At 35.6% G+C, this 72,089-nt stretch overlaps 2 protein-coding genes and 1 long non-coding RNA gene across 3 annotated transcripts; 1 reads left to right on the forward strand and 2 right to left on the reverse strand.

The window, feature by feature from the left end:
- Positions 1-28,712: 28,712 nt before the first annotated feature.
- LOC140173503 (uncharacterized) lies at positions 28,713-32,293 on the reverse strand. The gene is made up of 3 exons (XR_011862554.1): positions 30,113-32,293; positions 29,923-30,010; positions 28,713-29,340 (listed from the first exon to the last, which is right to left on the reverse strand). It is a non-coding gene; the product is annotated as an uncharacterized lncRNA (long non-coding RNA).
- A 596-nt stretch (positions 32,294-32,889) lies between these two features.
- Positions 32,890-33,648, reverse strand: LOC112805836 (uncharacterized). Its single transcript, XM_025848164.1, has one exon. It carries the CDS (start codon positions 33,646-33,648, stop codon positions 32,890-32,892), a length of 759 nt encoding a protein of 252 aa, XP_025703949.1.
- Positions 33,647-43,746, forward strand: LOC112805837 (plastoglobule-localized metallopeptidase 48, chloroplastic-like). The gene is made up of 5 exons (XM_072198292.1): positions 33,647-33,668; positions 35,239-35,277; positions 42,447-42,514; positions 43,150-43,329; positions 43,624-43,746. The coding sequence occupies exons 1-5, from the start codon at positions 33,647-33,649 to the stop codon at positions 43,744-43,746; spliced, it is 432 nt and encodes a 143-aa protein (XP_072054393.1).
- Positions 43,747-72,089: the final 28,343 nt, after the last annotated feature.

Below are 72,089 nucleotides of genomic sequence, written 5' to 3' on the forward strand. Positions count from 1 at the left end.
TTCTCCTTGATTCCATAAGATGCCTTGATGTGTTTGCTAGTAATTCCAGGATTAAAATAGGCTAGGCAGGGATCAAGGGAAGCAAGGAAAGGAAGCATACAAGTGGAGAGAAGCATAAAAAGTCAAAGAAGCAAAGTTAGCCAAGCACGCGCACGTGCACAAGGCGCTCGCGCGCACATTGCAGAATCGATCAGGGACGCGCACGCGTACCGTGCGCGCACGCGCCGATGGTGGCACATGACTTCATTAAAGCAACATGTGCCTGGCGATTTGAGAGGGTTTCTGAACCCATTTTTGGCGCCAATTGCTAGTAGAAAGGAATAAAAGGATCAAGGATTGAGGGGAAGGCATCATCATTATGGAATTTATCATATAGCATAATTAGGATTAGTTTAGAATTAGTTTTAGAGAGAGAAGCTCTCACTTCTCTCTAGAATTAGGATTAGGTTTAGGTTAATCTCTCTTCTTAGATCTAGGTTTAATTCATGCTTTGATTCACTTTTCATTTACCAATTCCTAATCTTCTCCTCTTCCTCTTTCTAGTTATGTGCTTTAATAATTGTAATTCTTCATTTTGTTTTGGATAGATTGTTGTTCCTTTGTTTCTTTCAATAATGCAATTTGAGGTAATTCATGATAATTGTGATTTCCTTGATTGTTGTTGTTAATTCTTTTCAATAATTGTTGTTAGATTCTATTCTTGTTGTTGATTTACTATGTTTTCCTTTTATGCCCTCCAAGTGTTTGATGAAATGCTTGTTTGGATTTTAGTGTAGGTTTTGTTCCTCTTGGCCTAGGTAGAGTAATTAGTGACTCTTGAGTTATCTAATTCCTTTGTCGATTGATAATTAGAAGTTGCTAATTGATTTGAATACCTCTAAAGCTAGTCTTTCCTTTAGGAGTTGATTAGGACTTGAGGAATCAAATTGATTCATCCACTTGACTTTCCTCCATGGTAAGAGGTTAACTAAGTGGGAGCAATGAACAATTCTCATCACAATTGAGGAGGATAACTAGGATAGGACTTCTAGTTCTCACACCTTGCCAAGAGCCTTTTATAGTTGTTAGTTTATTTTCATTGCCATTTACTTTTCATGCTTCTTATCCAAAACCCCAAAATAATTCATAACCAATAACAAGACACTTTATTACAATTCCTAGGGAGAACGACCCGAGATTTGAATACTTCGGTTTATAAATTTTAGGGGTTTGTACTAGTGACAAACAACTTTTTGTATGAAAGGATTATTGTTTGGTTTAGAAACTATACTTTACAATGAGATTTCATTAGTGAAATTCTAAACCGTCAAAAATCCAATCATCAAAATGGCGCCGTTGCCGGGGACTTGCAATGGTGTTATGTTATTGGTTATTGTACATATGTGAATAGTGTAAATATCTTGCTTTTTGCTTCATTTGCTAGTGTAGAACTTTATTTTCTCTTTCCCCCATGAATTCTCACTTTGGCTATGAGTTTGGTTCTAATTATGTTGTAGGTGATGAAAGCTTCAATGAGGATGTGTATCAAGGATGGGACAATCAAAGGAGGGAGGAGCCATATGCATATGATCAATCTTCATGGCAACAACCTCCACCAATGCACTATGAAGAAGAGCCATTCTATGATGCATATCAATCAAATGGCTATGGTGAATCTCCTTGTGACTTTCAAGAACCACCACCATATGCCTATGAACCATACCCTCAACATAACTCTCAACCATACTCACAAGCCTTTCCACATCAAGCACCTTCCTATAATCCATATCCACCATATGACCAATCATCCATACCATATTTTCATGACCATTTTGAGCAAGAACCCTTAGAACCACCACAACCCTATCAAGATTACTACCAAGAGCCACCTCAATACACACAATCTCCACAACCTTACCAAGAAGAACCACCTTCCCATTATGAACTCTCTCTCCAAAATAATGAACCTTCTTACTCACCCCGAACCCCAATAGATGATTCTCTCACTTTGTTACTTCAAGGACAAGAAGCCATGAAGCGGGATACGCTTGAGTTTGTGACCAATTTGACCAAGGTGGTGCATACTTTAGCCCACCAATGTTTGAATACTCAAGGTACTTCCATGACCACATGTGAAAAGTCAAAAGGAGAGCAAAGCATGAAGGAGAAATTGGAAAATCCGGTGAAGAAGGAGGAGTCAAATTTTGTGTTGGAACAATTGGAGGAGCCTATGATCATTGAAGAAAAGGAAGAAGTGGTTGAAGATTTAGGAGATGTTGAAAGTCCACGGGAATGTAGCATCATGGAGCACTCTTCCAAGAAGCTTGATTTCGATGTTGAGGAGGGTGCGCAACCTCCAAGGCATGTCATCGTTGAAGACTTGGAAGAAGTTTATCAAGAGATGGATTCAATCATGGATGAATTTCTCTCTACAATGGAATCCTCTCCCATTGGACATGAAGCCGAAACTATAAAAGAGTGTGCACAACCTCCCAAGGAAAACGAAAATGGCAGGGTGTATATTAAAATTGAAGAATATGAAGAGGTTGATCAAGAGATGAATTCGTTCATCAATGAATTCTTATCCAAAATTGAATCACCTCCCATTAGACAAGATGAAGTTCTTGAAGACAACACCAAGCCACGTAACAAAGGGGATGAGGTTGAAATTGAAGAAACTTGTGAAGAGGTGGAAACAACTAAAGAAGAGCACAAGGAAGTAGACCTTGCATTGTCTAAGTGTGGGGAAGTCTCCCTTCCCAAGTCACCATCCAACACAACATTCAAGTGGGTAAAATTTCTATCCCTAAGCTTTACTTTCTCACTTGTATATGGTTTAATTGAAAATGATGGTCAACTTAGAGCTCTTTGTGGAATTAAAAGTAACAATGAGTTGTGTAGTGGTTGCAAGTTAGGAATTAGGCTCATCAAGGTAAAAGCTTCAAGGTCTAGGGACGATGATTGGAAGAATGCCACTTTACAAGGGTATCGACGGAAGGCTGGGTATGCTAAAGAGAATTCTATATGTCAACCACCCGGAAAAAAAAGGTATGAAGATCAAATTGAAGTTGGGTGCGAAGATAAGATATGGGATCCCGGTTTGCTATGTGAAGACCAACTATGGGGACTCATATCTTGGGTAGAACTTGGCCCAAGCTTGATGAAGATGGTTGGAAATTCTGTCAACCAATTGAAGAGCATGGATCCTTGGAGATTCAAGGATGAATACAAACATAAGCCACCATGACAATAAGCCCCTCAAAATGTCCAACTTCAGGACTTAAACTAAAAGTGCTAGCTGGGAGACACCCCACCATGGTAAACTCTTTCCACTCTCTTTTATTTTTGCTTAATAAGTGATTTGAATTACCATTGTAGGTAGATGTTTCACATAAATTTGTTTGTACAACTTAATTGTTAGCTTAGTCACATGTATGTTGTGTTTAGTAGTAGATGAATAATATCAAATTGCATTTTTTTGTGAATTGTGTGATGGTTGATTGAATAAAGAGTTGTGAACCGTATGGGGAGCACCCAGCATAATTTTTCTGAAAAAAAAAGGGGTGGACGCGCGCGCACAATGTACGCGCACGCGTCCCTGTGCGGATGCATCACCACCCACGTACCCGAGAGTTGGGCCTCTCTTGGGCAAACATTATGCCCTGAGCCCAACATAACCCACGCTGACGCACACTGCGTGCGTGCGCGCCAATCATGAGAACAAGAACATGTACGCGAACGCGCACCTGACGCGTCCGCGTCGATCTGCTGCTATAAGTTTTTGAGCCAAGCCCCAGAGAGTTGAGCCGGCTCTGGGCCAGCTTTAAGTCCCTGGCCCAACTTCATCTGCACGGACGCGCACTTGCTGCGTGTGCGCCCATGAGCCCAGGAAGGAACACACGCGAGCGCACGCATCGCGCTAGCGCGCTTTAGCACCAATTACCAACTTACGCGGACGCGCACTTGCCGCGTGCGCGTCCCTTACATGCTGCCGCCACTCTAGGCTTCTAACCCGAGAGTTGGGCGTGCGTCAAGCCCACTCTAAGCCTCAGGCCCAACCACATGTACGCGTGCGCGCGCTGTACGTGCACGCGCCGTTGCATAATCTGCCAATCCACGCCTGAGCGCACTGTACGCTCACGCGTGGGCCCCAAATTTTTATCAATGTACGCGGACGCGCATGGTGCGCGCTCGTGTCGACCCAAAAATAGGCTAACCCTAATGCGCGAAGCGCACTGCGCAGTCGCGCACCTTCTCCTCTTCTCCCTCACCATTTTCATCTTCTTCCCCTCCTCTTCCATAACCACCGCGCAGCAACGGCAGCCACCACCAGACGGTCATCTTCTCTTCCTCTCTCATCACCACCCAACCTCTCTCTCCTCTCTCCCTCTCACTCATCGAGTTCTCCACCTCGGCCGCCGCAGCAACCGCCGTCGACGCCATCACCGCGGCCGCCATCGCCCACCATCAACTCTCTCTCTCTCATCCACTCATTCTCTCCTCCCTTCGGTTAAACTCCCAACCGCCGCACCCAAAGTCGCCGGCCCTCCTTCACGCAGCCTCTCGTTCTTCCGTTGCCCCCTCCGCCGCTGCTCTTCTGCCATACCCGCCACCGATCATGGCGGCGCAACTTCTGATTCTGCTGCCCTACTCCCGATTTCCTTTCCATTCTTAGTTCCTCTGCTCCCAGGTTCTTGCACCAACTCTGCTTGTTTTAGTTTTCTGTTTCTGTTACTTACTATTAGTTGTTTGTAGTTAGTTCGAATTGGAACTTTGTATGTTAGGTTAGATAGAAATATCTGCTGTTAGGTAGCTAGGGCTGGATAGAGGATTCTAGGCCTAATAAGTGCTCTGTTTGTGTTTATTTTCTGCTTGTTCATTTGTTTGATAAGTGCCACAATTGAGTTGCTTTGTGTGCATTCTGTGTTGCCTGTATGCTATCTTTTTGCGGCTGTGATTAATTGATATTGTAATCATGATTGTTGTACCATTTTGCAACCCGGGAACGTTAAATTTTAAGCCAAAATGCTGCCCAATTTTCGAGAAATTCAATTTCATTTTGCTCTCTATCACGAATTTGGGCTACCTTTCTTTATTTTTGACTTCCAGGATTCGCATTATACATTGTGACCATGATTTGTAAGTGTGCAATGTTCATCTCTCATCATACTACTAATTTTCAACTCCATTTTTTGTAACACATTGACTTCTTTACTTCCCAACTTGCATTTTAACTCGTTTAACCATTCTTTGAGTATTGATGATGCACATGCTTATTCTTTATGAATTGTGGTCATTAGTGAACATTGAATTCTTGGGATATGACTGTGTTCTCTGTTCTTATTTGTTGGCCATATCTCAAGTTCCATTCATATCATGTTTGCTTGTCATCCATTCTACATCTTGAACATGCTTTCTTTGCTTTGTGCTACATGCTAAGTGTTTTATTGCTTATATTCCATTATATCTCTCTTTCAGGATGTCGGATAAAGAAAAAGCTATAGCCACTGCCTCCAAGAAAAGGAAACACTCTACACCCTCTATTCCCTCCATTTATAAGAACTATGCTAAGAATCCTCTAAATGACGAAGAAAAGGAAAACCAGCAGTTACCTTCTACCGACCCGACTAAGTTCCCCAATCTTTACTGTGAGCTTCGACTTTCCAAATATCAAACAACGAAGCTGAATACTGAGAAGAAATTGCTCCTACCCAATGATGTAAGACGGTCGATTACTAGTCACATCCTAGAGTTGGGTTTGGACTTTGTTGATAGAGATTTGGGAGATATTAACATCTCTTGGGTGAAGAAATTTTACTGCAACTTCTTCCGTCCCACTTTGGATTCAGTTCAGGTGAGGGGTAGAGAGATCATGATTACTGAGACTACCATTGGGGAGGCGTTGCAGTGCCGACATATTCCTGATGGCACTTGCGCCCATCAGCAGGCCGAGTTAGCCATACACAGCATGACTTTTGATTATGAGGCACTTAGGAGCGTCATTGGTTTACCAGATGCCACATGGGTTATGGATGCAAACAATACCAAGCCTAAGAGGATGCTATTTGCTCACTTGACTAGAGAGGCCAAGACTTGGCAGATGATCTTTGCCCACTATGTCTTACCTACCACTCACTTCTCTGAGATCCCTATGGAGATGCTTCTGCTGATTGGGTGTGTTATGGAGGGGAAGGATGTCTCTTTTCCTCGACTTATCCGACAGTGCATGTGGCGGGCGCATATTCGTGGCCTACTTCCATTTCCTACTTTGGTCACGAGTATGGCGTCCCTAGCTGAGGTACCCTGGCTGGACGATGATGTGACACCACCACCCCCTGATGCAGATGACAGGGAGGTTACTATTCCTTGGGGTGGTTGGGTGCACGAGAAGCCCCCAGCCAGACGCCGTTCTAGGGCTAGAGCAGTCGTGGGGACACCTTCACCATCAGCCCCTACAGCAGCCCCATCCTCTTCTACAGCTGCAGCTCCATCTTCATCCACGGTTCCTCCGGCAGCACCTGAGCCCACTTACCTACTGGTCCAGCGTCTATTCCGGTTTTTAGAGCGAGAGAGACTCCATGTCAGACGCCGATTAGATCGGATGGACCAGGCGCTTATTTCTCTTGGTGCCGAGTTACCTCCGCTTCCCGACTCTCCGGCCTCCGATGAGCAGGATCATCAGGAGGAGGATGCGGAGGCACCGACTCAGCAGGATGCACCTCCAGTTGCTTCTAACACCACAGAGCCACCACAGTCCCATGCGGAGCCGATCCCACCGCCTCAGACAGATTCAGCACCTACCGTTGTCCCTTCCACTGATCCTCCAGTTTAGCATCGAGGACGATGCTTGATCTTAAGTGTGGGGAGGGAATCGGTGAACATTTTGGCCACTTTCTTAGTTACCTTATTTTGCATATCTTTTGTATATATTATTGATGCTTTTAGTTTACTTTGGATACTTTTACTGCTTATTTTGGATTTTAGACATTTTGATGCTTATGGATTTCTTTAGATGCTTTAGATGATAGTTTTTATACTTTTAGTTGGATCTTTCTTTATACATTTTTGCATATCTTTCTTGCATATCTTTCTTTTTAGTTCGTGGTTGTGATTAGAAATCATACTTTGAATTGCAAACACTCAGTCACCCTTTTTGCATAAGAAATTGGTTTTAAGCAGAAAAGGAAAGGGTGAACTAAGAAAATTTTTGGATTTTTCAATCACAACAATGCTTAGTCAAATATTGAAATTTTTCAAGAAATTTAAATATAGGGCATTAACCCAATTGATTGAAAGAAAATTTTTTGTGAAACTTGCTTGAACTCATACTTTGTGAAGCATGTATTGAATTAAGAACACAAGCTTGTGAGACTTGAGCCTATTGATGTGGTTACATCTTATAACCACTTATTTTCCATTCTTGTGTGAAATTGTTCTCTTTCTATGATTGTGATCCTTGATTTGCTTGATTCTATATGTCCATTTATTTCTTGTATTTGTGCATTTGTATGATTGAGGCCATTATTTCATTAGCCTACTTACCCAAATAGCCTACCTTTTACTCCCCATTGTTAGCCAATTTTGAGCCTATGCTTAACCAACTTATTTTCATTTTAGCACATTACAAGCCCAAAGCGGAAAACCAATGAAAGTCCTTGTTTGGATTTTTGATTAGCCTAGGCTAGTGAGAGTGTCTATTATTCAAAGTTGGTAAGGCTTGGGAACATTGGATGGGATGAAAAAGGGTAGTACACTTTCATATTTTGGAATTGGGAACATATTCATGTATTGATTGAATGTATAAAACCTTATGCATTGACATTCTTGTGTATAGTTGAAAAGGAAAAAAAAAGAAATAAGAGTGAAAATGAGAAAAACAAAAGAATAGAAAAGAAAAAAAAAAGAAGAAAAGAAAGAAAGAAAGAAAAGAAGAAAAATAATAAAAAGGGGACAAAATGCCCCAAAGTGAAGTCAATAAAAAGGAATCAATACATAAGTGTTATGAATCAAGGAATAGAATGCATGAGTATGTAAGAAAAAGTGAAGAATGGGTAGTTAGAATAGTTTGAATTTGTATAGGTCGTTATATAGTTAGGTGGGAAAGTCTATGCTAATCAAAGATTCAAATCCTAGTCCACTTAACCATAAATGATCCTACCTTGACCTTAACCCCATTACAACCTAAATGAAAGACCTCATGATGGATGTATGCATGCAGTGAATAAGTGTTGATTGTTAGAAGAAAATCAAATTTTGGAAAGCTTGAATAGAAGAGAATTGAGTGAATTAACCCTTAAACACTTGAGTGAAAAGAGCGGATACACATCCGGTGAGGGTTCAAATGTTCAATTACATGTATTCACGCATATTATCTACATTCTTGCAAGTTTGAACTCTTTTTGATAATTCAATACAATTGTGGTTTGGACTTGACTCCTATTGCCCTAACTATTGTGCTTACACATGTCTCTTGGGAATTGATTTGTTTGAACTAAGCATTTGCATTTACTTTAGGTAGTTGCATTTAGATAGGACTCATGTAGTTTAGTTTCATTCAATAAATGTCACACCCCTTAGTTCCTTCCTATTCTAGCATGAGGACATGCTAAGGTCTAAGTGTGGGGAGGTTGATAAACCCCATTTTTAGGGTTTATCTTGTATTGAATTTAGAGTATTTTGATAACCTTTTGTCACATTTAGCCTAGGAATTAGCATGGTTTTGTTATCTCTCCCATATTTGTGCTTAAGTGTAAAAACATGCTTTTTAAGCCTTATTTTGATGAATTCTAATTTCTCCTTGATTCCATAAGATGCCTTGATGTGTTTGCTAGTAATTCCAGGATTGAAATAGGCTAGGCAGGGATTAAGGGAAGCAAGGAAAGGAAGCATACAAGTAGAGAGAAGCATAAAAAGTCAAAGAAGCAAAGTTAGCCAAGCACGCGCACGTGCACAAGGCGCTCGCGCGCACATTGCAGAATCGATCAGGGACGCGCACGCGTACCGTGCGCGCACGCGCCGATGGTGGCACATGACTTCATTAAAGCAACATGTGCCTGGCATCATCGTGTTCTGTGATGATGCCAGATGCATCCTCTTTAGTGAATGTTATTGCCGGAATGTTGAGTGCTTTCTCCTCTCCTTCGACATGATATACTTCTTTGAGATATCTTTTGCGAGAGGATTTGGAGATCCCTCCTGCTGTGAATCCGCTGTGTATCATGTGAACATGTCTTTCTGGTGTCCGAGGTGATTGTTCTGTTTGTTCGGTATCTTCATCCCTTCGTCTCTTTCTTTGATCATCTCGGGTGGCCAGGAACCGATCTAATTTTCCTTCTCTCACCAATTTTTCTATGATATTTTTTAAGTCGAAGCATTCGTTTGTGGAGTGTCCTCGGACTTGATGGTATTCACAATATTCCTTTCGGTTTCCTCCTCCCCTTTTGCCTTTGAGCGGCCGTGCTGGGGGGATTTTTTCCGTATGGCAGACTTCTTTGTATATCTCGACTAGGGATGCTCTGAGAGGGGTGTAGTTATGGTATTTCTTGATTTTCTCCCCTTGTCAATCTTCTTTTCTTTTGGGTTCCTTGTCTTTGTCTCGGTAGGAAGCCCCTGATTTTGAGGTTTCTCCTAACCGAGCGTTTTTCTCCATGTTGATATACTTTTCTGCCCGCTCCTGCACTTCGTCTAAGGAGGTCGGGTACTTTTTTGATATAGATTGGCTGAAAGGTCCCTCTCGTAAGCCATTGATGAGTCCCATGATGGCGGCCTCCGTTGGTAAGCTTTGTATATCCATGCATGTTTTGTTGAATCTCTCCATGTAGTTGCGGAGGCTCTCCCGATCTCCTTGTTTGATCCTTAGTAAACTGGGGGCGTGCTTGGCTTTATCTTTCTGAATGGAGAATCTGGCTAGGAATTTTTTAGCTAACTCATCAAAGCTTGAGATGGACTTCGGGGGTAGGTTGTCGAACCATCGGATCGCTGTCTTTGTGAGAGTTTTTGGAAAAGCCTTGCAGCGAACAGCATCTGGGGCGTCAGTGAGGTACATTCTACTTCTGAAGTTGCTGAGATGGTGGTTGGGATCCGTGGTGCCATCATACAGGGTCATATCCGGGAGTTTGAAGTCTTTTGGAATTTTGGTTTTCATGATTTCCCTGGTGAACGGGTCTTGCTCTTTGCGTGAATCTTCCTCGAGATTAGCCCGTAGGGATTTTGATTTGAGATCGGCTTCCAATTGCTGTAGTTTTTCTTCCAACTCCTGACGTCGCCGCACTTCTCTTTGGAGATATTTTCCAATTTCCCGTTGTTGTTGGGTTTCTTTTTCCAGTTGTTTTAGGAGATCCAAGAGCGCTTCTATTGCCCCTGAATTTGGTGAGTCTTTGTCTTTTTTGGTTTCCGGAGTGTTTTGTAGCGTGACATCCGCGTTTTTGTGCGGTGTCCGATCCTCCAGACCTGAATCGTGGTCGTTGTCATGGTCGTCCGCCATGGTGATGGGATGACTTCCAAGTCCCCGGCAACGGCGCCAATGTTCCGAGGGTTACCTGAAACTGGATATCGATCTCGGATGAGATCTTCGGTACTGGTCGGAGCTAACGGGTCCGGCTGGTGGGAGACGGCCGGAGCTGTTGTGTCCGACTTGTTGAACTTGTTGGTGGTGCTGATTCCTTTGTCCCCGGAGGGTGGGGGGTACCTGCAAGGGACTCCGATGCTTAAGTTAGCAAGGGTGTTAAGCAGGTATTGAGTAGAATCAGAGTATGAGTTATACCTGGGTGCTCCAGTGTATTTATAATGGTGAGAAGTGACCTTTCTAGATAAGATAAGTTAGTTATCTTATCTTATCTTATCTTTAGGTGAGGTCAGCTTATCTTCAACGGAACTGCCTTTATCTCTGTAGGCTGGGATTGCCTCTGGATTTGGGTCGTGTTCCTCTATTTAGGCCCTTTATTGGGCTTTCCTGTCGATTTGGCCGAGCTCTTTTGAGAAGAGGTCGGATAGTCTGACCTGAAGAGGTCGGTCGCCTTGTCGCTAAACATCCCGGGTCGGTCAACTCGACCCAGGGTTTAAACAAATACCTTTCTAATAGTGATGGCCATAGCAGCAATCAAGAATCAAAATTTGCATTAATTAAATATAAATTCAGTCTTTTTATATGGAGATTTGAATGAAGTTGCTTTTTTTTGATAAGTGGATGAAGTTGTATATAGAACACCCCCTCTATATAAATCTTGACCATCTATCACAATTCATATAAATCTAAATCAAAATAAAAATATAACTAAATCTATTTTAGAAGAATTGGGTGAAATGACTAAAAAACGAATAATTGGAATGATTGACATTTAACTCACGTTAACCAAATAAACTAAAGTTAGCCTTGGTGGCGGTTTGCAAAGGAAGAGTGTCAATTGTGGAAGAAGGTCGTATGTTCGTGTAATAATCTAAATCCCAATGAACTAATATCAACTCAAATGTTACCTATTAGGGGAGGTCCATGGAAGGATATTTGCAAGCTACAAATCACGAATCAACGTATAAGGGATAAGATGGTTACAGGTTTGTCTATGGAGATTGGTAATAGGCAAAGGACTCGGTTCTGGGAGGATGTATGGTTACTTTGTGGATCTCTGAAGGATCGGTTCTCGAGACTTTTCTCTGTTTTAAACCAATGTGGATCTGTTATTGGGGACTGCGGGTTTTAGGATGGATTAGAGTGGATCTGTCCAATGAAGGTGTGAGTTTTTCCAATGGGAGTTGGAACTCCTGAGTCAATTACATGAGGCTTTGAGACCTGTGAAATTAGTCAATAGCTGAGAGAATAGAGTGGTGTGGAAATACGATAGGCAATGTATTTTTTCAACTAACTTATTTGTGCAGGTGCTACAGGAGGAAATGCTTCCAGAGGAGATAACCAGCTACAACTTTACTAGGACCATTTGGAAAGGTTTGGTTCTACCAAGAGTGGATCTATTTGCTTGGTTTGTGTTGATAGGCAGGGTGAATACAAAGGAGAGGCTAAGCCGGTTTGGAATTGTCAGTCCAGAAGATACTGTCTGTGTTTTATGCAATAAAGATTTGGAATATGTACATCACTTGTTTCTAGGCTGTGCATTTGTTTGGCAGGTGTGGAGTGTTTGGATATCAGGGTTTGGCCGTCATTGGTCTTGTCCGGGTTCGATAAAAGAGAATTTTCTGAGCTGGACAGAAGAACCAAGGAGTAAGGAGGGTCGAAAGCAGAGGTTGAGGAGCTTTTGTGCCATTATTTGGAACATTTAGTTGGAAAGGAACATGAGGATTTTCAAGAATAAAAGCAAATGTGTTGAAGAGATCATCAACATGACCGTGACTAGCGTTAATGAGTAGACAAGTGTTGATCCTTTTGTTGTTGATGGCTATGCCGAAGATGACTTGGAGACTTTTGCTATTTGTTGTGATCATTTTTTTTTAAAATAGGATTGTGGTGTTTGTCTAACTCTGTATGCTCCACTTTATTGTGTTGAGCTTTTACTTAAAAAAAAGCTAAAGTTAGCGTTAACCCTTTTTTTATTTTTTACTAGTTTATGTTCCCATACACTGTACAGGATAATTAATAAAAATATATAATTTTTTTATTAAAAGAGATTAAACAAACTATATATATATATAATAATTATTACTATAAATATTTTACAAAATTATCATTAAAATCAAAGTTTAATTATTTTGAATGTTAAAAATATTAAACATAATTAGTATTTGTCTTAACTGATTTGAATTGGTTGAGTGGTCATCTCACTCGTCTACCTAAGTAAGTATTAGAGTTTCGAATTCCACCTTGTGTATGTAACAACTCATTGGCTAGCGACAAACCCTTAATAAATAGAGCTTCAATCCGTAGAGAATTAGTTCTCGACCTGTAACAATTTTATTTATTGGTATCATATTCATTTAGGAAGTCAAACAATATGATCAACGTTATTACCGGTTAAAATTTTATATTTTATGACATGATTTTCAAGCTTCTAAACTTATAAACTTATGTCATTACAAAAGCTATTAGATTGATTAATATTTCTTGGTAATATTACCAAAACACCGTCGTTGAGTATTAGTTTGTGTAAAAAGAAACTATAATAACTTTTGTTATTCAATATATAATTTATTCTATTAAAAAATGAATTATTATTCCTAGATTGGTAAATAATTTTTTTCTATTTTTATATCATTTTATTTGGCAATAATTGCCATTAAAAAAAATGAATGACTACACTATCTTATAATATGATGTATAAAATATTTTTTTATTTTAAAATTAATTCTAGTTAATGAAAAAATTCAAAATATTTTCTTACACAAATTTAAATTTAAATTTAAATTCAGAATTGATTAACAATTCACCTTTTTTTAAATTTTAATAACAAAAACAAAATTACTTAGGTATAAAATATTCAGCATTTAATAATTTCAATCATTTAAATTTCAATTACTAAAAATTGAGTTAGAAATTAATTATAACTTAACAATTGATATTATTATTTTTGTACTAATATATATATATATATATATATATATATATATATATATATTAATTAGTACACAAATAATAATATCTAACATATAATTTAAATTTTTTTAACAGAACTAATGAATAATTTATTGAATATTGATTTATTGTCTAAATTTTTTTAATAAACTTTGTAGTATATATAAAAATAGTGATCTTATTTTTTATTATTAATTGAAAAATTATTCATAATTTTTTATTATATAATTAACTTAATTAATAACCTTTATTATTGCTTTTCTACCAAAAAAAATATGTTTATATTATTTGTATATTTTTTTAATACTAATAAATATGTAGGCACTTGTACTATTATATTTATTATCTTAGATAATGGCTTAAGTTACTTATTTCGTATGTTAAATAATATAAATTATATTTTGTATATTAAATTTATCAATTTATCTATATTAAGAGGAGAAAAATTATGCAATAGATCGTATGTTATAAAAATTAGTTGATTTACATATAAATTATCTTTAAAAAAAATAAAGAAATAATTTATCACATATAATAATCCTTGATATATATATATAGTGTCATATATATATTAGGATGATCTATTTTAATTATGTGAATGACTATTATTATTCACTTTTTCGTTAAGATAGTAAATAATATTTAAATATAAAAAAAGATAATTAATTTTTTTTTAGGTTGATTATAAAATCTATTGTAAGTATACCTAACTTTTATATATACTAAATATAATTATATTTAATAGTATAGTATTTATTACAGTAATGACTCAAAATATTAACTCAAGTGAGTAAGATCAACCTAGGTCTATTGTTAGGATCCTAAATTCGAATAAGGTTCATTGTCTTAAAACTCAATGCAGATAAAGTTCACGTGTCCTATCTCAAATCGACTCAAATTGAATTTCCGTTGTTAGTTAGATATAGTAATAGATACTCGTGTGGGCACGATGAACCCCTTTCCCTGTCCTTCACTCCCGTTTAAAAAAAAATATCCCCTGTCCGCTCTCCATCTTCATCGCAAGTCTCCCTATTTAATTATCTCCTTAGCAAATGCAGATACCCACAATTATCTATGGATATTCTTTGAATTTTTAAAAAAATAACAAAAAAACTATAATATAATAATCATAAAATAATCAATTCAACATAATTCAACACAACTCATAATATATTCATTATAAAAAATAAAATTTTAAAAAAAATATAGAAACATCTTTCAGCATAATAACATAATATAATATTTTAGGGTGAGACTAAACGATATAATGACGAACTTAAGAGGTAGAGAAAGTGAGTTAGAGAAAGAATAGATATAAAATCAAGGCTAAGGATGAATCTAAAAGGAAAAAAAAGTGTTTAAATTCGAGACATGAATTAGGATTTCTAAATTTAAGAAATATATATATATATATATATATATATATATATATATATATATATATATATATATAAGGATAAATCAGTAATTGTATATTTGCGTGGATTTAGTGGGTCCCTTGAAGATGGTACCTATGTTCCCATCCCAGTCTATTTTACGTGGATAGGTCTCCACCTATACAAATTTCACAGATCCCCATTTAATCCCAAATTACAAGTAATCTGACGAAAAATAGAAAATAATATATTTAGTTAAAATTTTTATTTATTTATAAATATATTATAACGGAAGTACAAAAAAAGAGAGAAAAAAAAGGTATAAATTGTTCCTACTCTGACCCAACACTGGGTTCTAGGTCCAAATAAACCAAAAGGCCCAATCTAAAGATTGGCCTCCCCGCGTATCCGACCTCCTCTCAAGAGGTTGGATTCAACACAGACTTTACTCCAAGGAAGTCGGGATCGAAGGTTGGCTGGAAGATAACACTTATTGAAATAAGTAAATGCCCCTAAAATCTCTCAACCCACTTCCAGGAGCCATACCTCAACTACCCTAAGATAAAGGGACAGTTATCCACCTTAAAAGGTGGCACTACTCCAACGGTGGTTATTGGATCACCACTATAAATACCCTAATACCCCTCAGGTATCTCTAAGTTCCAATACTCAAAACCTGCTTACCCCTTTGCTGACTTAGGCATCGGAGTGTCTTTGCAGGTACCACCCCATTCTCCAAACGCACAATTTGAACGACGGCTCCCAGACGTAGATCAAGTCGGAGACCACCCTCCTCTAGCGCTTGGGCCTCACGAACAAGTCCAATCACTATTTGGTTCTAGGTAACCCCCAGAACATTGGCGCTGCTGCCGGGGACCTGGAGCTCAACCCTTGATAATGGTGGATGATCAACAAAATCGTCAGACAACCACTCGACATACATAAGATACAAGCATATTAAAAAGAAGCTGGAATACAGTTTCCATGGATACCAGAAACTCTGTAAAAACTTCTCCCAATGGGCAGAGGTATCAAATAGGGATGATGATTCTACTTCTACAGTTAAATTGGATTAAATATACCAAATGACAGAGACCAGGATAATGCACTCGTAGACACCAACCATGGTGGATGGGAAGCCACAAATTCAACAACAAAAACAAAAAAAGGGGAAAAAGGGAACGTGACTGATCCCAACCTCTTCGTGGAATAGGATGGACAACACCGACTTACAACCTCGAGAAAAATCATGATGCCTGCCCATGATAATGGAGCAGTTGCATGTTCCAAATACACAGCATCAGCCAATTTAAATGCAACCCAATCCGACAATGGATTGATGAATCCAGTTTTTTCTTCATTGGATTCAAATCACAATAAAGTATTGTAGAATTTGATGGTGTTTGCACACCAATCAAGATGGATGGCATTTAGAAAGAAAGAACACCACAACCAAAACAAAGGAGAAGAAAGCACCATCCCAAGGTCATTGTAGAAAGCAAACCAAGACAAACTCGAAAGCCAACTGAATAAAAGAATTTTCAATTCAGAAAATTCAATTGGCAAAAGAAGATACGTGAAAAAAATGGAGAGAATAAACAAAAGTCCTACTACTCCAGCAGAAGAAGCAACGAGTCTAATTAAAAGACTTAATGGCAGAATCTACAAAAAAGTCCTGTAAAAGGACTTTGTTTGACGAATTTGCTGAAACAAAAAATACAACCGCACAACCAAATACAGTTAAATTGGAGACAACATAAATGTAAGTCTTTCTTGTGGTATAATTACTTCCAAGAAAGAGGCATCAAAGTCATCGAGAGAAAGAAAAAAAGTCCGACCTCTATTGAAGGTGGACTTTACAACAAGGTCGGATAAGCTGGGAGCTTACAAAGAAAATCCGACCTCTTGTAGAGTTCATGAAGGAAAAGTCCGACCTCTTTTAAAAGGTTTGACTCTACAATGAGATCGAAAACTCTAAGCTTACAAAAAAAAATTCTGACCTCTTTTAGAGCCCACAATGAAAAAGTCTGACTTTTTTTAAAAGTCAGATTCTACAATAACGTCAAAAACCTCCAGGATGATAAAGAAAAATCCGACTTCTTTTAGATCTCGCAGAGAAAAGTCCAACCTCTTTTAAAGGTCAGACTCTACAATGAGGTCTAAAACCTCATTGCTCACAAAGAAGAATTCGACTTCTTTAAATCCGACAAGGGAAAAATCCGACCTCTTTTTGAAGTTTGTGAAAAATCTGATCTCCTTCATGATCAACTCTGTAATGAGGTCAAAAACCTCCAAGCTTAGAAAGAAAATCCGACCTCTTTCCAAACTTAAAAAGAAAATCTGACCTCTTTTAAGGGTTGGACTACAATGAGGTTTAAAATCTCTGAACTTAGAAAGAAAAATCCAATCTCTTTAAGAGTTCATAAAGAAAAATCTGACCTCTTTTAAAGGTCAGACTTTACAACATGGTCGGATAAGCTTAGAGCTTACAAAGAAAAGTCTGACCTCTTTCTTAAGGTATGACTTCAAGAAACCAGATCCCTAGCATAAAAGGCCATGAGAAAGTCATACGAAGAAATTTTTCAACTGGCAACCTAGTCTTGATCCAAAATAACATCGGGCCAAAGTCAGACGAAGAAAAGCCAACATCAAAATGAAAAGATTCCAACGAAGTCACTTAAGACTTGGAAAAACTACTACAACATATCTGACTTACTCGAAAACGATCTACCTAAATTTCACCATGTCTACAAGAAAAATGATACTACAGCTAGAGAGTGCACCTTACTCCCTAATACACACTTTTTTCTGACTTGAAGTGATGAAATTCAAAGTCGGATAAGAAGTTATAAATGCAAATTGTGGTTCGACCTCACTAAGCCACTTGTACTAAAACAAGCTGGCAAGGGGCAAACCTAAAACGAATCGCAAAAATAACTTGAGGACAGCGTGATCATAATCAAACAGCAACACAAAGAAAATGTAAACCCAACCTCACAACAATTTGTCTAAAACAAATTGAAAAAGGATGGTGATTTTTAAGAAGGCCTCCTCAAGGCAAGAGATAAATATTCGACCTTACCAGGTCGGCACAACAAGTATAAAACAAGTTATCCGAACTCCCAGAAAGAGAGTCTGAAATAACTTGTAAAAATCACATGGCAACAAATAGTAAGATTCAAGAATGGCATGACTAAGTGCTCGAGTCCGACTTCATGAAGATCGACTTCGAGTAGGGGCATTATTCATGCACTTGCTTATTATGAGAGTCAAGTCCAAAATTATTAAAAACTAAAGACAACATTCTACAATGATGTTAGAGCACGAAAAAAAAACTTGACCTCCTTCCAGAAATATGAGAGCAAACTCAGATAAGAAAAGAGGTTTTGAGAAGTTTTTACAATGAAATTGATAACATTCAAGTTCAAAAGAAAAGCTTGACCTCCTTCTAGAAATTCGAGAGCAAACTCGGATAAGGAAAGAGCTTTTGAGACAAAGGATGACTACAAGATTCACCGCAAAAGACCTCATCCTGACAAGACAAAATATTAGGTTACAGAGATCAAGCAAAGAAAAGCTTACAGCAAACTGGATAGGATCCTAGAAGTCTTTAGAAAGGGGTTACTACAAAATGCCCAACTTGAACGGAGCTGAGCTCCCAAGGTCGTGACATGCTTGCAATTTGAAGAGAAATTTTCATTAGTATTTCTATGACAGGCACCGACTTAAGCTAAAAAAATTGCAAAAATCTCTTGCCGACCTACAAGGTTGGCAAGATAAAGCGATGAGGTACAAGTCGGTATAAAGAGGTTATAAAAGACGATTATAAGAATTCGGCAATAATATGGCAAACGACTAGTAAGTTAGAAAAGCCCCCGAGCAGAATAAAATGTATCGCAAAAATAATCTAAGATAAGAAAACGATTCAATGATAAGTCAAATTGATTGTCTGAACTAAGTAATGGAAAATTCCTCCTCTAAATCCTAAAAGTCTAAGGTTCCCAGTAAAAGCTCATGCCGAAACTTCACGGCTCAATAACAGATGAGTTGACCTAAGTTATAAAGGCAAGCCTAACAAAAACCTAAAGATGAAGGATAAAACACAGTAAAATCTTGAGAAAAAGGTTCAAACAAAGGCTCAAACCCCTTTGAAATAATTTTAGCAATGCAGCAAGCAAAGAAAGTTGGTAAAACCCACCAAAAGGGACCAATATCAAGTAATATGAAAGTTATTAAAGTCCTTTGTTAAAGGACCAAAAGTCAACTATATTTTCAATGAAATTGTGTCAAGTCGTCTCAACCTGAAAGCAAAGCTTTAAAAGTGATTCATATAAAAAACACTAAAACAAAGTCAAAACAACTCGATATAAAATGAGTTGTAAAAAATCAAAAGGATAAAAACAAAAATTCTTCAACCAAACGACTCGTACAGAAACGAGTTGGAAAGGAAAGAAATTATTATAAGCGTTTTGAACAAAAAAAAATAGCTCCAGTAAAACGAGTTGTTTCATACACAAAGATAACAACCTTGTAAAACTAGAAAGGGAAGGGAATAAGCATATAATCCCTTCATCTAAGGCGCAGCAATTTGTATTAAAACAAATCGCGCAAAACAACTTGATATATAACGAGTTGTGCTTCAAAAAGTGACTTGTATAAAAAACAAGTCATCTATAAAAAACTCAGAATGAACGAGTTGAACAAATCATTGAAAGGCTTCATTCGATAATCCAATCTGCTTGATTACTCGAGTTCGACTTTATAAAGCTCGACCTCGAGCAGGGGCACAATGGATAAAACAACGAAGTTCGATGGCTACAAAGAAGATCTGATATTTTAAAAGGACTCAAAGTAAAAAAATTTGTACTTAAAAGAAGTTGTGGAGTCCTAAAGACAGCTCGAATTTAAACGAGTTATATGTAATCAGATTAAGAAATAGCCACGTTTTAATCAAACGATTTGAAATAAAGCAAATCGTAAAACCTTAAAACTACTCGTATCAAACGAGTTAGACGAGGTTATAATAAAAAATAATTACGAGTCTCAAAACAAGCAATTTGTATTAAAACAAGTCATGCATTCTCAAAACAACTCGAACTGAACGAGTTGTACGAAATTAGGATAAGAAATATTTTCTGGTTAAGCAATTTGTGCTAAAACCAGTCATATAGAGCCTACAAGCCTTAAATAACTTGGAAAGAACGAGTTGTACCAATCAGTCTTAGAAAAAAGACTTGGCCAAAAACAAGTCTTATAAAGAGAGAAAAAAATGGAGCATTTATAAGAGACAAGGGGCAAAAAGAGACATTTTGCACCCTCTTTAGATGCTGAGCACTAAAACCAAGAAAACTGCCGCGTAACATATGCCGAAGAAATGCACCATTTCAAAATTTTGAAACACATCGTGCACTCAACCTCACGAAGGCGGCGTACCTGACAAAGGAAATTAGAACCATGAATGCTTGAGCCTGACCTCATGAAAGCTCGGACTCAAGCAGGGGCACTGTTCCTATCCTGACCCAACACTGGGATCCAGGTCCAAATAAACCAAAAGGCCCAATCCAAAGATTGGCCTCCCCGGATACCCGACCTCCTCCCAAGAGGTCGAATTCAACACAGACTTCACTCCAAGGAAGTCGGGATCGAAGGTTAGCTGGCAGATAACACTTATTCAAATAAGTAACTGCCCCTAAGATCTCTCAACCCACTTCTAGAACCATACTTTAACTACCCTAAGATAAAAGGACGGTTATCCACCTTAAAAGGTGGCACTACTCCAACGGTGGTTATTGGATCACCACTATAAATACTCTAACACCCTTCATGTATCTCTAAGTTCCAATACTCAAAACCTGCTTACCGCTTTGCTGACTTAGGCATCGGAGTGTCTTTGCAGGTACCACCCCCCATTCTCCAAACGCACAATTCAGACGGCGGCTCCCAGATGTAGATCAAGTCGGAGACCACTCTACTCTAGCGCTTGGGCCTCACAAACAAGCCCAATCACCATCCGGTTCTAGTTAAGCCCTGGAACATGAAGTATATATATATATATATATATATATATATATATAAATTTATTTATTTTATTTTTTTATTCATTATTTATTAAATAATTTAATATTTATTTTGGTCAAATCAAATAATTAGTATAATTAATTATTTATACTTAATGTTATTTATCTAGTAATATAACTGAAACATATTGAAATATCAAAAATAAAATTAAAACTAAATATTAAGGATAAAATTAAAAAATTTATATTTACTATCGTTTAATTTTTTAAATAAAAATAGGAAATAATATATTTATAAATAAATAAAAATTATTATTAAAAATTGAATATCCAGATAAAATAAAAATAAATTATAACTTGTAAAAGTAATTTATAAGATTTGTTACACAAATATTAAAATGTATGAACCGTAATGTCACTAACACAAATACAAATCATACAATATAAACAAATGTATAAAAGTAGAAGTAAAATTTTTAAACTCAAAAAATATATCAATAAATAAAAATTTTGTTATTTATCTACTAAACACGGTAGTAAATACTAGACAAAATAAAATCATATTTTTATAAATATATTTACAGATAACTAAAAAATTAAAAACAAACACACTAAACAACATAGAGCATCAATGGTAAAATATAACCTAAAAAATTACTTAAATTAAAAAAAAAATATGCATGTGATGAATTATAATAAATTTATATATGAGGAGTAAAAATAAAATAAAAAATTAAAAATAAAATAAAGAAAACAACTAAAAAAAGTAAAAGAAGGTGAAACAAATAATGTGTGGAATAAATAAAAAATGTATTGTAATGAAAGATTAATATAATCAATGAATATAAAAGATAAAAGTAAAAAATTAAAATACGATCTTATTAAACAAATTTCAAGAAAAAAATTTAAAGAAGAATCTATTAATCAACTTTTATAAAAAATTTAAAATGTCTTTAAATAAAATAATTCTATTAATCAAAATACATAAAAAAATAATTGATATAAAACAACATTGTAAAAAAATTTAACAAAATTAAGATAGAAAAAATAAAGATACAAAAATTACAAACATTACACTCGAAACATAAAATAGAGAGAAAAAAGGGATAGAAAATACATTCTAATTATATATAATTAAAATATGTTATTAAATTATTAAATTAAAAAAACTGAATTAATGACTAAGAATAATTATTAAAAATAGTAAATTCTGATGACTAAAAATAATAAATTAAACTAAAAAAATAAAAATATTATCTAAGAATATATAAATCATAGAATATATAATATAAGAGTATATATACATTAATAATAAAATAAAATGGTAGCATATAGAATTGGAATCTTCAATATTTTTAAATGAATTAAATGAATTTATTTAAAAATAATAAATATTCATTCACTACAATGATTAATACCTGTTTTATTTATTAGACCGTATTAATAAAAGAGCAATTAAAAAATATATGTGATCAATTTAAATAATTTATTTAAGTATCAATTAATTAATACGTAGTATAAACTCATTACCTTCTCAATAATTAATATTCGTTTTATTTAAATATTAATTAATTAATACTCATTTTATTATATATATATATATATATATATAAAATAAGATAATAAATTAAATTAAATAAATTCATTTATTTTATTGTCTTATATATTATTTATTAAATCATTTAATATTTATGTGATTTAATGAATCAGACAAAATTTTAAATAATTTAATATCTATTCTAATTAAATTAAATATTTGATTAGTTATGATTGATGTAATTTAACGAATCAAATAAAATATTAAATGATGAAATATTATTTATTCTAATAAAATCAAATTAAATATAATTAATGTAGTTGAATGAATCAAGCACATTAAATTAAAAAATAATGTAGTTAACTTGTCTCTTATAAAGGTACATTTTAAAAATATTTATTTTTTAATAATTTTTATAAAATATTTTTTTTATAATGTTTCTAGCCTATACTCTAAAGGCACAGTTAGCAGACCCATTAAAAAATACTTAATTAGTTAATACAAATAATTAGTATACTTGATTTGGTTCAATAAATTAAAAGAAACAAATATGAAAGAAAGAGACAAAAAAAAGTGAATGAATCAAAATGTGTAACTATCAAAAGACAATAAAAAAAGTCTTTTTTAGTTATTTATTTATTAATTATTAACTTATTATAATTAATTTCACAATATTTATTATGTGTTATTCATCTTACAAATTAACACAATCAATTAGTTTAATTATAGATAATTAATTATAATTGATATAACTCATTTTACTAAACTTTCTAAAAATATAATTAAAAAGACACGTTTTAATTTTTTGTTAAAGTAAAATAAAATAAAATACATAAATTGAATAGATATAAATCTGAAAAATTATAAAATTTTATTAACAATTCAAATAAATTAGTACCATAAAACTAAATTCAATGTCTATTTAAAATAATTATCGACCTTCTATTCTTCTAATTATTAATAATTTAAATAAAATAATACCCTATAACTTATTTTTTATTTATTTTAAGTAATTACTAACATTTTATTTTTCTAATTATTTTTTTTCTTATTTATCATTCATACTTTTGATCAAATATATTAATACACAAATAAACTAAATTAACTACCTCAATTATACTTGGACTATTCAACATAATCTTTTTAATTTGTGATTAACTACTAACCATAGAAAATAAAAAATTTAGAGTAATTTATTATTATGAACATTAATTATGTATTGTGAAATAACCTAAAATCATAATGTAATTTGTTTTTAAAAAAAATAATCAAGCATGATTGTTAATTATGAAATAACCTAAAATTATAATACATTTTATTTTAAAAAAACAATCAATGATTAATATCCATAAATAGAAACTATCGTCAAAATGCTTTGATTAAAGATATGAGGAATTAATTACTATATATTATTAATAATATATCAATTATATTAAAAAATAAAAATATAATTATCGGCATTTACATCATTAAAAGAATTAGCATCACAAGTAAAATTTTATAAAAAAAGAGTAAAATTGCATATATATATATATATATGCAATTAATATATATTGAATTTAAAAAAAATAAAGATTGTTAAGTAATTATAATTTTTTTGAAATAAATAGTAAAAAAATTAATGTTATAAACTATATTCTTTCATAAATAACCCTTTTAAGTTGTACGTTATATTTGGCATGATTTATTTGTATATTATTTAAATTTCCATTGTTTTTATAACGATCATTTATTCTTAATAATTGTTAGAGTTTTTTATGCCTTACAACAATAATTATTTATAAAAAAAAACATATATATTCTGAAAAAGTTATTAAATAAATTTATTCTTTTTGTCCTATTTTCACATTAAAAATTTTTTGTTCTGTCTTTTTTAACTATTATTATGTTATTATAATTGTTAAATAATATTTAAAAAATCTTTAAAAATAGAAATAGCGATAACACTTCGAATAATTAATTCAATAGAATTAAACTTAAACGAATAAGATGATTCAATTAATTATATAGATAATAGTATATTTATAAATATTAAAAATAAAAATAGTGTCATTAATGTAAATGACCAATACAATAATTATATAAAAAAATAAATAATTGCATAATTGCATAATTTTTAAGATCCAATATGATTAAATTTAATGGATAAATCCAAAAATATCTATACGATAATATCATAATATTTTAGCATACTGTAAATCATATTATACTTTTATATATCATATTATAACTTTAAGTCAACTCCTTAAACACATGAAGTACACAGGACAAAAAAGAATATTACAAAATAAAATTATAGTAAAATTATTTAAAAATATTGTAAAAAAGACACATTTCTTTTTTTAAATCAAAAGTTAGAAGGAAAAAAATATGCACCTAATAATGAGCAATTAAAATAGACAAAAATCTTTAAAAATATAAAAAATGAAATGTAATAGAGATAAAAAAAAATAAAAATGAAATAAATTATAAAAATTGTACCCTAAATACAAAAGAGAGAAAAGAGAATGAATGAGTAAAAAATACATTATGATCTCGTATAAATAGATGACACTAAAAAAAAATAATTAAAATTAATTCATGTATTTTGTTATCATATTGATTATTTCCTAAAATAATTTAATATTTACTCCAATAAAATCAAATCAAATCAAATAATTAATATAATTAATTAAATTAATTAATTGATATAATTAATTAATTTATATAAATTATAATAAATTGTGAAATTTAAATGTCTAATCAAATTAATTAATTGATATCATTAATTAGTTATAATTGATTTGCTATACAGAATTTAAAAAAATAAATTAAAAAATACTTTTAAAAGTATGTCATGTCAATTTTATCATTAAATACAGAAATTTAATTTTTATATAATAGAATAGATAGATTTTTATCTGTTATCGTTGAATCTTGAAACAATTTGAAAGCAAAGTAAATAATGTGTGACTCCCCAAAGGTAATGGGAAAACAAAAATATACGACCTCGCTCTTTCTCCTCGCTTTCCTCGGCTTGTATGTGCGTTTGTATTGTTTTCTACTTTCCTTAATTCCTTTCCTCATCAAAACTTTATGACTTGTATGGGTGCGTAAATTGAGTAGGACAAGTAGCATTTCTCCCGTAACCGCCATAAATTGTGTAAATACAACAAACAAGGAAACATCGTTGGTTCCATTCAAGCATTATAATCGTGGATCTGACATCAGCTGCCAAAAATGCGAAACCTGCGTGCAATTCCAATCAAAACGCCATTTTATGATCAGTAACCTCTCCTTTTTTTTATATTCTTAGGATCCGATGGATGAAAAACTAATCCCGCACGAATTTAAATTATATTTAAGAATTTTTTATGACTAATAAATTAATTAATAAATTACTGTATATATAAAAAAATTTAAATTATTTATATTTATTTAAATAAATTAATAAATAAATTATTTGACCAACTCAATTTAAATAGTTACTTCTTCTTCTAAAACTTCTTATAAATAAAGGTGAAGTATTAAAGTATATATATTTGTTAAAAATTTATTTATCACTTTTAAATTTTGGTATATATTACAAAATTTTAAGAATATTTAATATCAAATGTAATGCTTAATTTCTCGTGGATCGTTAATGATCTAATTGAAATTTATGTTAAAATATATTTAGTTGCAGAGATATACCAAAATTCTAAAGTAATAATTTAGAAAAAAATGTTCTTATTTAAGTTAGAGATATACTAAAATTCTAAAGTAAAAAATTAAAGAAAATAATTATGTGGCCAGTTATCTTCTCTTACAGTGTCACATGGAAATTTTGATATGTTTAAATTTTTTAATAATAGTTAGTGATAGAATATATTGACTAATAAGAGAAAAACGGCTTACCACTAATCCCTCACTGCCAGGATATTTATATTTTAATTACTTTTCTTAATTGAATTTCCACTTTTTAAATTTTATTTTTTATAAATAGTTATCCATTTGACAAATCAATGTAACATTAATTTTGTTTTCCAATCATATTTAATGAATGTGAGAGGATAAGTTAATGAGAATCCAATGTAAAATTCTCCTAACACATTCCAAATACTAATTTTCACAATCAAATTTAAAAAGAATAAAAATTCTTTAAACTTTTTAAAAAGTATAAATAAAAAATTTTAGGTATGAGTCACAAATAAATTGAAAATTTTACTCTAAATGCTAATTTTTTATGCATCAAATTTTTTTTCTTGTTGTTGGAGATCTAACCTCTGTTTTTAGATTATGAACCCTTCACACAGTTTTTAATCACTAAATTATAATTAGTTTTGTATTTATGTCCGATAAGACCCTATCTTTTACTTTTATAATACATTTAATAATTTCTTTAATCTAATTGAACATTAAAAAAAAACACTTAAGAATAAAAGGAATATCTTGATATAATTTAAAGGTACCCAAATTATTTTTAAAAAATTTTAGATAAAATATTTTAGTTTTCACCAAATTTTTATTACTGTAAAAGTTTCTAAGAGTTATTTACGTAAGACAGATTAGTCATACTATTATAGTATTATTTGAAAGAAAACTAATTTATCTCATAATAATAAATTTTAAAATTTAATTATCTTAAATAAATTTTGTTAAAATTTATTTATCTAATATATATATATATATATATATATATATATATATATATTAAAAGTTTTATTAAAAACTACCTAAGGATCAATCTGTCCGATAAATGTTAGAGTAATAAAAATTTATTAGATACCAAAATGTACAATTTGAAATTCATTAGGAGCTAATTTGAATGTTTATTCTATAATTTATATTTATATCCAAATATATTAAATTATAAATTTATTAAAATTCTAAAATTAACCGTATTTGTACACAAAAAATTAATTACCAAGATAATCATTTATATTAGCATACAAAATATACATTAAGAGTGAGTAAAATAACGAATTCTTTTATTTAAATTAAAAAAATATAATATTTACCGATTTAAATAAACGTGTAAGTATTTATCAAAATATATTTTTATTCACATCTCGGATACAATGAGAAAAACTAAAAAACAAACATATCTCGGGTGTACTGATTTTTCTTTGTGATACGAAGTCTGAGACTCATATCTCGTGCACGTGAGATATGAACAAGAGCGCATCTCGGATGCACTGCGTCTAAAATATGCTTATATTCTAATATGGAGCAGTGCATCCGAAATACATGCGAGGATGCAGGACGGGGACACTACATCCGAAATATAGTCAAGATCCGATATGTTTAAAAAGTTTCTTCTCTTTATTTTAAAATAATTAAATATTGTATTTTATATATGTTTTTAAAATTAATTTGATATATTAACAATTTAAAAAATATTAATAGGTAGATAATATTCTTTTTTATCTTAACAAAGTTTTGAAAAAAACTAATAATTTCACTTATGTTTAGACAATTAAATTTTAGGTTAGTAATTAATTAAGTTTGGTTAGTTTTAAAAAATATATTATATATCAATATTTATTAATGTTGAATTTGTTTATTTATTTATTTTTATTTTTGATACTTATAATAAGATAAATATTATTTCATGTTAAATTTAATCATATAATTTTTTTTAACATAAATTTCAATGAGAACAAAGATAATATAATAATAGAAATAAATATATTAATCTATATGTGTTTATTAATTTATTTCCAATAGAAATAAATACATTCCTTTTACTCATCTTTGTTTGTTTCTCCTTAAATTATAAATCATAAATAAGATATAAAAGTATTGATATGCTCTTAAATTTTATATATAACGGTATTTAAAATAAAAAAAAATTCTAAAATAACATGTATTTATGTACAAATACATAATAGTTAATTTAGTGATTAATTTAAAGTCTACACATAGTATTTTTATTCTGTAATATAAAAGAATTTAATTTTAATGTACTATCCATATAAAATAATTTTACAGGTATATCTAATAATATAATATTATATTAATAAAAATAATAACTTTTTATATTATCCGTATGAAATAATCAGAAAAAGATAGATGCTATTAAATTATATATAAAATATTTTACAACATCGAATTATCAAAATTACTGTCATAGTATATAACGAAACAAATGAGAAATAACCAGAGAGAGAGCAGTTTGATGTACAAACAGCTCGCACTATTGCAGAATTGGAAAATGACCACCCCCAAGAAAAGAAATCCTTTGGTCACATGTAACATCACTGCATTCTGCATACATGGGTAGTGAGCTAGCTTATAAATAGATTCCTTTGAAGGGTGGGATGAGCATCCTACAGGCCACAGCCACAAAGAAGCCAAAAATTCACAAGGCTTTGTATTCTTTGTATTCCCCCTTCTTTTTCTACCATGGCTTTGCTTTTTCTTTTGCCCCTAGTCATTTCCCTGAGTGGTGTTTCAGCCATTGAATTAGCAACTGAGCCAATATCTCCATCTCATGCATTCCAAGAAAATAAACCAATAGCCCCAACTCCATCTCAAGCTTTTCCTGCAAGTTCTGAACCTATAACACCATCTCATGATTTGCCTGAAATTGTGGCAATAACCCCGACACAATCTCCTTCCCCTGCAAAAGAGCCTATAACACCATCTCATGATTTTCCTCAAAGCAGGTCAATGACCCCAACCCCATCCCATGCTCCTACAAATGAGCCTATAACTCCTCATATTGTGCTTGCAAGTGAGCCTGTAGTCCCATCTCATGATTTGCATGCAAACAGGGAAATAGCCCCAACCCCATCTCCTGCATTTTTCGCAAATGAACCAATAGCTCCTCATGCTTTCCTTGCAAATGAACCTTCTGCTGATGATGAGTCAGACCCCCCAGTTGATTCAGTGTCTCACATTCGCAGCTTCTACAGTTCCAGAAAGATTAACATTTAAACTCGCCAATCATGTCTGAAATCGAGCGATCATGTATCTTAGTATCCATCAGTAATAATTTTGAGAGGGAAATATTCAATATCAAAGACGGTTGATTATATACAATATCTTAGTATTCAACGGCATTATATCTTTCTGAATACTATAGAAACGGTTCATGTTTCAGCATCTTTCTTGCGTGAAATTAATATGCAACATCAGTGTTAGAACAGATCTGCTTATAGGAGTTATTATGTAGCGGTCATCGCTTTTATCATCTTTCTACTTTGCTTCTTTACTCTTTTTATCTTTTGTTTTTTATTTTTCTGGGTATCTATCTGATCAAGGAAGATTGTTGAGAACCGGCAACCAATAGCAGATTGGTTGGAATTAGTAATTTTATCATTTCAACACCATTAATTTTTGAAAACAAATAACTACTAATTTAATTAACAATTTTATCATTACAAACATTATGAAATGTGTGGGATTAAAAACAAAAATCTAATTTAGGTGAACTGGATAAAAATGTTTTAATTTCCAGTCATTGTGTTTGCATGGTAATATACCTCCCTTGAGAATTTCATAGAAGTAACAGTGTTATAATTAGTTAATTACCTCTCACCCTTCCAAACTGAATCTTTGCTTTTTCTATCTGTCTTGTCAATGTCGGAAGACTAGTTTTATTTTTGGGCTGCTGAATGGTCTGAAGAATTATCACATAAAGGAAGTTAATAGAACTAGTATAAAAGGAAAACACTAACAAACTCAGGCACTTAAAAAATCACCGCAGATGGTTATAACTTACACGGTTAGGAATCACTTCCTGCATCTTTGCAGGTTACCAGATGCGCAATCTTGAATATTATAATTTCCTCCTTCCTACAAGAATCAGTGGCGATTCTTTCCTTTTTTTTCCCCTTAAATTGTTATGAAAAGTTAGCACCTATAGCCATAACTACCACAAATCACATGGTTTGCATCCCCTGCCTCTGTCCAGTTCCTTACATGCTCATCTGCCTAGCTTTACGGTCCATTTTTTCCGTAGTCGTCTGTCAGTGGCGTGTCAACCATTGAATATGTGAGGCCACAACTGCAACCTCCATTAGTTAATGTTTTGCTTGTAAGCCAATAAACAGGAGCCGCAACATGAACACCATGATTATGAGGTTCCAGAGTAAGAATTTCTTTTACGACTCTTTTAGCAACCTTGGTATTTCTATTATTTTTGCAAGCTGCCAACAAAGCTCCTAAAATAACAATATCAGGCTTCCAAGGCATTCCTTTTACCAGTTCCTCTGCCTCTACTAACTTACCCTCTTTCCCAAGAAGATCCACCATGCATCCATAATGTTCAATCTTCTGGTCAACCCCATACACATTTTTCATCGAATAAAAGATCTCACGACCAACATCAATCAAGCCAGCATTGCAACAAGCCGACAAACCCCCTAAGAAAGTTAATTGTTCGGGATGACAAGTTGCTCCTCCTTCAGCTTCTCAAAGAGACCAAGAGCATCTTCAACATGTGCCTGAGCAGCCAACCCAGAGATCATCACATTCCAAGTAGCAACATTTCTCTCAGTATTTCATCAAACAACTTCCGAGCCATAAAAATCTCCCCATTCTCCGCATACATGTAAACCAACGCCGTCCCAAGAATCACTTCCTTCAAACCTCTTCACCTTCATGAACTCATGAATCCTCTGCCCAAGCTCAAGATACCCCGCCCGAGCGCAAGCCGATAACACCGAAGCCAGCATGGCAGCATTGGGCTCCAATCCATCTCCAATCATCTCATTAAAAAGCCCCAAAGCCTCGTCATAACATTGATTCTGAGCATACCCACAAACCATCGTCGTCCAATGACTCAAACTCCTGGCCGGCATTTCATCGAACATAAGGCGTGCACGGGCAAAATCACAACAGAGTAACACCTGACCAAACCATTGGCGACGTGGGAATCAAAGCACATCCCGAATTTCTGCACGTGTGTGTGAACCTGGGTACAGGCTGGCAGGGAGGAATGTTAGAGCAGGCTTTAAGGAATATCGCCCAGCTTCCTCATGGAGACGTGAAGGCAGAGAGAGTGATGGGGATTGGGGCTAGAGGCGTGGGCGCGGATGAGGGTGTTCCACATGAAGGTGTTGGGTGAGTATGGGAGGGAGGAAAAGATTCTAGAAGCGACGGTGAGATCGGCGAAGCGGGAGAGGGCAAAGGAGGAGAGGAGGCGGCTGTCGGCGAATGGTCGTGGCGGATGCGGGCGGTGAGGATCATCTGGGCGAGGACTTGTTTTAGATGGTGTATTGTGGTGCATTGGTCGGCGAGGAGAGAGAGACTAGGAGGAGTTGGCGGCGGAAGTGGAATGGTTGAGAAGAGTGAACGGGGAAAGCGGTGTTTAAGCGAGACGTGCAGTTTTGCGGCAACATTCGAAGAAAGGTGGTTGGTGATCAGAGACTCGAGTTTCCCAAGTTATCCACCACCGGCGGCAGCAAAGCAAGGTTGTTGCGGAATTCAATTCCCGACCGATCAGGTGCTTCGTGCAGAAGGCGGAATTCAATTCCCGACACAGAAGAATGAAGTAACCATTCAACCAAGCTAAGTGTACTTCCACTGATTCTTTTCATACATATATATGCATGTTATTTGGCTTCAACTCGTTAGTTTTTTATGAGTCAAAACTCAAAACTTTACATTCGGCCAATATCTAGTGCCAACTGGCAACTTAACAGATGATTGTGAAGACACACGTCACATCCAAATTTAACGAAGATTGTGAGTGCTGTCTTACCCATTTCAAATCAAGAAACTCAAGGCCAGAACACGAAACATCTGCCCAGAAACACGCAGATAACGAAGAATCCTCTCCCGCATTCACACAAAAAGTAAAAATTAAAAAAAAAATCACATCGCAAAAAACCCTCACCCAGACCGCCAGAACACGAAGCATCTGCCCCTCATCCCTTGGCAAAGCACCTTGTGCCACACCTCCTCGTCCCCTATTTCCCTCGTCGCTTTTATAATTTTTTAAAAGAAAAGTTTAGGAGTCAGCAATTTTATTGCATTCTGGTCAGTATCTAACCAACAGAGAAAGGTAAACTATTGGATGAAATCTCAAACCAATCTCACACTATTAAATCATCATTAATAGTTAATTGATGGTTACGAATCACAAATATTGTTGCCCTTAACATTGCTCTTTTTAAAATTATTTTAACTGAATTTTTCCACATTATGGTGAACAGCGAAAGTTCTTATTCTATTTTGTCCAAAAAGAAATTCTTATTCTAATTCCGAATCTTTTCTTTCTTTAACAAACAAAAATAAGGTTTTTCTTTTTCAATAAAGCTGCTTAGAAAATTAAAACAGAAAACAATATAAAAAAGAAAAAAATTGGGAAAGAGAACTCCACACAAAATGCATAATATTATTCACATGATGAATTACACCCAAATTACACAGAATCAACTAACTAATTTTTTTTTTCATGATTAAATGCAAATACTATTCACATTATGAACTATAACCAAACTACACAAAAGAATCAAGTAACTAATTTCAATTTTTATTTACATTTTTGACGATTTAATTAGTTGGCATCCGATAGCGACATAAAGGGCATAAATGACTAGTCTTGAGCCAGCGGATGATGCATTCTTGATGATACAGATGCTTACAAGGCATTGATAAAACTTGTTCTGCATCATCACCGTAATCAAATTCAGATAGACAAATACTGCACCTCTCTGTTGCATTGTTATTTTTTTCAAGCTTCACTTCCTCAAGAGAATCAATGGCACTCTTCGAAGTAGGAACCATCTTAATATTAGTATTTCCCATGGAATCTTCAATGATGAAGTCGGTGATAATGTCGCCGTAGTCATCAACAAACTCTAACGAATTCTGGATAATAATGTCCAAATTCAAACTGAACAAACGAAAATCAGGTCTTTCGTAGAGGAATCCGGAAGGACGAGTTTGAATTGTGGCTTCCGCGTAGGATATGACATCTGGCATTATGTGATGAATCAAGACATTTGGTATAACATCATCAGGAAAATGCAATTGCATGTGTGATGAACCGTTTTGAAGGAATTCTTGCGCTTGCATTAGAATTGAGCTGTGACATGCAAACGTATCAGTGGCTCCTAACACTGGATAATGTGATTGTGGTTGTTGAGGATGAGTAGTCCAGCACGTTTGATGCCTAACTCGTACCTTGAGAATGAAGTAATCTGCTATTTTATCTCCGATGAGAGTTAGATAAAGTTCCAAATCTTCCTCTTGTTCTTGCAACAATGAGGGAGATGACACTTCCCAGGAAAAACCAAATGGCGACGTCATGATGATGAAATTGAGAACTGGTTTGATGCTTCAAGTTCGTTTATCAGAAATATAAGAAACTTTCTCTAATAGAAATAAGAATCAAACTGAGAATTAATCTTGTTGCTTTCTGCTTACTTGTATATATAAACAAGAGTTCCTAGTAAAATTTGGTACTGAATCTCAATTGGATACTAATTTTTTTTTTACAAAGTGACATTACTTTAAGAGAGGGAAGGTAATTGGATCTTAATTGTATATTAATTGACCGAACTATCTTTTTTAGTTTAATTAGGATAATAATCTTTTAGGATAATTATTTTATATGATTTTCTAACTACTTTTATTTTCTTGGATTATCATTCATAATTTAAAAATTAAAAATTAAAATTTATTATTTTTGTTAAATTCAATCTTATTTTATTTTTTTACTAACTCACTGAAACTAATTGTTTGAGATAAGTAAGAAAAAAAATATATCGATCATTATTTATAAAAAATAATTAATATTTATTTTATTTAAAAATCAAAATAACTGCCAATTATTTGAATTAATGTGTTTTCTTTCTTGGAGTAGTTATAAATAGATTGATAAATTGATTAGACAAAAGAAATAAATTGATTTACAAAGATTTTGTACAAAATTATTATCAAGTGGTTGAATACTTGAATCCTAATTTATAATTTGGACGATCTTTCATTTTATAGAAATTTAGTAAGCACAGGCATACTTAGAAGATTTTCGATCCCTGTAAAAAGAGTTCAAACATATCCTGTTTAAATACTTCATAATCCCTTATCACTTGCTTCAAATCTCATGATAAACACTCTTCAATTAATTTTTTGTTTGTTCCTATTCTTTTTTAAACAATGTTTTTTGTAATGGACTTCTCTACTTATCCTCGATTATCAAAATATTCAAAATACAAATATATACCGCTAATCCATTTCAGTTCAATTAACTTGAATTTTTTAGGATAACATTACATCTATCAAAAATCAATCCCTGTTAGCATAGAAAAATACGATTTAGCATCTCATAATTTTTTATATTATTACAAATAAATTTGATTATTTTAATTATTAATTATTTAATTAAAAAATACATAAATCAATATATATATATATATATATATATATATATATATATACACAATATATAATAGTTAATTTGATAATTAATTTTAAAAATATTTTTTATCTAATTTTTCTATTTTGGATGATACAAAAGAAAAAAAATCAACACTAACTTTATTAAAAAAGAAATTTTAGATGATCAATATTTTTTATTATTTTTATTTTATATTAAAAATATTAATTTCTTAATATTTTTCCTATTAAAATTGTTCGTTTAAAATACCTCAAAATATTATTTAAAAAGGGAAATAAAAAAGAACTTTTTATTTTTAATATTGAAGTAGTAATGGTATTTTTTTAAAATGTGGATTGTTAGGGTATTATTATTAAATGTGGAGCTATTTAATTAGAGAAGTAAAAATTAGACCGTTCGATTTATTAGAAATACAAAAATCAGACTGTTCAATTTATAAAAGTACACAGATCGAACTGACTGATTTATTGTTTTGCTTTCAATCACCGGAACACGCCGAGCGATTCCAGGATTAAATGAATTGGGGAAAGCACTTCTAGGTAATAATAATATTAAAATTGAAGTATCCCTTGTGAATTGGGATCCTAAGTGATGCAGTTTAGTGTTGTATTTCATTGATTCTGTTGATTAAGCTTTTGAATTTTCATGAATCTTTGTATTCCTCTATTACAAGCTGTGTTCCCCTTAGAATGCTTTGTTTACATGATTACTCTTTCTCTCTCTCTGTATATATATATACTCACTTCTACCTCATACACTAAGCTGACAAACACTAGCCGTCTAGCCGTGTGCATCTCACCGGCACAACTCATGTAACTGATATATGGCATAAGATGTATATACAAAATCACACGACCCTCACAAGTTTTCTGCCTCATGTAGTTGGGCCATTGGATAAAACTTGTTCCCCCGTATAACTCCTTCCCTGAATGGTTCAAATTGTCTATATTTAGGCTTGTTTTGGTAAAATTTTTCTTTTCACAAATAGCTTATTAAAGTTGGTTTTTGACAGATAGCTTTTTAAAACCTGTAATACCAATTTTTGGTAAACCAAACTAAAAATTATTTTTAGAAAGTATCCTTTCTACGGAAATAAATCTTTATCCGCTAGACAAGAAGATAGCAAGTTATAAATTTTATCTTTTTTTGATAGGACATGTATTTTACTATAAAATTGAAGTAGTTAACGGCGGGGTTACCTCTATTGTGGTGACGAATCTTGTATATGTTCCTAAGAAAAAGGAATTTATCCAATTTTTGGGGTCTCGAAAGGGGCGTGGAAAATTCCGATACCTACCAAGGAAAATCCCGAAACAACAACAATTGTATTTGATAAAATAGTTTTAAAATTTAAAAGAGTAAAGTACCATTTGTACCCATGAAAGTTGGAAACGCTAACAAATGTACCCACGAGAGAAGGAAACTACCAAATGTAACCATCAATCGTGACATTCGTGGGACGAAACTAACCGAGCCTTATTCCGGCGTTGACTCCGTTAGTAACTCATCTTCCGTGGCACTTCCCGGCATGACATGGCTTAGGGGGCCTCTTATGTGGATTGCTGAGCTGTGTGACCGTTATAATGTATCCTCAACCCCAAAATTTCCCAAATTCAAAGCTTGTTCCATCCCCAATAAGAACCCTAACCCTAGATTCACAAAAATCTTCAAAATTATACCGATGTCGAGGCGAAGACTGTTTACTCCAACTTCGAATGGCAATGGTAGTGTGTCTGGAAGCTCAAATTCAGGAAGGGTGCATGATAAGAAGTTCAATGGGAGATGTCTCTGTGGGTTGGGGGTGACGCTGTTACAGTCAGGGACGGCGATGAATCCTGGGAGGTGGTTCGTACGTTGTTCCAATTGGAAGGTAACCCGTTTTACATCTTGTTCTCTGTGAGTTGAATCGGTATCTGATTTTAGTTTTTCTGCCATGGATAGAACTCGGACTGCAACTTCTTTGCATGGGTAGACGAAATCGAAGGGCAATGGGAGGGTTTGAGGAGAACACTGTCAGAAAGAAAGATGCTGGAAGACGCTAATGATGCTAACATTGAACTGAAGATGCTGATGATGTTAGGGAGGTGTGAAGTTGAAGTTAGTAAAGTTAGGTTTTGGCTTGTGATTATGTCAATGGTGGTGGTATGTAATGTTGTCTGCACTTTGTATTTGGCTCTCAAGGGATTTTGAGCCCAAGCAGTTTGCAGTGTTAGGGTTGACAAAAATACCCATGTTCGATTATGTATCTGTCATTTGTAGACATGTGGAAGACAGAAAATGTCAAAAAGAGTCTTATAAGACTTGTAAATTTGCAAAAGTTATCTATTACTAATACTAATTTCAAGTCATTTTTTACTTTCTGCTCCAAAATAACATGAAAGACATGCAAAATAAGCTCATAAGTACGTAGAAATTTAGCAACTGAAGTGTTCAAGTTATACTAGTTATAGGTATGAGTTTTCAACAATGACCATGCACAAACACCGAATACCAAAACATAAGCAATTGTAGGTATAGTATGTGACATATCCAACAATTGTAATCTAAACTGCCATGGCACAGTACCAAGAAAAAAAACATAATATAAACACTATTGCTTCAAGGAATTGGAGTGGAGTTGCTGCTGCCGCTTGATCCTTCCTTCAAGTGTGCAGTTGTTGACCTCTTTTTTGGTGGATGACGGAAGGCAGGCTGAGGCCACGGAGTTGAGCTTGATCCTCTCCCTGTGGGAGTAGGCATGAATTCCATGAATCTGGAAGTAGTCCCCTGGGAGGCAGCTTGCATGGTTTGAGTTGTCACAACGGGTGGGACATCAGAGGCCGTGGGTGATGGAGTAGTAGTAGCTAGTGTTGTTGGAGCAGAGTGTGGTTGGTGAGTAGTTGGTGGTGGTCTTCGCAGATTCTTCTTCTTCCTTGGTGGCTTTTTTGTAGTTGTTGGCCTAGTTGAAGGAGACCTCACTGGATTAGGAATGGGTTGAGGAACTGAGTTTGTCTCCTACAACAGTAGAAACATATGATTGATTTCATTAAGAACTTTTAGAATGAAGTTGTAAAATACAGCATTAGACTTACATTTGGTGGCTGAAATGCTGCTGCTTCAACTGCTTCTAGATTCTCTTCCCAGAACATCTCCTCTTGTCTAGCAGCCTCATCCCCATCATCCTCAGCAGGTGGGTGTGGATTTGTACTTTGTCCCCCAGCACTCCCAGCCATGGCTTCCTTCTTCTTGGAATAGTTACGACTGTTGTGTCCAGTCTGCAATACATGTAACATGAACTTTCAGGTTGTGGACATTGAAAGCACAAGTAATGGGAGCATATGAATTATGGTTTACCTTTAGGCAATACTTGCAGGTGATGGGGCCATACTTTCTGGGAGTCCTATGAAGATCTGGGTGGGGTTCTTTTGGGACGTCATTCTTTTTGTCTCTCTTCAACTTTAGCCTCCCAATCTGCTTCTTGTATACTGGGGGTAATATAGGAGGTAGATCAACATGCTGCCAGTATTCTTGACTAGGGACAAGCTGGATAATGTATTGATATGTGCTATTATATGCCCCCATGGAAAGCCAGTTATGTGCATGTTCCTCTGGCTTCCTATTCTGATATGCCAGTGCAGCACATGCATGCTTGCACGGCAAGCCAGTCAGTTGCCAAAACCTACATGAACAAGTCCTCTTTCCTATATCCACCATAACCTTATGAGGCAAGCAATGTACTTCATACACATTGCCAGGATCATCTCCGGTGGGAAATGGCCGCCACTTGTTGCTCTCCTTTTTCTCTTTTTCAAGCCTACTCTGTTGCACAGGAGTGATAACTCCGTTATAACCCACCAACGCCTTCTTGTTTCTTGCAATTATACTCATCATATAACACCGTACCTCTTCCAACATAGTTATTATAGGCTTCCCTCTCATTTTCTTGATCCTAGAATTGAATGATTCGCAGTTGTTGTTTGTGTAATTGTCAGATTTTGGGTACTCACTAAAACCACTCCTACTCCATTGACTTGTAGGGATCCTATTCAGATACACCCAAGCATGGGGATTAACCCTTTTGATTCTATCCAGGACAGCATTGAACTCTTGAGGGGTTGTGGCCTTGGCACATCTCCACATTGCCATTTTCAATTCTGTGTCACCCCACTGCTTTCTGAAGTTCTGCCATATGTGCATAGCACAAAATCTATGATGTTCTCCTGGATTCACTTCACGCATAGCTGGGATGAGGCCCTGGTAGACATAAGTAAAGCGACCAACTCATTATATTATATGATGGACAATAACTATGACAGCAGCAGGCAAGCAGATACATTATAACAAACTAAAATTACAATGAAGACATACACATGGGATAGGAATTTAGATATTACCTTCTGCATGTCTGACATAAAGTTGACACCATTGATTGCAGCGTCACCTATGTCTTCTTGGAGGATTTTCAGAAACTATTTCCAGCTATCCTTGCATTCACACTCCACAACAGCGTACGATATCGGATAGATGTGGTTATTGGCATCATGGCCGATTGCAGTCAACAACTGTCCAGGGTAGTAACCCTTTAAAAAAGTTCCATCTAACCCTATAAAAGGCCTGCAGCCAACCGAAAAACCCTTCTTACACCCTTCCAAGCATATATATATCCTTTTGAATTTATGCCTAGTCCCTTCAACATAATCAGTACTAATCCTCACAGTGGAGCCAGGGTTGGTCCTCATAATTTCATTAGCATAGTCCCTAAGAACAGCATACTGAGCTATTTCACTCCCTTATATTAGTTGTTTCACCTTCACCATAGCCCTGTATATCTTCCTCTCATTCACAATGACGTCATACTCCTTTTTGAAAAAATCTTGTGCCTGCCTTTGAGTTAAGTCTGGATGATCACGGATCTTGTCCTCAAGCTCCTCAACAACCCATTTACCATCTGCAGATTTATTCTTGTTAACCCTGCTGCAGGTATGTTCATTCACAAACGTTTTCACCTGAAAGCTTAATGGAAATGACCGTTTTACACAGTATATCTGCCACATACAACTCTCATCATAACATATGGCCTTGCACCTAGTTGAATCAACCCTTGGAAAGAATATGCTTCTCCCTAAATTGATGTTGAATTTCCTAACTGCCTTCTTGAAATGGTCCAGATTTTCAAACTCCATGCCAACCTCCAACCTTACTTCCCTCACTGGAGCATCTGGATTTGCTTGAGGAAATGCTACCTGCTCACTGTCTTCATCATCACTTGCAACAGAATCAAGCTCCTCCGACTCGTAACAATGCATCCCTGCACTTGGTTCTGACATATTTTCACCATCCACAGGTATATAGAATGAAGGATGCTTGTTTGGATCCTGGTTGGGTATGAATGTTTGCCCTGAAGGTGGAGGTCTGACTGTTGATCGTCGCTTGGACTTCTGTTGACTACCCCCAACCACATCTGGATTTAAATCTGGTTCCGGCTGTGAACTACTGGGTTGACTACCAGTACCGGGTTCTTGACAAGGCTGTGGGATGTATTGTGTGAAAATCTCGACAAATTCGGCAGACCCTTTATCCATAGTGGGAGCCACTGACTCCGTAGACACTGGAATTTGGTTTCCAGTTTCCTCACTTGCAGCTGACACATTTGGTTGTTCAGGTTGTGGAAGAGTCTTCTCTAGAGGTTGATATTGCGGTAAGTTGGGTTTAGTGGGTGGATTTGGTAGCTGAATGATCCTTGGTGCCTCATCGAAGGTTACCTTTAGTGAATGGGTGGGTATATTTGGTTGATCATTGCTGAATTCTGGTTGTGCTGTGTTTCTTGGGGTATGATGGACTTCTTTCTCTCCCTCAGCATCCTCTGTTTGGGCATCCGGTCCAAGCATACCTCCTACAGTCTCACTCAATTTCACCACTCTCTTTCTCTTCTTCTTTGGGGTTTGGGGTCTCCTAACACACAATTTGGTTCTGTGCTTCACTGGGGTCCTACTAACATTTAATATCTCAAGCTCTGGTTCTGGTTCATTGTTCTCTTCTACGATCTCAGGAACGTCAACTGGATGCTCGGTGAACACTTCAACTCTCCTCCCATTGGCAATGGCTGCTTCATACATACTCACCACATCCATGTCTAGTCTAAGCAATCTCAACCCACCATCCGACTCCTTCCCAGGTTCAAGCCAATAAAGCTCACTCACATCATTGTACCCTGTGTCCTTTACTAAGTCATTCATGAAGAACTTATTAAGCGTGTCCACATTCACTCTTTCAATCTCTGTTTTCTCTCCACCAACATATGCCAGTTTCCCATCATCACCCTTTTCAAATTTTCCTCCGTGACTAATGACTAGTGTAATGTGGATAGTTGCCATCTGCAAACATACATGTATACACAAAAGAAAACCAATTCACAACCAGATCATAGCCACTACAAAGACACCCTAATAAAAACCTCATACCCACAACCATGCACCAAAAATCCAGAAAACAACGACAGAGAAATCGAGGCTTAGTACTTACCTATGGATGACACCATGCAACTCCAACAGCTGACACGATCCACACCAACAACCACCCTCTCTTGACCACGGAGATTATCGTTAGGGTCGGAGATTTTCTGTGAGTGGAGAAGATGAACAGTTTAGTCTTAGGGCTCTACCCTCTGTTCTGTGAAACGCGCGAAGAGGTTTACCTCTGATAACTGTTCAATTCTAATTTCCCTTTTTTTTAAAAAAATTAAATTTTGGAATCCAATTATATTTTTAGGTGATTGTATTTATAATTTCCACCTGTGAAGCCCCCAAAGCCATGTCACGCCGGGAAGTGCCACGGAGGATGAGTTACTAACGGAGTCAATGCCGGAATAAAGCTTGGTTAGTTTCGTCCCACGAATGTCACGATTGATGGTTACATTTGGTAGTTTCCTTCTCTCGTGGGTACATTTGTCAGCGTTTCCAATTTTCATGGATACAAATGGTACTTTACTCAATTTAAAATGATTATGATAGACATAAATAGTGGGAGAATCTTTTATCCTGAATGAAATTTCACATTAATAATATAACTAAAGGTAAATTTGAATATTTATTAATATGAGATTATATTATATTTTTATTTTGATAAACACAAATCAACTTGTTCTCAGAAACATCCTTAATTTTTTAAAACTACAAGTACAAGAACGTAATTTTTTTTTATTTACAAATACAAAGCACCTCTCAAAACAGTTTTACCAAATGATGCCTAAGGGCAAGATTCAAGGCTATAAATCTTTCCCCTTATGCAATTGTCATTGGCTAAACTGTTCTACTTGGTAGAAAACGTCATTCTCAATATTTCCATGCACGGATACCCACCAAAAATTTTCTCTTTTTGCAGAACCATTAACATTGGGTGATCTAGGCTTGAGTTGCTTCTTAGATGGAATACAATACTAGTTTTGTTTATCTCTAACAGCAAGGACTCCCCATGTGTGCATGATTGCATGTGAAAGGCATAGTTATGTTGTTGTTGATTTGATCAATGATGAATTTACTGGGCTCACCTGGCACCAAAGCCAACCACTTTTTGCTGTACGAATTATGAATTTATACATGCTTTTCAGATCCTAATGGCCATCTGTATATGATGCTCTCAAAAGACATTGCTTTTTGTTTCACGCAAGTTCCTTATATTCAATGACATCTTAGAATGTTCAATAACACGGTTCCCCTAAAATGAATTGCAGGAAGCGTCGCAGAGCAGGTCATGCTCCTAGAGAATATAGGGACATCTGTCCTTGTTTCCAAAAATCAGGTATCTCAAACACTTAGAAAAACAAACATTTTGTTCAGCTTGTACTCAGTAAACACACTTGGTTGGAAGGCAATATATTAGATAAAATATACATGCTCTACGGTGCTTGATCTCAGTGGAAATGCTAGGTTTTGTGGTAACACACAATTAGTTTATGCAAAAGGAAAACAAACAAAGATGCAAATGTACAAGCATGTATACACACAGCACAACTTCGCTAATGGCCTTGTACATAAAAATCACATGCATGTTGCCACAGCGGTGAATTCTTTTGCATGAACTCCATTACTTTTCTTCCTCAAAATTGAAGAGCCAGTGTTCATTCCATTAATTCTATGCTTGTATATGGATATGCAAGCACATTTGTGTAACCATTCTTGAAACAATTTAACTAGTTCCTCTTGCAATTACCAACTTAGGAATGATAATTCCGGTTAAGTATAGGAGCAATGAAGTTTCTGCATTTAACATATGATAGTTATGAATTTGCAGAGTATGGCTGCATGACATAATATACTTGTTATAAGGAGTTCTTTTTTTATTATGCAACTTGGGTCAAGAAGTAATTTCAATTATGCTGCCAGCAAAGTTGTTATTAAAAGTTGAATAACTAACAATATCTCTTGTTATCTCAGCTTCCTGATCTTCACCACTTGATGGTTGAAGCTGCACAAATATTAAATGTTGATTCCCCTGATCTATATGTTCGTCAAAGTCCTGTGCCGAATGCATACACACTAGCTATAAGTGGCAAACGACCATTTGTTGTTATTCACACTAGCCTTTTGGAGCTCTTGACAAGAGCAGAGTTACAGGTTATATTATATATATATATATATATATATATATTTTTTTTTTTTTTTTTTTCTTTCACATCTTTTTTTTTTTTACATTTATATTCATTGAAAATGAATAAATAAATATGCTAGTTACAAAGTAAAGTTAATTGATTTTCATATCGATCATGAAAAGTAGAAAAGCAAGATGCTTTGACATTTCAATCCACCACAGTTTCTCCCATAGTTCACCTCCCAAGCTCTTCAATGAACTATTCATTACATCAATTACAAAGTTGTCACCTGGACTCATATTGCAACATTAATGTCTAGGAACTAAAGAGGACTTTTTCTAGAACAGGACATAAGAGAAATAACTTGGAAAAAGGGGAGACAGATTTAACCTCTAAGTACCTGCTGAACTATACATCACATGAACTAAGCAGGCAAACCTGAAAATTAGAAATGACATGTAGTAACATAGAATGATGGAAATTGCAAAAGCTTGTTAAAGAAAGGTTTAGAACATTGAAGTCCTACTCAACCTTTGCACCAGCATTAGCCAGTCAAACTCACCTAAATTATCTTTGCATGCATCTTCTATTGTAAAAGCTATTTTGCCAATTTTATTAACTAGTGTAGCATCCGTGAAATTCTTCTCCTTAATCTGTGTGGGCTATGACTTATGAGTAGTAACGGGATGTAGTAGGAAGTTATACTTCAAGGGTTTGTGTTTTACATGATAATATATTTCTTCTTTTCCATTATGCTTGATCAAAAATGTTAAAATTATGCTTTTCAATCTTTTCCGATGTTGTGGTTCAAAAAATGCTATTAACTCGCCATCAGCTTATTTCAACAGGCTGTTTTGGCTCATGAGTTGGGTCACCTAAAATGTGATCATGGAGTGTGGCTGCAAGTATTCTAACCCTCGGAGCTTATATTGTACCTGGTATGTGAAACAGTGTCTTGTTTCAGTTTTTGATAAATTGTGATACACAAGCACAAACACATGTATTATATATTATTTATATTGTTTATACACTGATTTGTCATAAATATTAGTAGAATTTGAACTCATTGGAGAATTTGGAGTACGCCCAACATTTTTCTAGTTTCTAATCCCAAATTATTTTATATCTTCCGGTCAAGTAGTTAACTGTGTCAGATGATAAAAGTTGGGGAGACACGAGTAGTCCAACGCGTCCTAAATGAAGTAGGGTAAAAAGTCCATGTGACATTCTTTTTTCCAATTGAGTAATAAGTTAACAATCATGAAACATTGAATATGATGCCTACTTTCAAGCTCGTCCTTTGTTGTAGGCATTGGAGGTATGATAGCTCGGACTATGGAGGAACAGTTATTCCGGTGGATACGAGCTGCTGAGTTGACTTGTGATCGAGCAGCTCTAGTTGTTGCTCAGGACCCTAAGGTATTCTATTGGCAAACATCATCATCATCATCTATATATATATATATATATATATATTGGTTCTACAGACACGAACACCGGACAAACACCACATGAAATATGCTGACACACGAATTTAACATTCTTATAAGACACGGGTACGTGACATATATATAAAATATAAAGTATTTTTAGATTAATTTTAATGATATTTTAGTATTTTATTGATATAAAAATATAAATTAATTTTTTAATTATTTTTAATGTCTTTTTTAAATATATAAAGTATTTAAAACATGTGTTGTTTTAATAATTGTAATGGTACCAGACTCAATCAAGAAGAAGAGGAAAAAGGAAAGGAAGACTGAGAGTGTAGAATCAGAGAAAGCAGAGAGAAAGAGAGAAAACTAAAGCTGTATTGATTTGGATTTTGTGAACAGTAAATCACCAAGCATGAGTTTTTGGCTTGGGACTTAACTATATATACAAAGGGTAAATCTAGCTATCATAACTAACTTCTAACACGTGCTGCAATTACAAAAACTAACTCTAACGGTAATGCCTAACTAACTGTGTTTACTAACAGCACTAGCTAACTTCACTTGACTAACTCAACTCTATCATGACCCCTGCTGATTGGTCTTTCTGTTGTTGCTTCAGACTTGTTAACTGAACAACTCCATCATGACCCCTACTAATTGGTCTCTCTGTTGTTGCTTCATCATTCCTTTTTGAGTTTTCAGGATGCTCTCTGACTGCTTTCTCCCTTGACTCTTCTTGATTGAGTTTAGTAACATTGAGCTTCTTCAAGTCTTCCACCATTAGCTTAGACTTGAATTCTAGAAACGCAGCACTTGGCAAGGGCTTTGTCAACACATCAGCTAGTTGTACTGTACTAGGGACATGACTAACTTGGACCACCTGTTTGGACACATAGTCTCGAACAAAGTGCAAATTAGTTTCAAAGTGCTTAAACTTTGAGTGCAGAATTGGGTTGGCAGCAAGCAATACAGCACTTAGATTATCACAGAACATTAAAAGGGGTGTTGGGAGTTTGGTAGAAGTTCAATCATGAGATTCTTGATCCAGATTAATTCAGCCACAAGATCAGCCATAGCTCTATCTTCAGCTTCAGTGCTAGATCTGGCAATAGCACCTTGCTTCTTTGAACTCTAGGAAACTAAATTTTCTCCAAGAAAAATACAGAAGCCTCCAGTGAATTTTCTGTCATCCGAATCTCCTCCCCAATCAGAGTCACTATAGGCTTTAATATTGTGGATGGTAGTTTTATGCAAGTGTAACCCAAAACTTGCTGTACCACTTACATATCTAAGCATCCTTTTTACTAGCTTCCAATGCTCATCTAAAGGTGTTTGCATGAACTGAGGTACTTTGCCAACACTATAGGATTATTCTGGTCGAGTGATGGTTAGGTACTGCAGGCTACCCACCACTGACCTATATAGCTTTGGGTTTTTGAACACTGAACCACCAAATGTAGAGAACTTTACTGAAGAAGGCAAAGGAGTCTGACATGGTTTGCAATTTTTCATATCAGCCTTCTTGAGTAGGTCTTTGACGTACTTATCTTGTGAGAGTATTAGACCACCCCCAGTAGTTTTAGTGATGACTTGAACACCAAGAAAATAATGTAGTTCACCCATGTCTTTTAGTGCAAACCGATTGTTCAACTGCTGAATTACCTGAGAAACTACTTCATCAGAGTCCCTGTGATGAGTATATCATCTACATATACCAACACAATCACCACTGAGTTATGCCTAAATCTAATGAAGATAGACACATCAGATTTTGTGGCATTAAACCTAAGTGTTGCAAGGTTGTGGACAGCTTGTGATACCAGACCCTTGGTGCCTGTTTTAAGCCATAGAGAGCCTTTATGAGCTTGCATACTAAGCTGCCATCACCAACTTCATAACCATTTGGCTGTTTCATGTAGACATCCTCGGCCAAGTCACCATGTAGAAAGGCATTATTTACATCAAGTTGCCTAATTTTCCAGCTTTTGGACAAAGCCAGTGTGAGCACAATTCTGATTGAGGTAGGCTCTACCAATCAACATAAATTTAATGCATGAATACACATATCAAGAGGTTTTTTCAAGGGTTGTAATATGGTTAGGGTCAAGGTAGGAATGTATTTGGTTAAGTGGACTAAAATCTGAATCCTTGATTAACCTAAACTTCCCATCTAACCTAAGACACTCCATGTAATTACAATGCAAAACCTAATTACCCATTGACTATCTTTCCACAAATTCATGCATCCCAAATTTGAGTACAATACATATGCATTGCTACTACTATTTACTTTGGGGCATTTTGTCCCCTTTTATTGTTTTTTTTCTTTTTCTTTTATTTTTTTCCTTTTTTATTCTTTTTATATATGTGGTGGATAACATATATGCGAGAGATCAATGCATATGATTAAGGTATTGAATGCATGAATATATGCTCAACTATCTTTTTCACATTTCACAAAAATATACAATACCCAATTCCCAAACCAAATGTTCCCAAACCCAATTTCTCCACACTTAAATCATGCACACTCTCACTAGTCTAAGCTAACTAAGGATTCAAATTAAGGGCATTCATTATTTTTCGCTTAAATTTAGTGATGTGTTAAAATAAAAAATAAATGGGATAAAATAGGCTCAACATTGGTTTGCAAAGGATGATGAAAAAGTAAGGTCATTTGGGTGTGTGAGCTTAGTGAAACAAAGGCCTCAATCACATAAGTACATGCATACATCAAACAATGGAAATATAGAATCAAGCAAGCCAAAGATCACAATTTTAGAGAGAACAACACACACCAAAACAAAATATTGGTTGATAAGATGCAACCAATCAATAGGCTCAAAATCTCACTAGGCTTGTGTGTTTTAGCTCTAAAACCATGTTCCAAAATAAATTTCTTCAAGCAAGTTCAAAAATGTTAATTCACATTAGTGAGATGTACTAAAAGAGTTTCTTAGAAAAAAATCATCACTTCAACCAAGTAGTCCTAACAAAAAGGAAGTAGTAAAGTATACACAAACTCTAACTATAATGCAGTCTATCATGCAATGCAACAACTAGCTAACAAAGAAGATTAAGAATTGGTGTTAGAAAAGGAAGTAGTTACCCATGGAAGTCGGTCCTCGACCTCCCCACACTTAAAGATTGCACCGTCCTCAGTGCATTCAAAGATGAACAAAGTGGATTAGGGTTGTTACAACTGATGAGGTCTTTCAAAAGATTGTGCAGAGGAACTTGTTTGTCACCTCATGTAGAAGTTTTTCCTTTGCCCTCTTGCTGGCAGCCTGAAAGGAGAGAAAAAGGAAGAGGATTAAGCCCAAAAATAAAGATATGAAAGCAAATAAAATATAGATGGAGCTAATGCCAAATAAGAGTAGAATTTTCAACTACATGGTAGCTTCAACATGTAAGTGAAAAAATAATATTAGCGAATGGCATATCAACGGTGCAAGAATTGCAACAATAAGTAAGAAAAAGTGGGTCATGAAAAACAATGTGATTTCATATCAATGCATAAAGAGCGCAAGTATCAATAGAGATTAAGCATTGACCTAAAAATTTCATCACCCATTCAACATGAAACAAGTCATGAAGCACCAAAATAATGCAAGAAATAGTCAACAGTTGAGTAAGAAAAGTCAACACCAATGAAAAATAGCAAACTTAGAAAAGAAAATAAGAACAAGCACAAAGTTAAAATGCAATGAATGAAAGTATGCAAATGCAATAGATAAAAGAAAATGAAAGAGAATAAAGATGAAAAGTTAAAGGAATGAAGAAGAAGAAGGGTAGAAAGAAAGAAGAAGGAGAGAATTAAGAAGAAAGAAATGGGATAAGAGAAGCGACACGGATGCGTTGTCCACGTACACGCGTGGAAAGCAGAAGGAGGAGGCGACGCTTACGCGTCAGTCACGCGTACGTATGAGATGCAGAAAAGAGAAGGTGACGCGTACGCGTCAGTCACATGTATACGTGGAGACTTCTTGTGCTCCTTGCACAACACTTGCATGGTTCCATCACAACTCTCTGGCTTTTGTACGATGCAGCAACATCATCCCAACGACGCGTACGCGTCGCTCATGCGCACGCGTCGGATGCTTTTTTTTTCTCAAAAGTTTAATGAGAAATTAACAAGCTACCAAAACAATGTCAAATATTATTAAACAAGCTAAATCACAACTTAAACTAAATAAACTTAACTCAAAATGAAAATTCAACTTATTAGCAATATAAACAAAAGAAAAAAATGAAAGGATGTTACCATGGTGGGTGTCTCCCACCTAGTACTTTTATTTATTGTCTTTAAGTTGGACAGTTGGGAAGTTCCTTGTCATAGTGGCTTGTACTTGTACTCATCCTTGAACCCCCACCAATGCTTGGACTTCCAATAAGCTCTAAAATTCAAAATTAATAGGTCCAAGTTTTGATGGAGTTTCACACAAGCTAAGGGCTCCCAAAATTGATCCTCATGTATGTCAGGATCCCAAACTTTGTTTCTACACCCATTTTCGAGTTGATAATTATTGTTCTAATCGGATGGCATAACCTTAGAATTCTCCTTTAGGTACCAAACTATCTTCCTAGACCCGTTCAATGTAGCATGCCTCCAACCTTTGTAATTCAAATTTGACCTCTCAACCATAACGAACCTAGGCTTGTATTTCCAACCACTAACCATTTCTCTCTTGCTCTTAATTCCATAAAGAGCCCTAAGTTGATCATCCGTCTCAAGCAAACCATATTCTAGCGAAAAAGTAAAGCTTAGGGATAAGAATTTTACCCACTTGAATATTGTGTTGGATGGTGACTTAGGAAGGGTTGTTTCCAACGGCTTTGACAATGTATGCCTCACTCCCTTGTGGTCTTCCTTGACTACTTTCACCTCTTGGCAAGCTTCGTCAACTTCAACCTTTTTCTCTTGGTAGCTTTCTTCTAATTCAATTTCTTTTTCATTGCTTACCAAGGGTATGGGAGGTTGTGTATCTTCTTCTTTGGCCTTTATTTCATGTCCAATGGGAGAGGATTCAATTGTGGATAAAAATCCTTCAATGATTGAATCCATGTTTTTCAGTTCTTCACTCATGACATGCTTTGGAAGTTGTGCACCCTCCTCAACATCAAATTCAAACTTTTTGGAAGGAGGCTCTATGACTTGAGATTCCCATGGAGGTTCTGCATCTCCTAAGTCTTCAACCACTTCCTCTTCTTCGATAATTTCAGCCTTCTCCACTTGCTCTAGTACAAAGTCCAACTTCTCATTCTCCATCAGAGTTCCTAATCTCTCCTTTATGGTACGCTCCTCAGTTGATTCTCCACATGTGGCCATGGGAGTGCTTTGAGTGGCCAAGCGTTGTGAAGCTAGAATATTTACTACCTCGGTCAAAGCAGCCGCGAATTCTAGTGTCCTCCTTTGAGTTTCACGATGCTCATGAAGTAGTAAAGTGAGAGAATCATCTATTGGGGCTTGGGGTGGATAGGAGGGTTCATTGGTTGGGAGAAGGGGCTCATAATAGGAAGGTGGTTCATCTTGATAAGGATATGGAGATGGTGTATACTGAGGTGGTGGTCCTTGGGAGTAATTGTGTTGGAATTGGGATGGTTCTATGTATGGTTCATTTGGCGGTTGGTATGTTGGATAGGGGTTAAGGTCATATGGAGGTGTTTGATGGTATGAGGCTTGTGAGTATGGTGGTTGAGGGCTATGTTGAAGATAAGGCTTATAGGTATATGGTGTTGGTTATTGATAATCGTAAGCAGATCCACCATAACCATTGGATTGGAATGCATCTTGGAATGGCTCCTACTCATAGTACATTTATGGAGGTTGTTGCCATGAATATTGATTATATACTTGAGGCTCCTCCCACCTTTGATTGTTCCATCCTTGATACATGTTCTCGTTATAATTCCCATTTTCTAAAACATAGTTAGAACCAAACTCATAGCCAAAGTGATGAGAATTCATAGTGAAAAAACAAAATAAAATAAAAAACTAATAAGAAATAATGACAACAAACTCCTAAAACTAACAACAACTAACAAAGAAGCAAAAGGCAAACATATTCATAATATATACAATAACCAATAATAAGGCACACATTTGTAATTCCCCGGCAACGGTGCCAAAAACTTGACCGAGGATAAATGTCGGTACACATTGCAAGTATAGTTCCAAACCAACCAATTATCCTCGGTCAACGTTTTATTTGTTTGTCACTTAAGAAAACCCAATAAAAACCAAAGTATTTAAATCCCGTGTCATCTCTCAAAGGAATTACAGGGAAGTGTACTTATTATTAGTTATGAAAAAGTATTTTTTGGTGTTTTTGAATGATGAACAAGAAATGTAAATAACAAGAAAATAAACTAACAACTAAGAAAAGTCCTAGCAAGGGTTGAGAATTGGAATTCATATCCTCATTATCATCATCAATTGTGATGGTAATTGTCTTTTGCTCTCACTTAGTTAACCTCTAACAATTGAAGGAAAGTCAAGTGAGCAAAATCAACTTAAGTTCACAAGTCCTAGTCAAAGACTAGATTTAGTGAAGCTCAAGATAGCAACTTTCAATCATCAATCAACAAGAGACTTTGACAATTCAAGATTCTCCAAATTACTCAATCCAAGTCAAGAACACAAAAATCTATTTTAAAATCTAACCAGGCATTTTATCAAACACTTGGAAGGCATAAAATAAAAACATACAAAATTAACAAGAAATAGTAGAATCTAAAACTAACAATTGCAAGAGAACAAAAACAACAAATTAAAGAAAGCGACAATAAACATAAAATACATCAAAATGCATTAAAAGGAAATTGGAATCAACAAAGAGTCATGAACAATAAAGCAACAAGGTAAAGAAAATAACATATAAATCTAAGAAAGCAAAGAGGTAATAACAAGAAATTAAAAGAGGAACTTAAATCAAAATAAGTAGAACCTAAACCTAGATGAAATTGAAAATAAAAGAAGAAACCCTAAAACCTAGAGAAAGGACTCCCTCTCTAGAATTCTACATCTAAAAACTAATGTGTGTATGAATGAATGGTTCGTTCCCCTATCCAGCTCCACTCTGTAGCGTCTTGTCTCTCTTTTCAGGCTTGAAACTGGGTCAAAAGCAGCCAAAAATCGCCCCAGCGTATTCCCTTTAATGAGGCACGTGTCGCTCGTCACGCGTACACGTCGCTGGACGATGCTCTTGGTCACGTGCACGCGTCAGCCACGCGTACGCGTCGAAGCCAGCTTCTCAAATCTTTAATTCTTTGTGTTCCTTCCACTTTTGCATGCTTCCCTTCCATCCTCTAAGCCATTCTTGCCCTATAACCCTGAAAACACTTAACAAACATATCACGGTATCAAATGGTAATAAGAGATGATTAAAAATTAGCAATTTTAAGGCCTAGGAAGCACGTTTTCAATCATAGCACAAAAGTCGAAAAGAAACTTAAAAACATGCAAATTATATGAATAAGTGTGAGTAAAGTTGATAAAATCCACTCGATTCGATACAAATTAAGTCATAAAATAGTGGTTCATTAATATGTCAATTGTTCTCGGACTTCATCCAAATACTTCTTCATAGTGGGATCTTTGGCTTGGTAAGTGCCGTTAATTTGCGAAGTTACTACTTACGAATCACTGACACTATCAACTATTCCACCCCTAATTCTTTGGCCAGCTTCAAGCCAACAAGTAACCCCTTTTTATCTTCTCGGATCAAGGCTGAAGTTATAGCTCGGCTTTCTACTGCCAAGTATAGCACAAGCTCTTTCGCTTTGATAGGTCGGGTAAGTATAGGGGGCTGTCTTAGAAATTCTTTGAAGTTCTGAAAGGCTTGATCACATTTTGAGGTCCACTCGAATTGCTTCTCTTTTCTTAAGATTAAGTATAGGGGTAGTGATTTCAGAGCTGATTTGGCTAGAAATTTGGAAAGAGCTACCAACCTTCCATTTAGTTGTTGGACCTCTTTAATACAAGTCGGGCTCTTCATGTTGAGTATAGCCTGACATTTGTCTGGATTTGTTTCTAGACCTCTTTGGGTTAACATGAAGTCCAGAAACTTTTCTTTTTCTACTACGAAGGTGCACTTTGAGGGGTTTAACCTCATTTCATGCTTCCTTATTGTGGAAAACACCTCGGAGAGATTGAACAGCAATGTTGTGTTCTCTTTGGTTTTGACGAGATGTCATCTACGTACACCTCCATGAGTTTTCCCATGTGAGAGAAAAATACTTTGTTCATTAGTCGCCGATAAGTAACCCCTGCGCTCTTTAACCTAAAAGGCATTACTACATAGCAATAGTTATCTTTTGGAGTTATGAACGATGTCTTTTCTTAGTCTGGTTTGTACATCGGGATTTGATTATATCCCGAGTAAGCATCCATAAAGGACATATATCGGTAGGCTGAGGCTAAGCCTACCAGAGCATCAATGTTAAAGAGAGGATATGGGTCCTTGGGGCAAGCTTTGTTGAAGTCGGTGTAGTCTATACACATCCTCCACTTTGCGTTTTGTTTTTTCACCAAAACGATGTTAGCTAGCCACAATGGATATTTCACTTCTTTTATGAACTCTGCTTCCAACAAGGCTTGCACTTGCTCTTCCACGACCTGTGTCCTTTCTAGTCCTGAGCTTCCGATGTTTTTGTGAACACTGCGATTTTCTGGGACATTAAGTCGGGATCTATGCCGGGCATATCGGAGGTCTTCTAGGCAAAGTGGTCGAAATTTTTTCTTAGTAGTTCGACAAGCTGTTCCTTTAGAATTTCCTCTAGGTTAGCTCCGATATTTGTTGTTTTGTCTGGGTGATCTTTGATTTGCACCTCTTCTACCTTGTCTCCAAGTTAAGGGTGTAGTTTTTCTTGAGTTCGGACTCCACCTAGTTCAATTGTGTTGACCTCTTTGCTTTTAGGACTGCCTTTTAAATTAAGGCTTTCATTGTAGCACTTATGTGCTAGCTTTTGGTCTCAATGGTAGCAATTTCTTCTGTTGTAGGAAACTTCATACAAAGGTGAGGTGTTAAGACGACAGCCGTAAGTCGGTTCAAGGTGGTCTGACCTATCAAGGCATTGTACGCCGAGTTTACATCAATGACGATGTAATCGATACTTAGCATCTTCGATCTTGCACCCTTTCCAAAGGCAGTGTATAAGGAGATATACCTAAGGGGTCGGATTGGCGTATCCCCCAATCTAAAGAGGTTATCTAGGTAGGCCTTTAAGTCCTTTTTTTCCAACCCGAGTTTGTCGAAAACGGGTATGAATAGGATGTTCGCCGAACTACCCTGGTCTATCAAGGTTCTATAGAGGTTTTTGTTTGCAAGAATTATTGTTATCACCACGGGATCATCATGCTCGGGTGTTATCCTTTGGCTGTCTTCTATGATAAACGAGATGGTAGGCAAGTCGGGTAGTCTGCTTCCCCCCGCCCCACAGATTTGGTATACCTCTTTGAGATGTCTTTTCTGTGATGATTTTGACATTCCTCCTCCAAAGAATCTCCCGTTAATCATGTGTATGTGTCGTTCTGGGGGGTTTGAGGTGGACGATCTTATTGTCCTTCCTCTTCCTCCCTCCTTCTTTTCCTCGGGTCGCCCAATCTGTCAGCCAGATATCCGTCTAGTCAGCTTTCTCTGACCAACTTTTCTATGACATTCTTTAAGTCGTAGCATTCATTGGTGGAATGTCTATAGAGCTTATGGTACTCACAGTATTCAGTCCGACTTTCTGCCTTCTTGTGTTTAATTGGAAAAGGAGGTGGGAGTTTCTCCGTGTGGCATATCTCTCTATAAACATCCACTAGAGAAACTCTTAGAGGGGTGTAGTTGTGGTACTTTTGGGGATTTTCTGAGTTTTGGTCTTCCTTCTTTTTGGATTCTTTTTCTTTTTTCCGAGATGGATAGGGTAAGCTGGGTCATGGAAAAGGTTTCCTTAGTCGGGAATTCTCTTCCGTGTTGATATATTTCTCTGCCCTTTCTTGGACTTCATTCAGAGAAGATGGATGCCGCTTATATATTGACTGATAGAATGCCCCTTCTCTAATGTCATTGACCAATCCCATGATCCCAGCTTCCGTGGGCAGATTTTGAATCTCCAAACATGCCCTATTGAACCTTTCCATTGCTGTCTTGGTCAGGGTGGTCAGGAAGGCTTTGCAACGAGTGGCGTCAGAGGCGTCAGCCAGGTACATCCTGCTTTTGAAGTTGCTGAGATGGTGCCTTAAGTCAGTTGTCCCGTCATAGAGATTCATGTCGGGTGTTTTGAAGTTCCTGAAAACTTTGGCTCACATGATCTCCTATATGAACGGATCTTTTCCACCAAGGGTGCTTTCTTTCAGATCTGTTCGGTTGTTTCAATTGCGAAGGTCGGCTTCTAATTTCAGGAGCTTTTCTTCTAACTCCTTTCATCGCCTTACTTCTCTCTGCAATTCTCGTTCTGCTTCTCGTTGTCGCTCAGCCTCATACTCCAGTTGTTCTAGCCATTCTCGCTGGCCACGGACTTGGCCCAGTAATTCGGTTATTTGTGGGGGGTTCTTCGTCTTCAGGGTGACAGATTTTCGAATGAATCCGCCTTGGCTAGGGGTTTGCCGATGGCCCTTCCCCATGAGGACCATGCGTCTGGTGTGGTGAAGGTAGTATAATGGTGTTGCCCTCTGGTTGGGACTCATCTTCAGATTCAGATGCCGTGTGGCCATCTTCATACTGGTGGTCCGTCATTATCAGAGGGTGAATCCCAGGTCCCCGATAACGGTGCCAATGATTCGAGGATTACCTAAAACTTTGCTTTGTGCCTGAACATGAGGTTCAGATCCCTTTGTGTGGTAGTGTCTGACTTGTTTAATGTCGAGGTGCTGCATGTCCGAGTTCTTCGTGAAGAGGTGGGGGTGGTACCTGCAAAAGACTCCTATATTTAAGTTAGCAAGGACTTTAGACAAGTTTTTAGTAGATTCGAATGTGAATATACCTTAGGAGTGTCAGTGTATTTATAGTAGAGTAGATAACCACCTTTGTTGGAGTAGTTCCATTTTTATCGATGGATAACCGTTCCTTTTGTCTTGGAAGTTTGTTAAGATCTATCTTTCAGGGGTGATAGAGATAGTTGGAGAGATTTGGAGAGACAATTACTTACTTAGATAAGTATAAGTTGCCCCTTTTCATCATGTCTGACCTCTTTAAAGAGGTCGAGTGTGCAGTAGAGGCCACCTTTTTAGGTGGACCTTTCATCCTTATTGGGCCTAACTTCTGTGTTTTGAGTCAAGGTATGAACAATATCCACTATTTTATTATCAAGATTTATCCAAACGAACAAATATATTAGAACAAATAACTTTTTTTAAATATATCAAAACAAAAAGAAATTATATTAAAGAATCTAAAAAAATTGTATCATTTATAATATCTTTTTCATAATTTATTATTCGTATCATCTTTAAAGTTTTCTAATATATTTTTTTCATAATTTATAGTAATACATAATGACAGACTTATTTGTTTAATATCATTTATAATATCTTTTTCATTAATATATATAATAAAAAATATACTAAAATAAAATAAGATACAATTTATACTTACTATTTATCTATTAGTATTATTGTATATAATTACGCATAAAACCTACAAAAGGTTGGGAAAACAACGAAAAAAAAGACATACAATACTCTCATCCTTATCTCAATCCATAAATTACAAATTTTTCTATTTTAATAGCTCGCGAAAGATCTATTTTCTTTGTTAATAAAAGAGGTATATAGACGCCAGTCTCACTTAGCACTGAAGAATACTACAAAGAGGTAAAAATAATATGACACCAAAGACATAATATTTAAAATCATATTTTTTCATATAAATTATTATGTTACCAATCATATAATTAATAATAATTAAATTAAATTAAATAATCTTATCCTATTTATAATTATATTACCAATTAATATATGATACTAAATAAATTAAATTAAATTATGTAATATTTGGATAACTAAATAAATTAATTATTAATTTAGTTAATTAGTTATAATTGATTGAATTTAAATAATTAAACAAAATAAATTATAAAATACTTTCGAAAACATGCCACGTCAATTCATTAACAGCAGAAAATAAATATAAGATTAAAATAATAATAACATGATTTTGATATTGTATCAATAACTAAAGTATAAAAGAGCATTTTATATTGTTATTTTATTTGTTCTATTCTTTTGGTCTTATAATTTTGTGAGAAGATGGAAGAATTCTATAATAAAATTCTTATATTTTTTGTTATCTTTTTTTAACATGTCTTCAAATGTAAGGATAGTTTTAAATGATAATGGTCAACATATAGGACATGCTATTCAAGTTTAAAATAACTATGATTCTTATTTCAACCGTTAACCTTTATCTCTTCTTTTTCTCCCTTTTAATTTATCATCTCTGAAGAATTTGCAAATAAAATTTTACTTCTTATAATGGAATAGACCCATAGAGTTAAGGTACGAATGCTTCTCATCTTATATGTTTTTCATTCGGAACACATTTTTATTTAGCCGACTCCCTGCTAATGCAAGCAGTGACTTCAAATACTAAAAAATGATATTTTCATCTCATTTGGATCATATATAAAAAATAATAGCAACATGCTTCATTAAGTTCTAAATATTATGATTACAACCATTTTTTGTATACATGCATAAATGTAACATCTACCATTTAGGTCTTTATGCACTATTTGAATGGTGATTTGGTGTCACATTATATATTTATGCACATTCTTTCATTTCTATTTCATAAATAAAATATTAAAAATTTGAATTTATTTAAAAAAATAGTATAGTTAAATATGTGAAAAATTTTAGGATTTTTTAATTCCAAAATCATTCATGTTAAATCTTGAAGAAAGATATCTGAGAGCGTGAAAACGTACTTGAATTTGTGAGTATAATTGAGAGAATTTTGGTTTTTTGATCTTCTTCAACTAAAGCCCTCTGTATTTTTTATAGGACTAAATCACAACTCCTTCAATGGGAAAAGAGCTACGGAAGCGATTTTAATGCGTTGGGACTAAAATCTTGAAATCACTATTTACATTAAAGTATAGCATTTATTAAATCCTAAAACCCAAATAAAATAGCATTTAACTTCAAATAAAAAATAATAATGACTTCTTTAATTCAATATTTATGATAATAAATGAGATTACCGTTATATAAGTTATTTAATATAAAATAGTTTAATTTGTAATTATAATTAGGGTTAAGTATTGTTTTTGTCCCTAAGGTCTCGGGTAAAAATCAAAATCGTCCCCGGCCTTTTTTGTTATTAAAATCATCTTCAACGTTACAAAACGTTATAAAATCGTCCTTTTTTACTTTAATTTCATTTTCTTGACCAAATTACCCTTAAAATTAATAAAAATAAAAAAAAACCCTAACACCCTTGGTGCACGAAGTTATGATCATCAACAATGGCGCCAACAACTTGGAGCTCTCAAACATGAATCACACTTTGTCACAACTTCGCACAACTAACCAGCAAGTGCACTAGGTCGTCCAAGTAATACCTTACGTGAGTAAGGGTCGATCCCACGGAGATTGTTGGTATGAAGCAAGCTATGGTCATCTTGTAAATCTCAGTTAGGCGGATTCAAATGGTTATAATGGTTTTCGAATAGAATGATAAATAAAGAATAAAATAGAGATAGAGATACTTATGTAAATCATTGGTGGGAATTTCAGATAAGTGTATGGAGATGCTTTGTTCCTTTTGAATCTCTGCTTTCCTACTGCTTTCATCCAATCATTCTTACTCCTTTCTATGACAGGCTGTATGTAGGGCGTCACCGTTGTCAATAGCTACTTCCCATCCTCTCAGTAAAAATGGTCCAAATGCTCTATCACAGCACGGCTAATCATTTGTCGGTTCTCGATCATGTCGGAATAGAATCCAGTGATTCTTTTGCGTCTGTCACTACGCCCAACACTCGCGAGTTTGAAACTCGTTACAGTCATCCCATCTCAGATCCTACTCAGAATACCACAGACAAGATTTAGACTTTCGGAATCTTAGGAATGGCCGCCAATAATTCTAGCTTATACCACGAAGACTCCGATCTTTCGGAATGGAGGCTAAAAGACACGCGTTGGATCTAAGGTAGAACGGGAGTGGTTGTCAAGCACGCGTTCATAGATGAGAATGATGATGAGTATCACGGATCATCACATTCATTATGTTGAAGTGCAGCGAATATCTTAGAAGAAGAATAAGCTGAATTGAATAGAAGAATAATAGTAATTGCATTAATACTCGATGAACAACAGAGCTCCACACCTTAATCTATGGTGTGTAGAAACTCCACCGTTGAAAATACATAAGTGATGGTCCAGGCATGGCCGAATGGCCAGCCTCCATGAAGGTCTAAAATCGCATACACTGATTAAAGATCCATCCCCAGACAAGACTACAATAGTAAAAAGTTCTATTTATACTAAACTAGCTACTAAGGTTTACAGAAATAAGTCTAAGTGCAGAAATCCAATTTCGGGGCCCACTTTGGTGTGTGCTTGGGCTAAGCTTGAGCTTTACACGTGTAGAGGCTTCTCTTGGGATTAAACGCCAAGTTGTAATGTGTTTTTGGCATTTAACTCTGGTTTGTGACGTGTTTCTGGCGTTTTACTCTAGAATGCAGCATGGAACTGGCGTTGAACGCCAGTTTGCGTCATCTTAGCTCGAATAAAGTATGGACTATTATATATTTCTGGAAAGCTCTGGATGTCTAATTTCCAACGCACTTGAGATCGCGCCATTTGGAGTTCTGTAGCTCTAGAAAATCCATTTCGAGTGCAGGGAGGTCAGAATTCAACAGCATCAGCAGTCCTTTGTCAGCCTCCTATCAGATTTTTGCTCAGGTCCCTCAATTTCAGCCAGAAAATACCTAAAATCACAGAAAAACACAAAAACTCATAGTAAAGTCTAGAAATGTAAATTTTGCATAAAAACTGATAAAAACATCCTTAAAAATAGCTAGATCCTACTAAAAACTACCTAAAAACAATGCCAAAAAGCGTATAAATTATCCGCTCATCACAACACCAAACTTAAACTGTTGCTTGTCCCCAAGCAACTGAAAATCAAATAGGATAAAAAGAAGAGAATATACTATAAATCTCAAAATATCAATTAATATTAGTTCTAATTAGATGAGCGGGACTTGTAGCTTTTTGCTTCTGAACAGTTTTGGCATCTCTGTTTATCCTTTGAAGTTTAGAATGATTGGCATCCATAGGAACTCAGAGTTCAGATAGTGCTATTGATTCTCCTAGTTAAGTATGTTGATTCTTGAACACAGCTACTTTTATGAGTCTTGGCAGTGGCCCTAAGCACTTTGTTTTCCAGTATTACCACCGGATACATAAATGCCACAGACACATGACTGGGTGAACCTTTTCAGATTGTGACTCAGCTTTGCTAAAGTCCCCAGTTAGAGGTGTCCAGAGCTCTTAAGCACACGTTTTTTGCTTTTGATCACGACTTTAACCACTCAGTCTCAAGCTTTTCACTTGGACCTGCATGCCACAAGCACATGGTTAGGGACATCTTGATTTAGCCGCTTAGGCCTGTATTTTATTTCCTTGGGCCCTCCTATCCATTAATGCTCAAAGCCTTGGATCCTTTTTACCCTTGCCTTTTGGTTTTAAGGGCTATTGGCTTTTTCTGCTTGCTTTTTCTTTTACTTTTACTTTTTTCGCCATTTTTTTCGCAAGCTTCTTCTTTTTCACTGCTTTTTCTTGCTTCAAGAATCAATTTCATGATTTTTCAGATCATCAATAACATTTCTCTTTGTTCATCATTCTTTCAAGAGCCAATAATTTGAACATTCATAAACAACAAAATAAAAAATATGCACTGTTCAAGCATTCATTCAGAAAACAAAAAGTATTGTCACCAAATCAATATAATTAAATTGATTTCAAGGATGAATTCGAAACTCATGTACTTCTTGTTCTTTTGTATTAAAAACATTTTTTTTATTTAAGAAAGGTGAAGGATTCATGGAATTATTCATAGCCTTAAGACATATACACTAGACACTAATGATCATGTAATAAAGACACAAACATAGACAAACATGAAGTTCAAAAACCGAAAAACAGAGAGATAAGAACAAGGAAGTTAAGGAATGAATCCACCTTAGTGATGGTGGCGCCTTCTCCTTGAAGGACCAATGGTATTCTTGAGCTCCTCTATGTCTCTTCCTTGCCTTTGTTGCTCCTCCCTCATAGTTCTTTGATCTTCTCTAATCTCAGAGAATGATGGAGTACTCTTGGTGTTCCACCCTTAATTGGTTCATGTCATGACTCAATCCTTCTAGAGAAGTGTTGAGTTGTTCCCAATAGTTGTTTGGAGGAAAATACATCCTTTGAGGTATCTCAGGGATTTCTTGATGATGAGCTTTCTCATGCGTCTCTTGAGATCCATGGATAGGCTCTCTTGTTTGCTCCATCCTCTTCTTAGTGATGGCCTTGTCCTCTTCAATGAGGATGTCTCCTTCTATGACAACTCCAGCTAAGTTGCATAGATGGCAAATGAGATGAGGAAAAGCTAGCCTTGCCAAGGTGGAGGGCTTTTCGGCTACTCTGTAGAGTTCTACAGAGATGACTTCATGAACTTCTACTTCCTCTCCAATCATGATGCTATGGATCATGATGGCCCGATCCACAGTTACTTCAGATCGGTTGCTAGTGGGGATGATGGAGCGTTGGATGAACTCCAACCATCCTCTAGCCACAGGCTTAAGGTCCAGTCTTCTCAATTGAACCGACTTGCCTTTTGAGTCTCTTTTCCATTGAGCTCCTTCCACACATATGTCCATGAGAACTTGGTCCAACCTTTGATCGAAGTTGACCCTTCTAGTGTAGAGGCGTGTGTCTTCTTGCATCATAGGCAAGTTGAATGCCAACCTTACATTTTCCGGACTGAAATCTAAGCATTTTCCCCGAACCATTATAAGATAATTCTTTGGATTCGGGTTCATACTTTAATCATGGTTCCTAGTGATCCATGCATTGGCATAGAACTCTTGAACCATTAAGATTCCGACTTGTTGAATGGGGTTGGTAAGAACTTCCCAACCTCTTCTTTGGATCTCATGTCGAATCTCCGGATACTCATTTTTCTTGAGCATGAAAGGGACTTCAGGGATCACCTTCTTCTTGGCCACAACTTCATAGAAGTGGTCTTGATGGGCTTTTGAGATGAATCTCTCCATCTCTCATGACTCAGAGGTGGAAGCAATTGCCTTCCCTTTCCTCTTTCTTGAGGTTTCTCTGGCCTTAGGTGCCATCAATGGTTATGGAAAAACAAAAAAAGCTATGCTTTTACCACACCAAACTTAGAATGTTGCTCGTTCTTGAGCAAAAGAAGAAAGACTAGATGAAGAAGAAGAAGAGATAGAGGAGAGAGAGTGTGGTGTAGGTTTCGGCCAAGGGGGAGAAGAGAGGGTGGTGTTGTGTGAAAATGAAGAAGGATGAGGGGTTTATATAGTGGAGGGAGAGGGGTTAGGGTTCGATCATTTAGGGTGGGTTTGGGTGGGAAAGAGATTTTGAATTTGAAGGTAGGCGGGGTTTATGGGGAAGAGTGGATGGATGTGAGTGGTGAAGAGGTGATGGGGAAGAGTGATTGAGGTGATTGGTGAATGATGTTTGGGGAAGAGTGTTATGAAAAGGTGTGAGAGAGAGGGAGAAGGTAGGTGGGGATCCTGTGGGGTCCACATATCCTGAGGTGATCCTGTGGGGTCCACAGATCTTGAGGTGTCAAGGATTTCTCATCCCTACACCCTTTAGGTGTGTAAAATGCCCTCTGTATGCAATCTTGGCATTTAACGCAAGACTTATGCTTGTTTCTGGCGTTAAACACCAGCTCTATGCTTGTTTTTGGCGTTAAACGCCACTTTACTGCTTTTTTCTGGCATTTAATGCCAGCTCTCCTCTGGGTGCAATCCTGGCATTTAAACGCCAGACTGCTGCTTGTTTCTGGCGTTCAACGCCAGCTTCATGCTCTGTTCTGGCGTTAAACGCCAGCCAGATGCTCCTTACTCTTCCTCCAGGGTGTGCTTTTTCTTCTACTGTTTTTGATTCTGTTTTTAATTTTTGCAATTGTTTTGTGACTCCACATGATTATAAACCTAATAAAACATAAAAGAACAATAGAAATATAGATAAATAAAAATTGGGTTGCCTCCCAATAAGTGCTTTTTTAATATCAATAGCTTGACAGTGAGCTCTCATGGAGCTTCACAGATCATCAGAGCATTGTTGGGACCTCCTAACACCAAACTTAGAGTTTGAATGTGGGGGTTCAACACCAAACTTAGAGTTTGGTTGTGGCCTCCCAACACCAAACTTAGAGTTTGATTGTGGGGGCTTTGTTTGACTCTGTATTGAGAGAAGCTTATCGTGCCTCTTTTCCATGGTTGCAGAGGAAGATCCTTGAGCTTTAAACACAAGGTAGTCCCTATTCAATTAAAGGACTAGCTCTCCTCTGTCAACATCAATCATAGCTCCTGCTATGGCTAGGAAGGGTTTTCCAAGAATGATGGATTCATTCTCATCCTTCCCAGTGTCTAAGATTATGAAATCAGCAGGGATGTAAAGGCCTTTCACCTTTACCAACACGTCCTCTACCAATCCATAAGCTTGTTTTATTGACTTGTCTGCCATCTCTAATGAGATTTTTGCAGCTTGTACCTCAAAGATCCCCAGCTTTTCTATTACAGAGAGTGGCAAAAGATTTATACCTGACCCCAGGTCACATAGAGCCTTCTCAAAGGTCATGGTGCCTATGGTACAGGATATTAAAAATTTACCAGGATCTTGTTTCTTTTGAGGTAAAATTTGCTGAACCCATGTATTTAGTTCACTAATGAGCAAGGGAGGTTCACCTTCCCAAGTCTCATTACCAAACAACTTGGCATTCAGCTTCATGATGGCTCCTAGATATTGAGCAACTTGCTCTTCAGTTACATCTTCATCCTCTTCAGAGGAAGAATAGTTCTCAAAGCTCATGAATGGTAGAAGGAAGTTTAAAAGAATCTCTATGGTCTCTATATGAGCCTTGGATTCCTTTAGGTCCTCAATAGGGAACTCCTTTCTGTCTGGAGGACGTCCCATGAGGTCTTCCTCATTGGGATTCATGTCCTCCCCTTCCTCCTTGGATTTGGCCATTTTGATAATATCAATGGCCTTGCACTCTCTTTTTGGATTCTCTTCTGTATTGCTTGGAAGAGTACTAGGAGGAGTTTCAATGATTTTCTTACTCAGCTGACCCACTTGTGCCTCCAAATTTCTAATGGAGGACCTTGTTTCACTCATGAAACTTAAAGTGGCCTTAGATAGATCAGAGACTATGTTTGCTAAGCTAGAGGGGCTCTGCTCAGAATTCTCTGTCTGTTGCTGAGAAGATGATGGAAAAGGCTTGCTATTGCTAAACCTGTTTCTTCCACCATTATTAAAGCCTTGTTAAGGTTTTTGTTGATCCTTCCATGAGAAATTTGGATAATTTCTCCATGAGGGATTATAGGTGTTTTCATAGGCTTCACCCATGTAATTCACCTCTGCCATTACATAGTTCTTAGGATCATAAGCTTCTTCTTCAGAATATGCCTCTTTAGTACTGTTGGATGCATTTTGTCATCCATTCAGACTCTGAGAAATCATGTTGACTTGTTGAGTCAACATTTTGTTCTGAGCCAATATGGCATTCAGAGCATCAATTTCAAGAACTCCCTTCCTCTGAGGCGTCCTGTTATTCACAGGATTCCTTTCAGAAGTGTACATGAACTAGTTATTTGCAACTATGTTAATGAGTTCTTGAGCTTCTACAGGCATTTTCTTTAGGTGAATGGATCCACCTACAGAATGGTCCAGTGACATCTTAGAGAACTCAGATAGACCATCATAGAATATATCCAAAATGGTCCACTCTGAAAGCATGTCAGAAGGACACTTTTTGTTCATCTGCTTGTATCTTTTCCAAGCTTCATAGAGGGATTCACCATCTTTTTGCTTGAAGGTCTGAACATCCACTCTAAGCTTGCTCAGCTTTTGAGGAAGAAAGAACTTGGCCAAGAAGGCCGTGACCAGCTTATCCCAAGAGTCTAGGCTATCTTTAGGTTGTGAGTCCAACTATGTTCTAGCCCTGTCTCTTACCGCAAAAGGAAAAAGCATGAGCCTGTAGACTTCAGGATCTACTCCATTAGTCTTAACAGTATCACAGATCTGCAAGAACTCAGTTAAAAACTGATAGGGATCTTCTAATGGAAGTCCATGAAACTTGTAGTTCTGTTGCATTAGAGCAATTAGTTGAGGCTTCAGCTCAAAATTGTTTGCTCCAATGGCAATGATTGAGATGCTTCTTCCATAAAAGTTGGAAGTAGGTGTAGTATAATCACCAAGCATCCTCCTTGTGCCTCCACCATTGTTATTGGGTTCGGCCATGTCTCTTTCTTTTTCGAGATTCTCTGTAAGGTTTTCTCTGGATTATTGTGCTTTAGCTTCTTCTTCAGAGTCCTTTCAGGTTCAGGATCTGCTTCAACAAGAATGTCCTTGTCCTTGCTCATGCTCATATGAAAAAGAAGAGGACAGAAAAGAAAAGGAATCCTCTATGTCACAGTATAGAGATTTCTTTATGTGAGTAGAAGAAGAAGAATAGAAGAAGGAGAAGAGAAAAATTCGAACACAGAGGAGAAGAGAGGGTTCGAATTTTTAAATGAAGAGAAGAGTGTTAGTAATTAAATAAATAAATAGAAGAAGATGAGAGGGAGAGAAATTTGAAAATTATTTTTGAAAAAAAAATAGAGATTTTCGAAAATTAGTAGAAGAAATAAAATTAAAATTAAAATTTGAAACAATTAGTTAATTAAAAGAATTTTGAAAAAAAAAGTGAGGAATTTTCGAAAATTAGAGAGAGAAAAGTAGTTAGGTGGTTTTGAAAAAGATAAGAAATAGTAAAACAAACAAAAAGTTAATTAGTTAGTTGAAAAAAATTTGAAATTCAATTTTGAAAAGATAGGAAGTTAGAAAAGATTTTTGAAATCAATTTTGAAAAAGATATGATTTAAAAAAGATATGATTTAAAAAAGATATGATTGAAATTTGTTTTGAAAAAGATTTGAAAAGAAAATTAAAAAGATTTGATTTTTAAAATTAAAATTGATTACTTGACTAACAAGAAACTAAAAGATATGATCCTAAAAATTAAAGATTGAACCTTTCTTAACAAGAAAGTAACAAACTTCAAATTTTTAAATCAATCACATTAATTGTTAGTAAAGTTTTTGAAAATTATGAAATAAAATTAAGAAAGAGATTTTGAAAATCAATTTTAAAAATATTTTCGAGAATATAAAAGAAAAATGAAAAAAAATTGTTTTTTGAAAAAGTTTTGAAAAGATAAGATTTTTAAAATTGAAATCTTGACTTGACTAACAAGAAACAACTTATTTTAAAAATTTTTGACTAAGTCAACCCAAAGATTTCGAAAATTATGAGTAAAACAAGGAAAATATATTTTTTTTATTTTTTTGAATTTTTAATGAGGAGAGAGAAAAACACAAAAATGACTCACAACATGAAAATTATGAATCAAAACACATGATGCATGCAAGAACACTATGAATGTCAAGATGAACACCAAGAACACTTTGAAGATCAAGATAAACATCAAGACTTATTTTTGAAAAATTTTCAAGAAAAGAAAACATGCAAGACACCAAACTTAGAAAATTTTCATGTTTAGACACTATGAATGCAAAAATGCATATGAAAAACAACAAAAGACACAAAACAAGAAAATATGAAGATCAAATAAGAAGACTTACCAAGAACAACTTGAAGATCATGAAGAACACCATGCATGAATTTTTCGAAAAAAATGCATAAATTTTAAAAACATGCAATTGACACCAAACTTAAAAATGACACTAGACTCAAACAAGAAACACAAAAATATTTTTGGTATTTATGATTTTATTAATATTTTTTGGATTTTTCGAAAATTACTTTTTTGGAAAAACGAGAACAAAGAAAAAATTTTTGAAAAATTTTTGAAAACTTTTTGAAAAGAAAATTACCTATTCTGAGCAACAAGATGAACCGTCAGTTGTCCAAACTCGAACAATCCCCGGCAACGGCGCCAAAAACTTGGTGCACGAAATTGTGATCATCAACAATGGCGCCAACAACTTGGAGCTCTCAAACGTGAATCACATTTTGTTACAACTTCGCACAACTAACCAGCAAGTGCACTGGGTCATCCATGTAATACCTTACGTGAGTAAGGGTCGATCCCACGAAGATTGTTGGTATGAAGCAAGCTATGGTCATCTTGTAAATCTCAGTTAGGCGGATTCAAATGGTTATAATGGTTTTCGAATAAAAAGATAAATAAAGCATAAAATAGAGATAGAGATACTTATGTAAATCATTGGTGGGAATTTCAGATAAGTGTATGGAGATGCTTTGTTCCTTCTGAATCTCTGCTTTCCTACTACTTTCATCCAATCATTCTTACTCCCTTCTATGGCAGGCTGTATGTAGGGTGTCACCGTTGTCAATGGCTACTTTCCATCCTCTTAGTGAAAATGGTCCAAATGCTCTGTCACAGCACGGCTAAGCATCTGTCGGTTCTCGATCATGTCGGAATAGAATCCAGTGATTCTTTTGTGTCTGTCACTACGCCCAACACTCGCGAGTTTGAAACTCGTCACAGTCATCCCATCTCAGATCCTACTCGAAATACCACAGACAAGGTTTAGACTTTCCGGATCTTAGGAATGGCCGCCAATAATTCTAGCTTATACCACAAAGACTCCGATCTTTCGGAATGGAGGCTAAGAGACACGCACTCGATCTAAGGTAGAACGGGAGTGGTTGTCAGGCACGCGTTCATAGGTGAGAATGATGATGAGTGTCATGGATAATCACATTCATCATGTTGAAGTGCAGCGAATATCTTAGAAGAAGAATAAGCTGAATTGAATAGAAGAATAAAAGTAATTGCATTAATACTCGAGGAACAGCAGAGCTCCACACCTTAATCTATGGTGTGTAGAAACTCCACCGTTGAAAATACATAAGTGATGGTTCCAGGCATGGCCGAATGGCCAGCCTCCATGAAGGTCTAAAATTGTATACAGTGATTAAAGATCCATCCCTAGACAAGACTACAATAGTAAAAAGTTCTATTTATACTAAACTAGCTACTAAGGTTTACAGAAATAAGTCTAAGTGCAGAAATCCACTTTCGTGGCCCACTTTGGTGTGTGCTTGGGCTGATCTTGAGCTTTAAACGTGCCGAGGCTTCTCTTGGGGTTAAACGCCATGTTGTAACGTGTTTTTGGCGTTTAACTCTAGTTTGTGACGTGTTTCTAGCGTTTTACTCCAGAATTCAGCATGGAACTGGTGTTGAACGCCAGTTTGCATCATCTAAACTCGAATAAAGTATGGAATATTATATATTGCTGGAAAGCTCTGGATGTCTAATTTCCAACTCAATTGAGAGTGCGCCATTTGGTGTTCTGTATCTCCAGAAAATCCATTTCGAGTACAGGGAGGTCAGAATCCAACAACATCAGCAGTCCTTTGTCAGCCTCCTATCAGATTTTTGCTCAGGTCCCTCAATTTCAGCCAGAAAATACCTGAAATCACAGAAAAACCCACAAACTCATAGTAAAGTCCAGAAATATGAATTTTTCATAAAAAATAATAAAAAATCCCTAAAAGTAGCTAGATCCTACTAAAAACTACCTAAAAACAATGCCAAAAAGTGTATAAATTATCTGCTCATCAACCTCCCAACCCCCATCCTGTCTTCGTATCTCTCCCTATCTTCCCTTTCATCTCCTTCTTCCTACCCCTCTTTGGAACCCTCCCTCCCAACCACAACCCCAATTCTTCCTCTCTCTCTTTCCACCACCATATCATCTCCGCCCCCACCTCCTTCTCCACCTTTTTCTCCCTTTCCATCACCAACCTCAACCCTTCCTCCATTAACGTTGGCCTTACCTTCCTCATCTCCCATGACGATCACTTTTTCAGTGATCTCGTCCTCTCCTTATCCCTCGATGACAACCATGTCCTCTGACTCTTCTTCGGCGCCGACTCCTTCTCCGTCGCGCTCTTTCTCTTGCAGCGCCGGCATGCGTTCTTCCTCTCACAGCGCCAAGCCTCCGTTCTGCCTCCTGTAGTGTTGGAAACGGGGGGAGAGAATGAAGGGGGTGGCTTTGCTCGACGGTGACGGTGGTGGATCTCAGTGGCGGTGACGGCGTTTCTCGGTGGCAGAGGCGCGGCGGTGGCTGAGCACGGGTTTCCCCTCTCTCTCCTCTGCTCCCGAGCTCTCTCTCTCTCCTCAGATCTCGCTTGCTCTCTTTCTCCTATGGCTCTCTCTTCCTCCAACGACCACCACGGCCACGGCGCATTCACCGGCGGCAGCAGTTTTGCCCCGCTTCTTCTGTGAACTGGATTTTTGTTGTAGAATTTCTGAATTTTTTGTGAAATTTGTTATGGAATATCTATAATTTAATTTTTTGTGATTTGGCTTAAATTTGGAATATTGTTGTTGCTGAATTTGTTGATTATTATTCAAAGTGCATGTTGTTTGAATTTCTTTAAAAGAAGATGAAGAAGCAAAGTAAGAATAAAAGAGGAAGAATTTTAGTTTTGAAGTTTGTTGATGGTTCTGAGTTTTGATTATTCTGATTTTTTGAGTTTTGATTTTCTGAGTTATAATTTTCTGAGGTGGGGGTGGTGGTGGGTTCTGGGGGAGGGGGTTACGGAAGTGGGGTGAGGGGGTTATGGGAGGGTGAAGGGGTGAGGGGGTGAGGGAGTGAAGGGAGTCGGGAGTGGGGCGAGGGGCGAGGGATGAGGGGTAGGGGTGAGGGAATGGGCCGAAGGGGTTACGGGAGGGTGAGGGAGGGAGGAGGGGTGATGGAGTGGGCTGAGGGGGTTACGAGAGGGTGAGTGAGTGAGGGAGTGAGGGAGGGGGTGGGGGGGGGGTTTGTTTTAATTTTTTATATTATTTTTAATTATTTTTATTAATAATGAAGGATAATATGGTAAAAAAAAATAAAATTGAAGTGGAAAATGACGATTTTATAACGTTTTGTAACGTTGGAGATGATTTTAATAACAGAAAAAGGTCGGGGACGATTTTGATTTTCACCCCAGATCTTATGGATGATTTCAGTACTTAACCCTTATAATTAATATATGTGTTGTCTATAAATGGATTAAAAAATAATAATTTTTTTAATAAAATAATCGTTCAATTTAAATTACAATTAATTAATTGATAAAAATTATAATAAATTATGTGATATTTAAATATCTAATTAAATTAATTAGTTAATATGATTAATTTCTTATAATGAATTAAATTAAAAAAATATATTAAAAAATACTCTTAAAAGTATGTCACATAATTTTTATCATTAAATATAGAAATTTAATTTTTATTAATAAAATACATAACCAAAGGCGATCCTAGTTAGCGTTGAAACTTATGTAATAGTGGGCAAGCATTATTTTTTGTGAGTATTTGATTTAATGTGTTAATTTTTTTTTTTTTTTTGCAAGTGAAATAATTTTTCTTGTATGTTTTGGTGCGAGATAGATACCAATTTTGCGTGATAAGCATGAAATGGGCTGGTTGTTATGGATTTAAGGTTTGTCTAGGTCGGAGCGGCCAGTGCACCCAATTTTGTGTAGGTCCATCTGTGCTTACAGGGATTGGACTGCCATTAGCCCATTACTATTATACTATTATTATTTTGAGGAAGATCGTTTTCTTGGTCAGAATAGTTGGTTGAGGTAAATTTCTTCACCAGAAACAATCTATGCCGCTACATTCACCCTTTTTGCCGTAAAAACCCTTAGCACTTCTCACATACTGTCACCACCTTTTCCCACATGTTAATGCCTCCCAGACACTCACCATCTTCAATATATATATTTTTTTTAGTCTTGACCCCCTTCAATATCAAAGCCACTTCCCAGTAAAATGTAAATAGACTCTTTCTCATATGTTAATGAATAAAATAATTTATGTTTGACAATTCATCTGAAAAATTATCACATAAAGGAAGTTAATAGAACTAGTATAAAAGGAAAACACTAACAAACTCAGGCACTTAAAAAATCACTGCAGATGGTTACAACTTACACGGTTAGGAATCACTTCCTGCATCTTTGCAGGTTACCAGATGCGCAATCTTGAATATTATAATTTCCTCCTTCCTACAAGAATCAGTGGCGATTTCTTTCGTTTTTTTCCTCTTAAATTGTTATGAAAAGTTAGCACCTATAGCCATAACTACCACAAATCACATGGTTTGCATCCCATGCCTCTGTCCAGTTCCTTACATGCTCATCTGCGTAGCTTTACGGTCCATTTTTTCCGAAGTCGTCTGTCAGTGGCGTGTCAACTATTGAATATAATAGGCCACAACTGCAACCTCCATTAGTTAATGTTTTGCTTGCAGGCCAATAAATAGAGAGCCGCAGCTTGCATCAGTTCACATTAGAAGAGTAGCTCTGGGTGATTATAGTGAGTCAGCTACTTCAGTGTTTAACACGGTTGCTTCAATTCTAATGTCTCATAGCTCTTTACTAGACTGGACACAAACCAAGAGGGGAAGATACATCGGGACCAAGTTCATCACTGATTCTTATCATACATATATAATTATATATGCATGTTATTTGACTTCAACTCGTTAGTTTTTTTATGAGTCAAACCTTTACATTCTAGTGCCAACTGGCAACTTAACAAATGATTGTGAAGACACACGTCACATCCAAATTTAACGAAGATTGTGAGTGCTGTCTTACCCATTTCAAATCAAGAAACTCAAGGCCAGAACACGAAACATCTGCCCAGAAACACGCAGATAACGAAGAATCCTCTCCCGCATTCACACAAAAAGTAAAAATTAAAAAAAAAAATCACATCGCAAAAAACCCTCACCCAGACCGCCAGAACACGAAGCATCTGCCCCTCATCCCTTGGCAAAGCACCTTGTGCCACACCTCCTCGTCCCCTATTTCCCTCGTCGCTTTTATAATTTTTTAAAAGAAAAGTTTAGGAGTCAGCAATTTTATTGCATTCTGGTCAGTATCTAACCAACAGAGAAAGGTAAACTATTGGATGAAATCTCAAACCAATCTCACACTATTAAATCATCATTAATAGCTAATTGATGGTTACGAATCACAAATATTGTTGCCCTTAACATTGCTCTTTTTAAAATTATTTTAACTGAATTTTTCCACATTATGGTGAACAGCGAAAGTTCTTATTCTATTTTG

This window comes from Arachis hypogaea, chromosome 6, assembly GCF_003086295.3.
Source record: "Arachis hypogaea cultivar Tifrunner chromosome 6, arahy.Tifrunner.gnm2.J5K5, whole genome shotgun sequence".
NCBI lineage: Eukaryota > Viridiplantae > Streptophyta > Magnoliopsida > Fabales > Fabaceae > Arachis > Arachis hypogaea.

Excerpts from the sequence above, each read along its gene's own strand:
- LOC112805837 (XM_072198292.1), top strand. The coding sequence starts at position 33,647 with ATGATGATGAAATTGAGAACTG. Across the intron at positions 42,515-43,149 it reads TCCTTGTTTCCAAAAATCAG|CTTCCTGATCTTCACCACTT; the intron begins GTATCTCAAACA and ends TTGTTATCTCAG. Across the intron at positions 43,330-43,623 it reads TGACAAGAGCAGAGTTACAG|GAACTAAAGAGGACTTTTTC; the intron begins GTTATATTATAT and ends ATTAATGTCTAG.
- LOC112805836 (XM_025848164.1), bottom strand. The coding sequence starts at position 33,648 with ATGACGTCGCCATTTGGTTTTTCCTGGGAAGTGTCATCTCCCTCATTG.